Here is a 72089-nt window from a genome sequence, read left to right as displayed (position 1 = left end):
ATACCTGCTAAACACCAGAATGCAATGCATTTCCTGTGTGGCTTGACACACACATACAGTGGTGTGAAAAAGTGTTTGCCCCCTTCCCGATTTCTTCTATTTTTGCATATTTGTCACACTTAAATGTTTCAGATCATCAAACCTATTTTAATATTATACAAAGATAACCTGAGTAAACACACAATGCAGTTATTAAATTATGATTTCATTTATTCAAGGAAAAAATCTATCCAACCCTTCCTGGTCCTATGTGAAAAAGTACTTGCCCCTTTCGTTACTAAATCAACCAATTGACCAAATGTTATTGATAATTGGGTTAAATTTCAATAGACACACCCAGGCCATTTCTAAGGCTCTGGGACTCCAGCAAACCAGGGTGAGAGACATTATTCACAAATGGAGAAAACAGTGGTGAACCTTTCCAGGAGGCCGGCCTACCAAAATTCCTCCAAGAGCGCATCAGGGACTCATCCACGAGGTCACAAAAGAACCCAGACTAACATCTAAGGAACTGCAGGCCTCACTTGCCTCCGTTAAGGTCAGTGTTCATGATTCCACATCCATGGGTGAGTTGCAAGGCAAAAACCACTGCTGACCAAAATAAACACAAAGGCTCGTCTCACATTTGCAAAATAAAAACATCTTGATGACCCCCACGACTTTTGGAACAATATTCTGTGGACTGATGAGTCAAAGGTGGGACTTTTTGAAAGACATGGGTCCCGTTAAATCTGTCGTAAAACTAGCACAGCATTCCACAAAAAGAGCATCATACCAACACTCCAACACAGTGGTGGTAGTGGGATGGTCTGGGGCTGCTAAATGGGCGACTTGCCATTATTGATGGAACCATGAATTCTGCTCTCTAACAGAAAATCCTGAAGGAGAATGTCTGGCCATCAGTTTGTGACCTAAAGCTCAGGCACAGTTGGGTTAAGCAGCAGGACAATGATCCGAAGCACACAAGCAAATCCACCTCTGAACGGCTCAAAAGAAACAAAATGAAGGTTTTGGAGTGGCCTCGTCAAAATCCGATTGAGATGCTGTGGCATGACCTTAAACAGGCTGTTCATGCTTGAAAACCCTCCAATGTGGCTGAATTAAAACAGTTCTGCAAAGAAGAGTGGGCCAAAACTCCTCCACAGCGATGTAAAAGACTCATTGGCAGTTATTGCAAACATTTGATTGCCGTTGTTGCTACCAAGGGTGGCACAATCAGTTATTAGGTTTAGGGGGGCAATTAATTTTTCACATGGGTGATATAGGTTTTGAATAACTCTTTGCCTTCAATACATGAAATGTTCATTTAAAAGCTTCATTTTGTGTTTACTCATGTTGTCTTCGTGTTATATTAAAATTAGTTGGATCATATAGAAATGTTATTATGTAACTTCAATCTCAGAGGATTTTAGTTTTTATAATAACATAATATAGCAGCCTTATAAGAAAAATACAAGAATTTAAATACAAAATTAATATAATCAATATGTAATATAAATAATAAATACTAAGAATAATAATCAACATTAAAATTCAGGGGAGACAATTTGCCTACATTTTATTTGATGGGGGGCGGTAAGGGACCTGGATGATGGATAGGGGGGCGCTGGCCCAAAAAAGGTTGAGAACAAACGTTTGAGGAAGCCCTTTCCTGTTTCAATATTACAATGCCCCCGAGCACAAAGAAATACCTTTTCAGTATTAAAGAAGTAGTTGAACCAGTTTGATGTTGAAGAAGCTGCACTGAGCCCTGACCTCAACCCCATCCAACACCTTTGGAATTAACTGGAACACCAACTGTGAACCAGGCCATGTTGGGTGATAAACGCAACATCAGTATTAGACCTCGCTAATGCTCTTGTGGCTGAATGAGAGATAATCCCTGCAGCCATTTTATAACATTGGGTGGAAAAAAAGAAGTTACCTATTAATGCCAATCAATAACCACATATGTGTGTAATGTTCAGTCCACATCATTTTGGCCACGTAGTGTAGTACTCCTAGGCTGTATGGAAACATCAGCCTGTATTATTTTCCTTATTTCATTTTAATCTAATTTAGAGATTACAATTTCAATAGATGTACATTATCTGCAGCTATCTTCTTTTTTAGTTTTTGCTCTGCACATGCTGCCAGTGTATCATCTTCACTGTCCAAAAAAGGTCTTTAATTTACATATACTGTAAAAGATTATAGAAACCATTTCCTGGGATCAGATTGATATAATTTCATTGCATGTAATCCGTCACTTTCCAAACCTGCGCAGGCTTTAAATGACAAGCAATATGAGATTATAATATTCATATTTAGGTTTTATTTAGAGATAAGGGACTTGTTCTTAGCTGGTGGATAACACAACACTAATGTACATTCTTTCTGTTCAATGACAACCTAATAACTCTGGTTTTTAATGCTTTAACTGCAGTTTAAGGGTTCCATGCTCATGTATGGGTCAACATTGTATACAAGTTTCTAACAGGTGACGTATTATACATGTTTATATACATCAATATGTTGCTCTTAAAGTGGAGGAGATACACTGAGAAATCTATTGAGAAATTTGAGAAAAAGCATAAAAGAAAGTTACCTTTACAAATACTAGCTCAGCTTTAAGAAATCATAAAAGAAACAGGTTCACTTAAATACTAGCTCAGTATACAGAGTAAAAAAAAAGAGTTTTAAGTTAAAGTTCATCATCTGAATCTCCATGGGCCCACACTGTGGTCTTCATACAGGCTTTGTTGGTGTTAGGCACGGCAGAGCAGCTTGTCAGTTTGTAGACTAGAGAGGCTCTTGGTTTGGAGTTCTGTAGGACTCGTGCACCTCAATGCATTCCGAGGCGAAAGGGTAACCTTGGTCTGTCCCATCCACTGCACCAAGGAGATGATGTCACAATCACATTGCCACGTGTTATCATGGAGGTAGAGCTTCTTCAGATCTGACAGAAAAGAAACAAATATCCTTAAAATGGAATCATCGTCAGTAAATTATGTAGTCATTTCTACTTCTTTTGTTCCTGTGAAAATGCAGAAAAAAGGAAGGCTGGTGGTAGTCGTACCAGGCATATGGGCAAACATGTTTCCATCCACTGTCTTCAGGCGGTTTCCACTGAGAGCCAGCTGAGAAAGCTTGGCCATGTTTCTGAACACATCAGGTGGCATGTGCTCCAGCTCATTGTTCCTCAAGTAGAGTTCCTGGTTCAATATTCAGCACATTTGTATTTTGTTGCATTTAGTTGACCAATGAACAATAAGAAACATACTGTATGTCCAATTCAGTCTTAGTGAACTTATTAACAATTGTATGCAAGTACATATAGAACAGTTTACTTTCTATAAGAGGTCCCTTAATGGTCTTATTATACAGGATTTAGCTAGGAATACTATGGGTTATGTAAACATTTAAGACTTAAATGTTTACATAACTGGTTTATTTTCACATTAAACAGATTCTATCTTACTTTTTCATCAGATTTTGTTTTTGTATGTAAACTAAATACACTGTTACCTGCAACTTCCCCAGGCCATCAAAAGATGACGTGCTCAGTGTGGACAGAAGGTTGTTGTCTAAAACCAGCATCTCAAGAGATTGCAGTGGTCTGAATGCTCCATCAGGAATGTTCTTCAAACTGGATTTGGGGAGAGTTAGAATTTCTTAATTAACATTGATACACTTTACAACTACTGTATGTAAAAGTGATGTTGGTATTCACTTAGTGTGCAAACTATAACAAACTCCTTTCTGCTGTTAAGTTGTATCTTGTTTTGTCTCTTTAATGTACAGAACACAGAAAAGGTTGACCTTTATGTTCTCACTTAGAAGAGTTTACACTGAAGTGGAAATTAACCAAATAATGACTAACAGTGACAGGTGCATTATTATGGTGTCATTTCTAATAAACTTGGACTTGAACCTGTTTTTGTCTAAGTTGAGGAACATGAGCTGTCTGAGTCCAGTGAAGGCCTTAGGAGAGATCCTTTGGATGTGATTGAGGGAAAGGTCCAGAACTTTGAGGGCAATCAGAGGCTTAAAGGCATTAGATGGTAACATTGTCAGTGCGTTGAGAGGAAGGTCTAAGTCTGACAAGTTCCTCATTCCTGCAAACATCTCAGGTTTGAGGATGCCAATCTGGTTCTGTCCCAGCATTAGAAAGCGAAGGTTCAGGAGGTCCTAGAGACATGGAAGGAAACAAAAATTGTTGTGGTCAGATTATTGCATTGTTATCGCTTTACATGTTATCGATTCCACTCCAAACTCTTTACCTGGAATCCCCTCGCTGGAAGGTTGGTGATGTGGTTGCCGTAGAGATTGAGGAGAATTAGTTGCTTTGCACCAGACAGGGCCTTGGGGTGGATGGATTTGATGGCATTTTGTTCTAGGTGGATACTCTCAATCTTTGGAATTGATCTCAGAGCATTAGCCTTCAGGTCTGTGATAGCATTCTCACCTTTAGACAGCAGTAAGAAAGTTGGATACCAATGCAGTTATGGCCCACAATGCTTATGTTTACTTGCAATAAATGTTGTATAAATCATTAAGTGTCTTGAATGTCACAACAAGCTTAGGGATGACTAACCACAAGGTATTCACCTAGTTTGAGGATCCAGGCATCAGGGGACAGGTTGGAGGGAAAAGCACGAAGCCCCCTCCTATGACAGTTGACCTCTGACTTTTGTGGACCGGACTTCCGAGAGCATTTACAGACATCAGGACAACCCTCCACAGCCTTTATCATCCATAGGATCACCAGCATTAACCACCCCAAGTGCTTCAAATCCCCTGCAGGTTGGAGGTGGAGGAAGAAAATAGAGAGAGATAACATTGGGATTGCCTTGACATTGACAAATCAGTTGTAGTTATACATTATCATTTTCATTATGTAATAAGGTGTTACAACAATAAATATAACTATATACAGAAAATAAAACCCCTCTAAATAAGGTACTCCGTTGCAGTAGTCCTACTGTAGATGTTGACTTTGGACAGCAGTTTTTCTTCTCTAAGAGCAAATACAGGAAAATACAGGAAGTACAACACAATGTGGTATTTTGACGGGAATCATGGCTGTTACAGATGGATTGGATTTAAAAGTGGTGACTTTTGGATTTGATGCTTTGCATTATTATTTTTCCAATGTTCCAAGCAGCATTGACACATTTTGTTTCCTCTCTAAGATAAAGTAGCTGCTAAGTTTGATAAGTTAGCGCAAGTATTTTATAGTGATTTTACAGGGCAGTTTTTAGTTTTCTCCTATTCATAGAGGGGCCACTGCCAAATGTGCACTGCATTGATACTGTATTTGTATAGTATTTATGCTGCAATAGAAAAATATTAATTTTTATTTGAAGAATACCCACTCATTTTTGTAAACTAAAAAACATTTCCTTCAGTGAAAGCCAAGCTTTTATTTATTTGTATTTCATAGATACGATACATAAAACCGGGTAGACAATAATAATCTCACAAAATAGCTTTTTAAGTCTTGTGTTATTTATCCTGGCTTCAATTATTATTATTATTATTATTATTATTATTATTATTATTATTATTATTATTATTATTATTATTATTATTATTATTATTATTATTATTATTATTATTATTTATTAATAAACCTTCAACTCCAATACAGTATATCTTAGACATGCATAAATACAAAAGGCGCCTCTTGACAATTTTGGGATACAACTCATACAGCTACAATGTACATGCGGTGCAGTACAGTAAGCTTTCCTCTCTAACTACGGGGAGTTAAGGTCTCCATACATTATTAAAATTAGTTATTAAGTATAACTATAAAGAAAATGTGTAGAAGTTTTGAAAACAGTTTTTTTTCTACTAAATGATTTCCCAATTGGATGTTGAAAATCAGAAATGTATCTGCAGCAATCCCATTTTAAAGCCTGTTGTGTGCATAGACAATCCAGTAAAACATCAAAAAGAAACGAGAGCAACAAACCAATGCCGCACACATTGCAGTGTTATAAAAAGAAAGCTTTACATCAGTTAAAACATTAACACTTGATTATAATCAAATAACTGAATTGGCTGCATTTCTTCGACTCGACTTGATCCAAAAAGGTAATGATTGATGAAGCTCATATAAAGTTGTCTTGCTGGGGTGCCACTTACCTGAACATGCTGCCATCACACTTTCTAAACAACACTTGGTTCCCCAGATATCTGTCCACTTTGTTTTCACCTCTCAAATAGGTCGAAGTAAGTTTTTCCTTCGAGAGCACCAGCTGTCTGTGGCCTTACTCCAACTGAGCTTTAAAAAGGTTATTTTGTAGATACAAAAATTATACTTCAATTATTTTTAACATCAGAGGGAGCACTGTAAAATACTGAGCTTGTCCTGTGTTCTGAAACAGGGGGATGAAAGAATGCAGCATATGAAACGTTCTCTTTAACCTGCCATCCCACACTGCTACACATGCCAGTGTAGCAGTGTGGGAACACAGAGCAGACAGTGAAAGCAGGGTGTGAAACTCCTGGAGCCGAAAGTTCTGCAATGTCACAGAGCCCAGAGAAATGTGGCATCCACAGATTATGGCATCAATCCATGTTATACTGCCAGGTCTAGTGTGTGTGTGTGTGTGTGTGTGTGTGTGTGTGTGTGTGTGTGTGTGTGTGTGTGTGTGTGTGTGTGTGTGTGTGTGTGTCACAAATCAAACTTTTAGGATTCAAACTGTCGACATTTACTTCTCTCAAATTTCGGTATTGACAAGAAAATGCACCAACCTGAAGTGCAAGAATGACAATTATCTGTTTTAAGAATAATAATAATAATAATAATAATTAGAACTGCAAGCAGTGATGAGTGGGCCCTTGCTCTCTGCGCACGATAGGGTGTGCCGCAGCCGCAGGGCCGCTACCTGAAGTTGCTTCATGTGTCCACTATGTGGCGCTAGAGAGCACGTGTCAATATTGGCATTTCTTCAGGTCTGGATGCGTCAAGCACGAGAAATCTGAATGGATAATGTATGCTCAACTTACAACAACTTCCTGTATTACGGCAAAAGGAGCTTATTTGCTGCCACGCCACGGCTAAATTGAGATTTTCAATATCATTAGCTCAGATTGGTCTCAAAATTACACTGCCCAAATTTGAAATTGATCGGGCAAACACTTTAAGAACATGCAATTAACAAACATTATATTGCTCTATGACATGTGTAGGCCACACAATGTAATGTGTTGGTGATGTGGTTGCCATAGAGATTGAGGAGAATCAGTTGCTTTGCACCAGACAGGGCCTTGGGGTGGATGGATTTGATGGCATTTTGTTCTAGGTGGATACTCTCAATCTTTGGAATTGATCTCAGAGCATTAGCCTTCAGATCTGTGATACCATTCTCACCTTTAGACAGTTTGTTGGTGCTTGGGCCCTTTTATCTGGGAACAGTACATGTTTAGAGCTCTCAACTGCGGCTGAGAGCAAAGAAATTGAAATAAACAACCCCCTACAGCGATAATTTCCCACACTTATGTTTAAATATCCTTTTGTCTTTAAACATGGTAAACAACTTACAAACTAGTTTGTTTTAAGCATATTCAACCCTCAATCATACACTTATATACTTTGAAATTAAGATTGTACCTATACATGTAATCATTTGCCATTGTATGCACTTTCATACCAACATCATCCACTCCATAATAATAATTTTAAAAAATCATTCATTCATGATTTTAAACATAAAGGTCAACATTGTCGGTTGTGTCGGACATCTTCAACACCTCGCTGGACCAGGCTTTTGTTCCATCATGTTTCAATTCAGCAGCCATTGTTCCAGTGCCTAAAAAAATCCTCAATCACTTGTCTGAATGCTTACCGGCCGGTAGCACTCACCCCCATAATGATGAAGTGCTTCGAGAGGCTGGTCAAGGGCCATATCATCTCCATACTTCCCCCCACACTCGACCAGTTCCAGTTTGCTTACCGCCCAAACCGCTCCACAGAGGACGCCATTTCCTCTGCACTCCACCTGAGCCTGGCCAACCTGGAGGAGAAGAACACCCATGTGCGAATGCTGTTCCTGGATTTCAGCTCAGCATTCAACACAATCATCCCCCAGCATCTGGTAAGCAAACTGGGATCCCTTGGCCTCAACACCCCCCTGTGTAACTGGTTGCTGGATTTCCTCACCAACAGACCCCAGCATGTGCGTGTTGGAAACAACACCTCCATCACCATTTCTCTGAGCACCGGCTCCCCACAGGGCTGCATTCTGAGTGAACTGCTGTTCACCCTGATGACCCACGACTGTTGTGCCAGGTTCAGTACGAACTACCTCCTGAATTACGCGGACGACACAAAGTTCTTGGGATGCAACTCACAAACAGTCTGACCTGGTCACTTCATACCACATCACTGGTGAAAAAGGTACAGCAGTGCCTGCACTTTCTGCGCAGGTTGAAAAGAATACAGCTCCCCCCTCCCATCCTCACCACGTTCTACAGAGGCACCATAGAGAGCATACTGACCAGTTGCATCTCTACCTGGTCTGGAAACTGCAACACCTCAGACTGGAAGCCTCTGCAGAGAGTGGTGAGGACAGCGGAGAGGATCATCGGGACGTCTCTTCCTTCCATCAGAGACACTGCAAATAAACGCTGCCTCACCAGAGCCCAGAACATTATAAAAGACCCCACTCACCCCCACCATGGCGTGTTCTCCCTGCTGCCCTCTGGCAAGAGGTTCCGCAGCATAAAGAGCAGAACAACCAGATTCTGCAACAGTTTCTTTCCCCAATCCATCAGACTGTTGAAGCAGAAATAACTTTTCTCCTGAGCAACGTGATGTGAACTCCACTCTAAGGACTCTTAAATGTATATATTTTATATAGTGTATATATGTTATTTATATATAGTACATTTATGTTTTAAGTACACACTTTATTTTATATTTCTGCATCAGCACCACGACACTTTTAAATATTTCTGATAACTTTCTCAGTCACTTTTACAGTAGGCCAGGACAAACGAAATGTTATTTAAATTGTACATTGTATACCTCGAAATGACAATAAAGTTTTTGATTGATTGATTGTTTCTAATTAAAAGGTTCCATTCATCAGTATGTAAATTAGTGACAAGTTCACAAGATCACATAATAATATACTGTACTGTAACAGTAATAATGAAGGTAATTTAAATATTTTAATAACTGTAGCCACAAGGGTCCTTTCTGGTTTTCATCACAGTTAATGATATTGAAATCATATACAAATACTCAGTAATTTAACTTTCAAGATTTAAAGCAGTTTTAACGACAGTGATGTGCAAAATGTGACATTGAGAGTTATGATGTGAATTAAATAATATTTGTTTCAACATCAAATCAAGATCGCTGCTACTCTGAAAATCAAAGAGGGATTTTGCATGAATTTCTTAAATAAAGAATTGAGGAAGGAGACCAGCTGTAAGGGAACTTTCAACAACTCTGCTGCGTTTTCAAAAAAAAGATGACCTTTTTCATATGATATTCAAGCAGTCCACCTCAAAGTAATTTAGGTTTAAGGTTTCATCTGCAGATGACCAAAATAGGCTAACCATAGCAGAAATATACGGTTATATCTGGTTGTGCAAGTTACATAATTGAAAAAGACAAAGACCCTTTTTAGGGGAAGATGATTCAAGTCCCCCTATCTACAGTTAGATGTGTCAGGTGAAATACAAATGATGTGTTTGATATGTTAAGAATAGCATTTGGATTTGTCTATAGGTGACTCTGAGAGAGATATGCAAAAACAACCTGTCAACATTTTTTACCTTTGTCCCTCCCTTGATACCTGATCCCTGGCTGAACCAATAAGAGAGGAGAGGGTGGGGTTAAGTTGAACCAATGAGAGAGAAAAGAGAAGAGTTAGACTTAACAAATAAGAGAGGTGAGTGTGGCGTTAACCTTAACTAATGACAAAGTTGAGAGTAGAGTTAGGATGAACCAATGAGAGATGTTTAGGTCAATGTTAACCCTTTTAAAGGTTTGACATTGTTAGTCTGAAACGGGAGAGGGTAGAGTAAACCCTTGAGATAAGTAATTGTTAGCAAGTTTTCTATAAAAGCTTGCCGACCAGTAGTGATCTCACAATGCCGGAAGTAACCACCATAACACACTGTAAGGGAGAGCCCATACAAGATGGCAGCTCTGTAGATACTGATTCCTGTGCTCCGCTAGCACATTTTTACAATACGCTAACAAACATGTATATTACAATGTAAAACGAGCCAGAAAGTGCTTCTTAGTTGGTAAAATAAAATTTACGACTAATAATGCCAAATAATGAAAACAAAACAAAAGACAAGCACTCTGCCGAAGTCCAAATGGAAGATGGTAATTTCTCTAACACCCCACTACCTGAACATGCTGCCAAACCCCCGGTGCACAAGGAAGGTAAACCGACTGGAGCAAGTGATTCAACAGCATTGTGACAAGGCTTTCCCTTCTAATAAATAATAGAGCTGAAAATAATCAGGATTGAACCATTAAGTTTGAAGGCCTAAAAAAACTATTGACTTTGTGTCGAGGGAGATGAAGGATATCAAAAAGAAAATTAAATGAATTAATTCCAAGCTGAACACAGAGGAGAGGCAGATGGAGATGTTGGGATCCTCACAGTATGGAGATTGAGCTATTGGACTCAATTTCCCATGACACTTTGTGGATCACTCACTTCCTGCTACCTGACGTCACTGTTGGCATGTAGGTGTGAAAACTTAGCTGATAAAACTAAAACACAGCCATGTGTTCCCTCTCTTTCCTCAGCTTCTCTTACAGTTCAGTTTCAAGTTTTATTTGTCATATGCAAGTTAACACAGGGTCAACAGTATAATGTGTGTGAGAGAGACAGCATGTCAGCTCAGCAAAATCAGCTAAATTAAATGATATATATATGAAATATTTTAAAATAAGTACTATATACAATTGAGTTGACAAAAAAAACTCATGTACACATATGAAGAGAACAAAAGGGGGGCTGTTGGAAAATGTCCTGAATGTCCGGGAGACTGTTGCCAATGATGTGCTGTGCCGCCTCCACCACTCTATGAAGCGATTTGCGGCTTTGAGCAGAACAGCTCCCGTACCGGACCGTGATACAGCCTGTCAGCAAAATCTTGATGGTTCCTCTGTAGAAGTTGGTGAGGATGCTGGTGTTCATGCCAAACTTCCTGAGTCTTCTCAGAGCCGCTGACAAGCTTTCTTGGTCACTGTGTCCGTGTGGAGTGTCCAGGAGAGATCCTCAGTGATGTGCACACCGAGGAGCTTAAAGCTGCTGACCCTTTCAACCTCAGCATCACTGACATGGATGGGGAGGTGTCCATCCCCCTTCTGTCTCCTGTAGTCCACGATCATCTCTTTAGTCTTGCTGACGTTAAGAGAGAGGTTATTTTCCTGACACCAGCTGTGCAGTATCTTCACCTCTTCTCTGTTGGCCATCTCATCATACCTTGACTGACCTGTTCCACACGTTTCCCTGCGGCATCAGCCCTGTGGAAAGCATGCCACCATTTCCTGCAGAAATGGCTCTCTGATCACTGGAATTCTTCCTTTAATGGCAAAGGATGCGAGCCCCTGTCCAAAGTAAATAAGTTAATTGCATGCAGCGGCTCTCCACAGACGACTAGCCTTCACAACAGGAGCAAACAAAGGCAGCACGCCTGATTTTCTTCAACTCAAAGGATTCTCCAGCTAAGCTAAGAGCTGAGAGCTAAGTATTCCTGTGAGCTTTTGTATTCATGAACTGAACCACCACTGGGCATAGTATATTATTTAGTATACATTAACTTTACACAACTCAGTAAGCATAGAACTGCTATACTGTTGTAATTGTATGTAGATGTGTTAATTAGTTTTTTGTTCACTGAACTGTATTGTGTAATCTGTTGGATTGAGCTAACGGGAAACCTTAGGTTGTTTCGCCTTTTGATGTGTTAGTATTATATACAAACTAACCATCTTCCTAACCCGACACCATTATCATACACATTACGATCTCACGATAATTTGTCTTTTATAGCGACACACACAGCCAAGGACTCAAAACTCCCATTGTATATGACCCCTTTGTTCTACACACGAATGTGCATGCGTACGCAGAGCATGTGGAGACACACATTATTCTCGGTGCATCCCCATCAGGCGCACTGGCCCACACACTCATCTTCATTATTAATCAGATTTTCTAATTCATTGTCTAGTATATTTTATGAGACTGCATTAAACTGGCTATCGTTTTACTTTGTTTCAAAGTTGGTGCCCCCTAGAGGTAGCCTAATGTAAATTAAGTCATAATAATATAATTAATTATATTAAATACAACAATTAATAAGTATTTTAATAATTGTTCATGCCTTCTGATAGCCATGTTAATGTATTTTACAGCTAATGCATCTACTTCATTGTAGTACCAGTTATTATCATCCCCTATTTATGATTGTATGAATATTTATATAGTTTTATCTATTTTTATATTAATTATCATTAATATTTGGTTAATAACCAGAAATGCTCATACCAGAACCCCAACATAATGGTGACACTGGCTGGAGGCATAACAGTGTTCCAAAAGAGGCATTGCATTATTATATTATAAGCAAGCATTCCATGCGCCTGGATCTCAACCCAACACTGCAACTGCCGTCGTCCTCCCTCCACGTTGTCGTCACCAGATCACCCTTCCCAGTAGGTCAGAACTTTGCCTCTTTCTAATATCTTGATCAGAGATTGAGTGTAAGGTAAGATTTAAGAGTAAGGTCTCCAAACCAATATTTTCCTGTAGTTTTTCAGTCATGTCACCGGTCCATTTTCAGTTGATTGCTCTTTCTCTTACTGTATGTTATTAGTTGTGTAACCTGCAATCTATATATATTCACCATTCATTACCGTCATTCCTTTTATACAGTAGTTTGTATAACTTTAGCAGTAAACAAATCCTTAATTTATAAAGAACCTGATTATGTGCTTTTGTGTGTTTTAAGTATTTATTTAGTGAGCTGCTTTAGATTTTGAGAGTGTATTCATTCTTTTTGCTATCAAATTATCTTTATAGAGCGAGGTGCCCATAATTAATAACATTATGATAAAGTCTTTTATCTAAAGTAAACTTTCAGTTTTGATAGCCGTAGTAGAACGTAGTTGGCATTCTACCAAGTTAAATAATTATTAACTATCCTACAAGCAATTCACACTACATCAGAGTCTGTCATTTAGCTGGGACTGACTGGAGGCCCTGCTTTAAATAAGCTACAGGGGAGGGCGGGTACTTGTTATGATGTCTGAAATAATTTCAATGCATTCAGAATTCAAAAGCTCCCGGACAAATTTGTATGAAGATTCCTTTCCCACTCACCCCTGACGGCTCGAAAGATAGTACAATCTACCAGAGGCTGAGCTCTCCCAAACGCTGCTTTTTAGAAATCACTGACCTTGTTGATGCCTTTTTCCAGTCCATATTTTGAACCCAGAACCATATCTTGTCCGGCATAAAATCTCCTGTTACCCCATATGGAGGAGAAACATAGGATATCTGTGACTTTGTAACTAAATTATTTTCTACTTTGAACCAGACTTTACTTGTGTTTCTGACAAAAGGGTTCTGCATAGGGGTGGGTGATACTGCAAAATGTGATATCGGCAGCTTGCAGTATTTTGGTCTGCAGCTGTAAAATAACACCAAACAGCGCTCCTTTTCTACTCTGCCGTCATGCAGCCAGCAGTTCGCTGCTGAGTGACATGACTGCACGGCGGCAACACTCACAGTATAGCAGGGTAGGAAGGGGAGGGGCAGAGTGAGCATGAGCAAAGTAAGTGAGAGGAGCGATGTTTGCACATGCACAACCACAGTGATATAACGGGAGTTGTGTACAGAACGTAAAGAAGAGAAACTGAAACTTAAGTATTGATCTCATCACGCAAGTATTGATCAATACCGATGCCCACGTTGGTATCGATACATCGATATTTTAGATCAATCCATTCACCACTAGTTCTGCATTCTCTTTTTTAGTTGCTTTGGAGAGTCAGAGAACAAATATAGACCCAATGGCAGTGGAGTTGTTGTATTACGCCCAATTTCCACCCAGCGTATAGAAGTTCCATCCAAAAACCCAAACACATTGCTGCTCATATTTGGGCTACCCAGTCATATCAGGAATGTTGGGTGACTGGAGCCTCCTCTCTCATAAAGGTAGGTACAAGAGGGACAAGCGTAATCTTGCTCTCCCTTTGCTGCAGAGAAAATGCATTCAAATCTTTCTCATTTTGTGAAAGAATGAAGATTGGGAGGTTCAATGGTAGGGATTGAAATAAATACAGAAATGTAGGTAGGATATTCATTCGAGTTTTTCAGATTATTTAAGAAAATTAATGTTTGTTAATCTATTCATGTTATTACCTGAAAATACACCAAAACCCTTAATCAATTATTGATTATACAGTTATGAGTGCCGGTAATGACACAGCCAACAATATCATGAGCATAAAAGGGCCAAGCGGTTTTCAATGCCCCCAATTGTTATTCATCTGATCTAATCTTACCGCGATAGCCAGTGGCAAATAGTAATGGAGATAAAGGGCACCCCTGACGTGTACCTCTTGATCGTGCAAATGGTTCAGATACTATGCTGTTGGTCACTTCCGCAGTACTATACTATAAGTAGTATTTCCCAAATCGGGATAATATTTCAAAAAGATAGAAAGATACGGCAGGAAAATAAAATTTTCTGCCATTTAATTTAAATATCTGCTCTATTTGGCTTGCAAGATATTTAGCCTTGTCATCAGTCACTTTTTAAATTCAGTTTTTTTGCCATTGCATGCATTATTGCCTTGTATGAACTTGTGTGCTCAATGTTTTGTACGGAAGGATTGGTGGGAGTAGTTGGGATGAAAACAAACCAAAATATAGAGCAGCTTAAAGGTTCAATGTGTAAAATATGCCATAATTTTAACTTAAAACATTAAAATAAGTAACCAACATTATCAACAGAATGTTTAGAGGTAACAGTGTTAACGTTATGTCATAATATTACTGAAATTAGCATGCTAACGTATTGTATACCACTTGTTCCTCTAGTCTGCTCTCAATACACAGTAAGAAGAAGTAGAGCTGCCTGACTACAGCAGACTCAGGGCTTGTCAACATTACATCCATGATCCCTGCACGTTTTGATAGTTTGTTTTGATTAAATCCAAACGGTTCGCCTCGTCCTCACCATCAGCGGGAGGATGGTTAGCCAAGAGTAGAGTGTGTGGTGGCTGGGAGACAAGCGGATCTTCCGTTCCCGTTCGTCAAACTGTCTGTTGCTGCCATTACATAGGTTAGACCCAGAGCATCCGCATCAGCCCGCTGTGACTGCCAGTGCTTGGATTTTTGGCTGCACGCTCCTCTCCTGGGAAACAATACTATGTCAGCGAAACAAAAACATGAGTCGTTCCCTCGTCTCTGTCGCCCAGACCCAAGCCAATATACAAACTATTATAATATAATGTTACATGGACTGTACAGCCCCTAGTAAACACACATATGTCTAAGCCCTATGTGAATATTATAAAACATTAGTGTTATTTTGACTGGTTCTCAAAGTTTCAGCAGTCTGGTCTAATGAACTGACTAACAGACAGGCAGACAGGCAGACTACCATACGCAGGAGTAAAAAATACACAGTAAACTACACTAGAAGAGAGAGATGTAATACACAATATAAAGAATACATTAGAATACTCTAAAACTTAGAATACAATAAATATGACAAACTACTACAACTCAAATATAAGCTTAGGGAAACATAGTATAGTTAGATTTTTTAATAACTGATGATTTTGATGATTGATTCATTTAGATTGTATTGACTCAGTAGTAGAGGTGCTCGGAGCTACACATTGAACTTTTAAATAGTACAAGGAGTTATTCAGTGTTAATATCATTAATAATATTGTTAAGTGTAGCATTAATATCTGTTTGACATACAGGTACAGTACATGGGTATGCATCCTACAAACAAATTTGCTAATCTTTCACTTTGGCAGTTAGTGACACAAATTGTTACATAGTCATGTAGATGTGGCAGCAGCTGCATGTGGAAGTGGGTCAGGACAGTAATTTCTTATGAGAGGAGAGAGCAGAGGAACTGTCAAACATGCCACTCTATGTTACACAGCAATGAAAAGACTGAGGATGGAGAGGATGGAGAGGAGAGGGGAGGGAAGAGGATGAGACAGAAGCACAAAGAGATAGAAAGACAGAAGCCAAAGGAAAAGGGAGAAGAAACTGGGAGAAAATGATAGAGCAGAAGGGTGGAGAATTAGTAGCAAGAGAGCAGGCCAGAGAAGGAGTGGGATATGATCAGAGTGAAAGAGAGTGAGAATGAGAATGAGACTCCTATTACAAGAAACAGAGAGGAATAATCAGTGCAAATGACTGATAGGTAGAGAAAGCAAGAATAAATGGAGTGGTGGAGGAGAGCGCAGGGTAAGACTGAGCTGTGAAGTACTAAATTGGGATTAATCGAGACATGTGCTGGGGAAAAGAGGCAGGAGATAGACAGCTGTGCTGACTGGACTGCTTCCTTTGTCAGAGAAAGAGGAAGATGAAAGATCCTTTTCAAACTTGGCCAGCACAGACACGAATACAGCAAGCCATCTGGAAGAGTGTCATAAACCAGCCTTAAGAGAGATAGGGAGGGGGAGACAGGGAGCAGATATGAAGAGAGACAGAGAGGTGAGAAGGCAGTGTGTGTGTATGTGGTGTGTGTGCAACAAAGGGCTAAAAAGGCAGATAGAGACCTACCGCAAAATACAGATGGGAACTGTAAGAGAAATTAATTAAGGCATAATCTATATTTACTGTCAACAAATGTAATGAAAGGACCAAATAAACAATTAATTTATCCTACAAACAAATATTATCGGTACATTCTTATTCCTCTGTGCCATAGAGCTCCATAGGCCTTTTTTCACAGCAAACATTTTGACTTGTCATAGCAGGAATAGCTCATGTGTTACTAACAGTATTGATTGTGATCTTCTATTCAAGTGTCCCAGTAAGTTATGACAGTGTTACAGTTAGCCATTATTCACAATTCCAGGACACTGAATATGAAGCAGATGAATGCCATTCAACTGTCATTCATTAGGGCCCGAGCATGAAAGTGCCAGAGGTCCAACAGAGATATTATTAGGGCCCGAGCACCAACAATGTCAGAGCGTAGGACTTATTGAACCTGGTAGGACTATTATTATAATTATTTGGTCTTTTTGAATGCATTTTTTGGGTCCTTGAAAACTCTGCACATGTATAGGGAGTGGCAAAAATAGATATCTGATATGGGGGTTTCAATTATATGAAACAAATAATAATTCAAATTAAATAATAACAAAATAGTAAGGAGACATAATGGTGCAAGTAAAATGCAGGAAAAGGTAGAATATATACTGTACATATAAAATAGAAGATAAAACATAAGTATGGTAGCTCCATCCTGGTGATGTGCTGAGCAGCTTTCACCACCCTCTGTAGTCTGACGATTGAGGGCGGCGCAACTGCCATACCAGGAGGTGATGCAGCCAGTCAGGACATTCTCAATGGTGCACCTGTACAAGTTGCAGAGTATCCTGGAGTCCATGTTGAACCTCTGCAGCCTGCGGAGGAAGAAGAGCTGCTGTCTCGCTGTCTTTGTGATGGTGTTTGTGTGATGAGTACAGGTCAGGTCCTCACTGATGTGAACCATGACGAACCTGAAGCTGTTGACTATCTCCACAGTAGTCCTGTTAATGATGAGGGGGGCGTGTCACCCACTGTTTTGCTTCCTGTAATCCACAATCAGCGCCTTAGTTTTGCTGATGTTGAGATGGAGCTGTGTGTGGCCACGCAGCTATGCATGGACAGGGAGTAGAGGAGAGGGCTGAGCACGCAGCCATGAGGGACTCCGTGTCTGCTCGTTAGGATGTTCAGGATCCAGTCACAGAGGGTGCTGGTGAGCCCGAGGTCCTTGAGCGTGCTTGGAGGGCACAATGGTGTTGAATACTGAACTGTAGTTGATGAACATCATTCTTACACGTGTTCTGGTCCAGGTGGGAGAGGGCAGTGTGGAGGTCAGGGCAATGGCATCGTATGTAGACCTGCTTGCTCTGTGAGCAAACTGCAGAGGGTCCAGTGAGTCAGGGAGGGAGGAGGTGATGAAGGTGTTGACTGATCGCTCAAAGCACTTCTTAATGATGGAGGTCAGCACAACTGGGCGGTAGTCGTTGAGGCAGATTGGTTTTGTCCTTTTGGGGACAGAAATGATGGTGGACTCTTTAAAACGTGTGGGGACTACAGACTGGAACAGTGAATTATTGAAAATGTCTGTGAAGACATCTGCTCTTAAATTGTACGTAAAAAGTGTTCAGTCCATCTTGGTAGAGACACTTCCTCATCACTGTTATTGTTTTTAGTCCAGACCACATGTATCTAGCATTGGACCCCTTGAAGTCAAACTTCACTTCGTCCCTATATTTTCCACTTTCACCTGTCTGTACCGTTTTGACTTTTTGCCTATGAGCGAGTAGGAACAAAAGAGACATGTGGTCTGAGTTGCCAAAAGGGGAGCGAGGAAGGGCCTTATATTCATGGTGGAAAGGTGAATAATCATGGTCAAGTGTCTGTTGCATGGTTGCAGCTGATATGCTGATATTATCTAAGCAGGACTTTCTTTATGTTAGTGTTAAAATCCCCAGCCACAATAAAAGCAGCCTCTGGCAGTGAAGTCTCTTTCTTGTCAATAATCCCATACAGCTCCTCCAGCGCTTTGTTGTTGTTGTCAGTGTGCGGAGGGACATACTGCACACAAATACAAATTCCTGTCAACTTTTCTTGAAATTTCCTATGCTCGTCTTGTACGGCTCGTACCTTTCTTTTTTTAACGAGAGCAGCTGTTGTCTGTCCACAAACCACATCTCCAGCATCTTCCTCTCGATTTGCGGTTGTTGGATGCGCCAAAGCCAAATCTTTCCTCCTTTGTCACACTTTGTTTCTGTCCAACTGTGCAACTTTTTTTTATAAGAAATCGATCCATTTTACGTCTGTAGAAACACACGCAAACTATCATGAAATGGTGAAACGAGTCGACCGGAGCCAAGCTAACGTGAGTATGAAGTGCCAGGTTGGTTGTAGTATCCTCCAATTTAAATGCTCCAATTTAGCGATATAAATTATTTTTTTGCAAATGTCCATATTCATAAGCATGCTTATGATAACATATTTTTTAATGACCTTAAGTTTTATTTATTTCTATACTAGCCCACCATGTATCTACCCGTCCATGAGCACATTCACCATTGTAGTGTTGGATAGACCGCCAAAATTGGCAACTCCGGCAGTCAGGGTTGGGCAGAGCAAGTTTAAATATCTTGTTTCTAGTCTATATTTACATATTTTATCAATTATTATTACATATTATTTGTAGGCTAATAGAGCAGACTCTGTTTTAATGGGTTGTATGTAATAGCCCTTCTTGTTTTTAGTGTTTTTTATGAAATATCTGTATTTACTGCATAATCATATCTATCACCTCTTTATGTAGCCTACTGCCATGCGAGCCACCAATTAAAGCTTGGTGAGCCGCAGGAGGCTCGCGAGCTGCGCAATGAGTAAAACTGCTCTAGTCAGAGGAGACTTTAGGGAGGAGAACAAAAATGTGCTATCTTGGAAAATATGTCAATGATGGCAAGAATAACTGTATTACACTTGGAGGGGGAGGGGCTTACAAAGTCCAAGGAGATGTGGGACCGCCTACGCAGGAGAAGGGGACAATGAAGGACAAAGGGACATTGATGAGAGGATTTGTTCTGGGCACAGATTGGACAGTCGACAGCGAACTCCCCAGTCTCCTCTTTTAGCTACTGCCACCAGAAGCGTTGTCTGGTGGAGGCGGATTGTTCTCCGCATCCCTAGATGACGCCTTAGGTTAGACATGTGCCACTACTGCATGACCTTGAGTGCAGAGTGACTGAGACAAAAAGACAGTTAGGAGGACAGCAATCATCTGCATTCCCTCCAGTGCTTGCCTGACCTCATTCTCAATGTCCCAAGTGACAGCTTCAACAACTCAGGTAGGAAGCAGCATGGTAGTGGTCCATTGGATGTATTCCAGCTCAAACTGGCGGGAAAGAGCATCCACTTTATGATGATTGGGACATCGATGATAAAAGGGAAAGTTACCCTAACAATTAAAAAATACACTCACCTGGCTTGACAGGGTTCAATCTCTTGGTAGTCCTGATGTACTCCAGGTTGCTGTGATCAGTCCATGCCAGGAACAGCCTGTTTGGCCCCTCAATTCCTCCTGCGCCAACTTGATGGCCACTGTTGCAGGGTTCACACTACTTTTTGATAGTGACATCATTGAGACCCCGGAAGTCGATACAGGGGTGCATAGTCTTGACCTTATTATCAACACAGAAAAATCCCTTTGGCAGGAGAAGCCCGGGAAGAAAGTCAAAGACACAGTCATGTGGTTGATGAGGAGGAAGAGATGTGGCACAGAACTTGTTAAACACCTCTCTCAGATCCAGGTAAGCAGAGGGAACTCCTGAGAGGTCAAGGAAATCAGAAGGAGAATCAGGATACTTGGAACGGAAGCCGATACGAGACACAATGAGTTGCACAGATTACTCTAACCCAGAACCAGCACAGGTTTTCTTGCTGACAAGGGTGACCAGGGCATTGAGGTCAGTCGGTACTGGTCTTTAAGAGGTGGGGGAATTTACCCCCATCTCTTTAATAATTAATTTAAATAATAATTTAATAATAACTCAAAGTGCTTCTGGCACTGAGTAATAGTGGTCTGAATATACTGAATTTGAAGAAAATACACTCCACCTGAAGTTTGTTGTTAAAAAAGATGCCTGAAGATGGGTATAGCTGGTAGGTTGTGATGGCGAGATGAAGCTTCATGAAGCAATGAGCTTTCCATCCAATTGGTTTGCACATGTGCCGAAGCTTCATGGTCCTTCATTTGCTCTACTGCGCCATCAAGTGTAAATGTAAAACCGGCGAAGTGCAAGGCTGCAGTAGATGTAAAGTATCTTTGCCCTGAAGATTCTTTGACGCACATATATATGACTGAATATAATGTTCTACTAAAAAATAAAGATTGATGTTATTACGTGTTATTGAGAAGAGAGTGCCTGGAAAAAAAATTGGGCTTTTTACGCCTTAAATGATAGTGTAGTTTAAGATTGGACAGAGAGAAGGGGAATGACATGCAGCAAATAGCAGCAGGTCTGTTTCGAACCCCAGGCCGCTGCGGCAAGCATTTGAATGTGGGTCGCCTGCTCTACGAGCTACGCCACCAGGGATGTGTAATGTACACGTTGGATGTACATTATCTTTTCAACAGATTTAGATTTGGTATCTTTACTTGCTCACAAGGAAGATGATGCTGGCGTGCATAACAATTGTTTCGCTGGTTGGCTGGCTCCATAATGATCCAATACAAACGCAATATCAACAACAATGCATACTACGACAACAACAACCCACAAATTTGCGGTTCGCTACCCCTTATATTTCGAATCACACGCCAAACCCGCGAATCCGTTCCTGAATCAGTCACGTGGTACGGCAGGTTCACGAGGACGTCATCACATACGTCATCAACACAAGCCTCGACACGCACTTCACAAAAATCTTCCGTGGTTACTCGACACACGCTTCGAAGCCTCGACACGAAAGGACACATCACTATTGGTAGGTATGAGCTGGAAAACACAACATAGCACCAAGTGTTACCAAGTTCAGGTTAAAATTTCAGATAAAAAGGGACAAAAACTTAACTTATTAGACAGGTTTTTTTAAGAATAACACCAGGCCAGTTCACAAGCTGTGCATTTGGAGATATTATAATATTTATTGATAAAAGGCCATAAATAACTATTGGCCTTTACTATAAATAACGATTATATACCCAACATTCCATGTCAGTAGTAATGACACAAAGTAAGTGAAGTATAAACAAAAAATATTGTAATATTTGTGTTTATTTTGCAATTAATAAATGCAATTATGAAAAAAATAACATTTGTAAAAATAAAACCATGGTTGTCACATGTCTAAAGCTCCAGCAGTTCATTGGCTACTCAATACGCGTGTCACCGGGAGACTGGGCTGCTGCTGGCTTTGTCTGTAAACAAAAGAAGAGGGCTGGCACTTCCTTATCAAGTTGACACTCATTGGCTCTTGATGGCTATAGATAACGCATGGAAGCTCCAATTGGCTCAAATGAAGTGTCAATCGAAATGTCGGAGTTCGGCATCCCGTTAGCAAATATCAAAATAGCGCTAATAGCTTCTTACATGCCGTTTTTATCGATTATAATCACGAAAATAAACACAATGAACAGCGTATATTCGTGTCATCTTTCCGGTGGCGGCGCAGCCAGGAGAGGAGTCCGCCGGAGGAGAGAAGTCGGCAGAGCCAGCACCTGGCAACTGCCTTTGTCAGACGGAGCCCCAGTCAGAGGCCGAAGAGACTTGAGCTCAGCCAAAACAACACTGGCGCTACAGTGTCTCACTATCGCCTCTAGAGGAACAACTGGTATTACAAGACAGGACGGAGTTCAGCTAGTCAGTTAGCATGCTAATTTCAGTAGATATCTCTGCAGCACAATATATAGACGTCTTTGAAATAATGTCTACACTGTTACCTCTTCACACGCTGTTGATAACGTGTTTTTGCCAATGACTTCATCTCACTCCTCGACTGTCTTAGTATCACACAACATGTTAACTTTCCTACCCATAATAAAGGCCACATATTGGACTTGGTCTGCTCCACTGGCATTACTTCTTGTAATGTCACCGATGCCGAGTTTCCTATCTCTGACCACAAAGTTGTGCTCTTTGAGGTTCACGCAAAGCTAAAGATGAACGGATCATCTCTTTCAGAAATATCAAACACATCGACCCCACAGATTTCACCACCCTGATCAACTCCTACCCCTACATACGGGCCAAAAAGTTAGAATTTGATTTCATCAGACCAGAGAATTTTGTTTCTTATGATCTGAGAGTCCTCTAGGTACCTTTTGGCAAACGCCAAGCGGGCTATCACATGTTTTTTATAGGGCTTTATATATGCTTTTAATAAGGAGTGGCTTCCGTCTGGCCACTCTACCATAAAGGCCTGATTGGTGGAGTGCTGCCTGGATGGTTGATCTTCTGAAAGGTTCTCCCATCTCCTCAAGGATACACTGGAGCTCTGTCAGAGTTACCTTCGTGTTCCTGCACACCTCCCTGGCCAAGGCCCGTCTTCCCCTATTGCTCGGTTTGGCCGGGCGGCCAGATCTAGGAAGAGTCTGGGTGATTCTAAACTTCTTCCATTTACGAATGATTCGTCATCATAATCATTCTGGTGGCCACTGTGGTCTTTGGGACCTATAAAGCTGCATAAATGTTTTCATACCCATCTCTAGATCTATGTCTTGACACAATCCTGTTTCTGAGGTCTGCAGATACTTCTTTTGATTCCATGGCTTGGATTTTTCTCTAACATGAACTGTCAACTGTGGGACCTTATATAGTCAGGTGTTGGCCATCCTCAATCATGTCCAATCAATTTAATTTAGCACAGGTGGACTCCAATTAAGTTGTAGAAACATTGCAAGCAGTATCAGTGAAAAAATAATGCATCTCAGCTCAGTTTTGGGTGCCATATCAAAAGGTGTGCATACCTGTGTACATATGATATTTTACAAATGTCTAAAAACCTGTTTTCACTTTGTCATTATGGGCTATTTTGTCTAGAATTTTGAGACTGAAAATGAACTCAATCTATTGTAGAAAAAGTCGATAACGTAATAAAAGATGGAGACGGTGAAAGGGGTGTGCAGACTTTCCGGCTTGACTGTATGAGAATTTGAGTGTAGGTTTAATGTGATGCAGGATCCATGTTGCATATGTACTCAGTGTACTTTTAGATGCATATGTTTGAACCTGTCATGAAACCTTAATCCTCATGCTTGTTGTTTTCACGGGACGGGTTTTCTTGTCTTTTGGCGGTGGCGGTTTGACATGTGACTGGCAAAGTCACAAAGGGGGGAAATGTTGTAGTACATTTCTTCCAGTGAATATTCTGCCTTGTAATATAATATAATATAATATAAAACAATATAATAAGGTAATCTTATATATTCTATTCAGAATATTAATTGTATCTATCTAATGTTAGAAGTAGACAGTGCGCCTGTAACGAGGATTGCAGTCGTCCCCCCATTTTCCCCAATGAGGACAGGGTATTTGATTTATAAAAAGCGAACATAGTGAGTGTACATTCAGTCTGGTCCCGGGGCCAGCTCTGGTTTTATCTCTGTTTTTTAAAGAATACAACTTTATTGCATCGGACTCTGATCGTCTCCAGTGAATTATTTTGAATCTGCTGAAACTCCAAAAGCTACTCAACTGTAGTTACCTCAAGCTAAGGTGTTGGTAAAGAGGTCCTGACTCTTATTTTGGCCCATACGTAGGCTTGTTTCCTCAGACACTACATCAATGCAACTGTGGCAGAGCAGTTGAACAACAAAAGAGCTAAAAAATGGAAGGAAACTTAAGGAGGCATTTATTTTTAAGTACATGCCAGGCTCTGCAGTGGGTGATTTTATTTTCTTCCCTTCTCCCCTTCTTACTCCTATTCCTACCCCACTACCTGGCATGTACTCAACACTCAAGATAACTCAAAATGAGTTTAAGCTAATCTCTAAACAGAGTTGAAAATAATTGTATTAAATGTTATTTCATTGAATAACCAAATTAAGAGGAAACATATTCTCCTTCAGTTGAAGAAAGCTAAAGGAGATATGCTCTTCTTTCAAGAAACCCATCTGAAGAAAAACAAACATAACAAGTTAGGTAAAATGACTAGGGGACTAATTTCCTCTCTCAGTTGCTCTCCCTAAGGTTTCTTCCATGTTTCTCCATTTAATTGTGGGGTTTCTTTTAGGGAGTTTTTCCCTTTTTCTGAATCACAGCATTTATTGCCTGCAGGCCCTTCACAAATCTTCATTCTGAAAGCTGTCCTTTATTACTTATATTCTTTACTGGAAAAATCGGGGTCCTGACAAGTTAATCATCACATGTTATAATGACTCCGGCCTTCAGGAGCGAATCAAAAACAGGTGTTATGCCTTCAAACACTTCTTGTTTAATAGGATATTGTTTCATGCATGGATGGAAATCTGATTTTGAGTCGATTATCAGAGGTTCAGCTCCCTTTATGAGGCTAACATCATATTTGTGAGAAGACTACAAACAGGGTCCTCAGATAAGTCATCCATGTTGAGAGCACCTGTCATGACAGGTATCAAATCAGTCATTTGTTTCACTACCGAAGTGGATGTTATGACGGATGTTTTATATAGACCACCCTTCCTGCTGTACATTGTATTGGGACCCCTTTTATGCGACCAAGAAATCGGTCAACCTCATCTGAGTCTGGAGCCAAGTTCCCATTTCCTTCCATCCCCAACCCCGCTGGTCATGCCAGAGACACATGTGGACATAATCCGTTGTAGAGCGGTATTTGTGTGGGGGAGGGAGATTCAGGCGCCACAGAAGCCTCCTCTGTCCAGAAAACATACGTTATACATATCGGCTCTACTTCTGCTGTGTCCTTGTACCACTTTTTCTCAAATGTGTAATTTCTACCTTCAGAAACATAAGCTGTACTATGCAATAACATTGTGTTCATATGATATTCAGCTTGTGGCTGTGTGTGTGCGTTGTCTGTTATGTTAGAAACTTTAAGGCCATCTGAAATGAGATATTATCACTATACCAAAATTACACATTAATCTCATTCCAGTTTTATTTCCCTGCTCTCTGGACTTAAAGCTGTCCTCAGCAGGCTCAGCATGGTCCAAGATGGTTTGCAGGGAAGCAGTCTTCTATGTAACAGTTATTTTTTTTATCATTGTGAAAAGCTCACCATGCATTTGACTCAGGAAATCCTCTTTAAGATTTACTTCATAGGCGGTCAGTGGGTTACCGCCCATATTCCCTCTGGTCAGGCCACTGTGAAGGTCTAAGGTCATTGTGAGGCGCAAAAGAAAAGCGCCACAGGTCTTGTCAGAGCCTTGGGTCATGCTGGTGATCTGAGTCATGTTCATTCGGACTTGAAAAGCCTGTCTGCATGTCAATTGCTCCTCGGTAAGCGACATTATCTGGATGTGAGTAATCCACATTTGTTAATTGGATACGCAAGCTGGCTGGTGTGAATTGGTGTGGTATTTTGTGGTATTGATGATTCAGTAGCTTTAGCATCAGTCTTCTTATCTCGAGGAAGGTGGGCCTATATTCTTCAGTAAACTGATGGAATGATGTGATGAAGCAATTTATGTTGTCATTTGGAGGAGTGACGTGTGCCATGGCCTCCTCCACATCTCTCTCTGACCATGGTCGGAACACCAGAATCAATCCCGTCGGGCCTGGAACCTCCATCACGGGACACTGAAAAGAGGCCCCTTTGGAGTAAAACATCCTGGCTCTGGTGGTACGAGAATTGACCACAGGTTTCCTTCTGGGCTTGACTCCATCTTCTTTGTTCTCATCGTCAGAAGGAAGAGGCACTGCAGTAGACTGGAGTCCAGATCAAGGTCCAGTCTGAATGAATTTCTTGGTTTTCCCTCGGTCAAAGCAGGATACAGAGAATTAGTGTTTTTTTCATTATGCGATCTCTGTCACAATCTTGTAAATACTTCCTGTTTTATTTTGAAATGTTCACTTTCCGTTGTGTCATGTCTTGTTTACTTCCTGTCCTTGTGTTTTTCCCTATCTCTATAGCTGCTTCTCACGCCCCTACCTTTTGCCGCTCCCATCGCCTAGCAACACTCAGATGTTATCAAGCGCAGTTGACGGCTTACTTTAACATTTTTTTCCAGAGAAACCAGATCTAAATCTGTTGAAAGAATAATGCACATCCCACATAAAAAATGTATAGCCCCGGTGGTGCAGCTCGTAGAGCAGGCGTTCCCTCAATTAAAGGTTTGCCGCAGCAGCCTGGGGTTCGAATCTGACCAGTGTCCATCTGTTGCGTTTCATTTTCCTTATCTCTATCCAATATTAAACTGTACTATCATTTAAAGCCTAATAAGCCCACATTTTCCCCCCAGCACTCTCTTCTCAATAACACATACACACAATTATCAATCTTTATTTTTAAATAGAACATGATATTCAGTCTTAGATGTGTGCGTCAAAGAATTTTAAAGGCAAAGATACTTTAAATCCACTGTAGCCTTGCACTTCGCCAGTAGAGGTCACTGTACCTGAAGCTTCGAGTAATGAACCCATTTCCGAAACAATTGGCTGAAGTAGTTCAATACTTCACAAAAGCTTCATTTGCCCATCACTAGTAATCGGTCTACAAATGCGTCCACCGAAGGCTGCAGCGCCTGAATTGAGAAACAGCTTGTGATTGTTGCTGATTGTTGATTTGATCCTTCTGTGTCCATCCACCCTGCCCATTGTGTATTTGCATTTCTCCCCCAGCTGTGTCTCGTTCACCTGTTTAGTGTCTGTGTGATATATCCCTGTCTGTCCCAGTGTTTCTTGCATGTTTGTCATCCATCTGTCATCCATGTTATGTTGATGTGCCCTGGCGTTCTTCCTTGTCCTTCCTCGTGACATCCGGGTTTGTCTTTTCAGTTTACTTTTTACCTTTTGTATTTTGATAGCTTGATCCCTCGGTTGTTTTTGCTTTGTACCTTTTGTGTTTTCAGCTTTGTCTTAATAAAGCTGGCTTTTTGTTAATCATCCTCGTCTGCCGCTCTGCGTTTGGGTTCTCACACCTTACTTCACCGTGACAATTTCTTATTCTGCTTAGTCTCTTTAACTTTAGCATTGAGAGACTGTGTGGTTATATCCGTGTGATTTATTATCCTGCTTAGTTACTTTAGCTTGACACTATGCTCTCAGTCTCTTTCTCTCCCTTAATTCTGCTTCTTCTCTCCAGACACTATATGCCTTCCAATCTGAAATAAATGGTTTATTTTTCTGCTTTCAAAAAATCCCTTCACTTTTTGAAAAATATTTAAATTATGGAAAAATAAAAAGATTTTGCAAAAAGTATTCAATCTTTTAAAATAACTTCATTATTGAAAAATGACCTCAATTTTCTAAACAAACTTTACTGTCGTAAAATGACCTCAATTTACAAAAGTAAAAAAAGAGAACAAAATAAGGTTTTGTAAAACCGATAAAAGGCACAGGAAAAGGAGATGGTGCGTAAAGCAGATTATGACCTCGGGCTACAAACACACAGGCTAAAGATAGAGCCTGAAAAAGAAGTTACTGCAGGTCTCCCCTCTCCAAGTTCTACTCTAGTTTATGAATCGCCACTGAACGGCTCACTGCAGTGAGAGAACCATCTAAAAGTGACACAGCGGGTTGTGACCGTAAACCAGCATTTACTAGGACTCTAAACTGAGTCTAAAATCTTCTGTGACAATCACTTCCAACAAAGATTATACCTGAGATTCTAGGTCTTTATACCACAAAAGTATTGTGGTCATTTATCATTAGCATAACGTGCAGCTTAGGGTTATTTTGCACTACTGTTATTAATTCATATCATTATTACTGTCACAATGTGTACAATTATTTCTTGACTTTAGATTATAATTTCATATAATCACAATGTGTACAATTTGCTGATTTTGTCATTTTAAATTGTGTTTTTATTCTCATTTACTACACTACGTGGTGCTACACATTTCCCCCGGGGACAAAATAAAGTGTTTTTGGAATTAATTGACTTTGGATAGTTTGATTTCCCACAACTGTGTTTTGTTTTACTGTTGTGCAAAACATGCCTTGGCCTCATTCATATTTACTATTTGAAAGTTCAAAGATTCATTAGTTAAAGTGCACTGTACTGATTTTACACATGCATATCAGTTGACTAATAATGGAAAGTAAGAAATATCTTTAATTATTATTTAAAAAAAAAAAAGCCTGTCAAGGTATATTCTTAGATTGGGTTTGGATATTTTTAGCTACACTAGGGGCATGGCAATAAAGACATTAATGTTGTCCAGAAGATGAAGCCTGCTTCTGATACCCTTGCTTTTCATCCAGCATCCTCATGAAGATTATATTTGTGGTTGGGAGTGAAATATCTCAACAACTGGATTGCCAGTAAAATATCTTAACATCTATTTAATGGATTGGCACCAATTTAGATATCCATAGTTTTGTGGAAATCATGAATTTATCATCAAATTTAGTATTACTTGCTTATTTGTAGAAATATAAATGTATCACCAAGCTCAGTATCACTTGCTCAATCTTAGATGTACACTGCACTTTTATACTTTGATTTATGTACTACACACATTACTATATTGGTGTACTTTTATATCTTGATTCATGTAACATACGCATTACTACTGTATGCATGATGTTATATTCTTATACTTTTGATCATAATTATATGCATGCCCATGATTAAAAAGAGTACTTGCACAAAGAGATTTGAAATATGTGGCACACAGGGTGCAGGGAGCTAGCTTTGTTTTGACTATAACCAGATAAGGTATGCGTAAGAAAAGATGCCCATTCCGCTATCATAGCAGGTGTTTTTGTTGAACGGCAGTAAGCCCAAGGCATGAGAAGACCTTGAGAGTTCCTCGGACTGAGAAAATGTTATGGTAAAACTTTACGCACTCTGTCAGGCTCAGACGCAAATCAGAGATTTACTTTTCAGCATGTATAATGTAGTGTAAGTTCAAATATGTATACTTAATGTAGTGTAAGTTCCCAATAAATGTAAACGGGTACCAAATCAGGACACCAAAGATGAAACTGTGCCAAGAGGCATGATCATGCCTACCGCACCAACAAAGGCCACCATTGGATAGTGGCCTACAACAACAAAAGGATACTCATATTTTGCTACTGTGTATATACTGTATGTGAATGCTCATTCTGGGCCTTTTTGTGAAACTGCGAGATAGCTAACTGCATTTCTGTGGTCTGTGGAACAGCGAAGCCGATTATAATTTGATGTTTTGTTGCACTTTTGATTTGAATAAATAACTTGATATTTTAACCCAAAGATTCCTGGTTCATCTCTTTTACAGATTAAAAACACAAACAGTTTCCAGGAAATGTATCTTACTGACTTCGGTGATCCCCTGGCTTGTTCTCTAGTGCCACCATGAGGTTGACATGTATGTTTTTATTGACATATACAGGCAACGATTGGATCGATTACTTTTCTATTTATACAGTCATGGTGCCAATATGATGAGCTTTAAAAACTTTGATCCCCTGACCGTTCATCTAGCATGGAGCTTGAAAGACATACAAAACACTTACCTCAGCATCTAAGCACAAAATGGAAAAAGATGATCTTTTATATTTGACAGTGAGATTAGTCAGGAGGCAGAAGGAGGCCGGATCAGCGTTCAGCTCATAGATGTGTGTATACAACACAGTGACGGGCATTGCAGGCAAACTGTTTAAACAAGATGCAAAAAAGTCATCCTCTGGTTTAAATCACAAATGCAGGTACAGTGCGCTGTGTACAACTACACACACCAGCATACACACAGCCTCAGTCCCATACACTTGCACACACAGCAGATGGCACAATCAGCCTGCTTGTCACTTGTGCCTTTTTAAAGGCTAGATATCTTTAGTGCCAATGTGGTGAATTTACTAATTTTAGAGGAATGATTCACACTCTAATGAGGTGTTTGGTGGACACATTTGTTACATAAGATGAAGAAGCATCTTCAATGTGACTCCTTTTTGTGTTTTTGATGAAGGGATCTGAGCTAACAGCTGTTTGAGCAAGAAGCAAGCAAATGGCAACTCCCTAACCTTATCATATGATGGAAAGCAGGGAGCAATAATGTGATTCTTTACCAATCTCTGTTGCAAAATTTTCCCTTAAATGTTCTCCTTTTTCACAAAGGTTAAAGCTGGAGCTAAAAGACCATCAGCGTCTTACTTAAGGGCACATCAACAAAGTGTTTCATCCAGTGCCTCTGCTAGAAATATGCCACACTGCTTTGTTTCTACCAGTACTAAGACTGACACTTCTTGTGTATAGATACTAATCGTTATTGACCAAACCCTCTCTTTTGACAAATACACTAAACAGCTCACTCAAGCAGCTCAAGACTGCCTTCCATCTTAAAAACATCGCCCGTCTCCGTCCAGCCCTCTGCTCCATAGCTGCAGAAACCCTCATCCACGCCTTCATCACCTCCCGTCTGGTCTCCTGTAACAGCCTCCTCTATGGATCACCCTCAAAAATCATCAATAAACTCCAATACATCTGTTGACCCATTGTGGGCCTGTCCAGGGAGCAGCCTGGGGTGGGCCAATCAGATTGCACCATATTATCCTAAACTATGATTGGCCAACTGCTCGATGAGTAAACCAGAATTTAATTTATAGGTGCAATTCTGTGCAGAAGCAGAAATCTTCTAGATTAGTGCTAATCCTGCCAAAACCTAGAATAAGAATAAGATTTTGGTTTGATTTGGAGTCGAAGTATGAACGCTTTAAATTACACTCATATGGTTCCACTGTGTTGAGCTATAAACTAAAAATGGAAACACAGAAATGTAAAAAACTGTAAGATACTGTAATGTTAGTAATTCAAGATATGAGTACTGGAGAAAGAAATGGCAAATGAATGCTTTACGGATGTGTGAGTGTGTCCATATGCACTCATTTCATACCACTCCTGCATAACTCAATGCCCCATTTTGTAATCAAAATATCCTACCTATACACTAACTTCTTATGAGACAAATTATCCTGGAATTCCTTATACTGCATCCTGGAACCTCTGTAAGGACACCAGAATGGTCCTGGGACCTTATCTTAGAACCTCTGTACAAAACCCCCTGGAAACACTATGAGAAGTAATGCACCCCATCTGTCAGTGGGTGATGCTAGAGAGCCAATACAGTGCTTCACATTACCATGCTGATGATGCGTGTTCATTATGCTATAGCGTTGCCCCTGCAGGCTCAGTGTTCCCATAGTTAATATGCTAGGAGACAGAGCGCGGGGATCTAACGTGTCTAGAGGGAACAATCAAAGTCTTTCTTTAAATAGACAATTGTTGATTTGACTCAACCGCTTCAGCTGGTGCATGGATAATAGGAGCATGGGCTGGCCATGCTAGCCTGAGCATCATTACAGTCAACATCTGTCTGATAGAAACCTGCCCAGAAGGTCTGTTGTTAGCACCCAAAGCATCTCATCCCAGAAGCTCTTTTAACAGCAGGCTCCTAAACCTTGAAGGCTTTCAGTCGTAGCTGCAGTTGTAAGATATAATACTGCTGCATGTATTAGGAGTAAAGCAATGATACTCATGTTCTTATACTTTACAACTAACAGTTGAGTTTATTTAGTTTGCACTGTAAAAAAAAAAACATTTCAGATTTTCTGGAAAAAAATATTGTTATTATTAATAATTGATACAATTACTATATGATGTAGTGACAAAGCCCAAGACCAAATATCACCCAATTCTGCTGTTCCAATCCTCTCTACATAGTTGAAGCCTCTTTTAGGTCAGTGTTTTCATTCATTAACGTTGTGTTTAACATTCCAGTGTAAAATTATAAAATCTATTTGATGAGATCATTTAATCTGTCACCTATTAAATTCTAGATTTAACATTAAGTAAAAAATTTTAAAAAGCACTATTTTTTGTTCAATTGGTGGCCGTGGAAACAAGCTGTAAACATGTGCAAGTTAATAGGGCAAATTTGTTGACAAACAGTTGCCTATTTACACATTCAGCTAATTAGCAACATTAGCATTCGATTTTTACATCATGCATCATTTTCCACACCATGGATACATACAGTAGGAGGTTATACACGTGAACCAGGTGTGCTCTCACTCAGCACTGTGCCCTCACTTTCTCTTCTCTACGACAACCGGTTGATACACACACCACTGCTGTATATGATTATAATATAATAATAATATATTATATAATATAATATAATAATTAGCAGGTTGTCATGTTACAGCCTTCAATGTTTACCATTAATTACCTAGACAGTCTAGGTAGGCCCGCCACAGTTTTAATAATTAGAAAATATTTTTCCACTTCAATCAGTGAAGGCCACTGTTGTGGGAGGATCCCTACTCTCCGTGAACGGCTCTAGGTCGGCTTGGTAAGGCCCAGGGTGAAGGTCCCGTCTCTGGCCTTCTTATATTGATATTTTAATAGAAAACTAAACTTTTTTTCCCTCAATGTTGTTTACATTTTTCCCTGTGGTATCAATCTATAACACTAGTGAGCCACATGTTTTCAGTTGAATCACTATCACTGTTTATATATAAATGAATGCCAAAAAACTCATTGTGAAAGTATACACCAGAGTTGTTGAAATCCAGTGACAACATATTGCTCAATTACACCGATCTGGTTTCACTGTTACAGATGATACTCTTAAATCACAACAAATTACTTTGTGTGACTCCTTAACTTTTAATGAAGTTAAATAAACTAGAGTAAAATATATAACATTACCTGTTGACATCCGGAAACACAGACAAGTCAACACATCCAAGAAATCCTTATAACATGTCATTTCAAAGTTGTGCTTTGTAAAAAATGTATCGAATGAACTGAGTGAATTGTGTTAAGTCTGTAATTTACATTTCAAATGAAAAACATACTGCATCCACCCCTTTCAAAAGATAATGTATGGTTTCAAACAACTCATAAACTGAAACTAACTAATTTGGTGAACATGATTTATCATATTTCGGTAATACTTTTAGCTTCGACCATGTAAAGTGAATACAGTTGATTCCCAGATAAAGCTCTTCTGCCTCTCAGTTTAAATTTTTTATAACTGCTGATTTATTTATCCTCTGCTCAGATAATGAGCAGAGTACTGATGTCCTCGATAACTGATAACACTGATAACACTGTCGGTTATTCTTCAGCAATAAAATTGGGTGGATGAGAAATGAGTTGCTTCGCTGCCCAAAGCCAGGTAAGGCCTGCCTATGACGCTTGACTCCACCTTCGGCCACGGTAAGTCCTGCATGGCCTGTAGGCAATCGCTGGGCACCTGGAAACTGGCCCCTACATAGTCCCCCCCAAGGTGCGAACTAAGACCGCAAGTGACAATAAGAAACTAAACTGGCTTTGTCAAGCTCAAGGTGTCCAGCGTTTAGTGCGATAGTTGAACAACTACTATTATCCGAATTGGATGGTCTCATAGTCACTCCTGCCATCTTAATGCAATTCTTAACTTTGAAGCAGTTCCAGAGTACATATTTATGACATTGCAGGTTCTTAAAGAAGAATGTCATTTATGTTACTACCTGGCTTGTCAAAAACCTTAACCCTTGCTTCTGAAGTTAGAAATCTGCTCCCCTTTGATGTTGCTAAGGTCTTTCCAGTGCACCAGCACGCAATTACTTACTGTCACCATTTGCAGTCTATTGATTCTGTGTAAACTCAAGTCTTTTCATCAATGGAGGCATTTATCAGCCAGACATCATCAGCTCTCTCTCTCTCTCTCTCTCTCTCTCTCTCTCTCTCTCTCTCTCTCTCTCTCTCTCTCTCTCTCTCTCTCTCTCTCTCTCTCTCTCTCTCTCTAATTCTTTTAATTTAGTTTCTCCCTCTATCTGTCGCTCTCCTCATTCTGCTCTTCCCCTCTTCTCTTTTATGAATGTAGCTTTTTTCTTTTTTTCTTTTATATTGCCAGAATTATGTCATTCTTTAGTATTTAAAGGATAATGCTGATGTTATTCTATATTTTCCTTATTGTCATTAAATCCCATGAAAATGCCTAAACCAACAATGTCAGTGTTTGTTATCTTTTTTTCAGCACAAACTCACCTATATAACCTGATAGTTGTTCTTTAATTTTGACATACTATATGAACGTATTGGACCCAAAACCGCACAAAAAAAGTAAAAACAGATTTTGAAAACTATATTATTTTTACTATGGGTAACACAAACATGCACAATGAAGCATTTTGAAAGCTGGAAATGTATACATGAGATGTCACGATGATAATGTAAAAGTTTGATTGAAGTAGCATGAACCTATATACACATTTTCTGAACAAATAACAGGTGTATCCATAGGCGTTTTCCCCTCATTCCTCAAAGTTCTTTTGTTTTCGCTCCCATTTTTCATGAATTGAAATGCAAGATCTAAGACTTATTTCTCTCAAATATTGTTCACAAATGTGTTTAAATTTGTGTTAATGAGCACTTCTCCTTTGCTGAGATAATCCATCCACCTCACAGGTGTGGCACATCAAGATGCTGATGAGACAGCAGAATATACTGAATTTGAAGAAAATACACTCCACCTGAAGTTTGTTGTTGAAAAAGATGGGTTGGATTATGAGTGTGCTTGCTTGTGTGAGATGCCTACTTAACTTGCTGTTGTGATTTTGATCTCAAAACAGTTTTGTGTTAGCAAAGTTACCTTGAAATATTTTCCCTGAAATTATCATTTTGAAAGCTGATTTGAACCAGCTGTAAAAGAAAGCATAAATAAATGGATTCAGCATTGAATTTGACAGTGTAAGCCAGTTGAGTGTTTCAATTACTGAAACTGGTGGGGGATTATAAATTAAAGGCTGAAAGATAATATAAAGAAAATAAGGAGTCAAACATAAAAGAAAAACTCCCATAACTATAGCCAGAGTTTTAGTCGCTTTTCTCTCCATCCTACTGGCAGTTGCTCCAGACTTTGTGCTCTGACAAATTGTGTTCTGGATGTTATTTACCTGTTTCTTAGCAACAAGAAAAATCTTCAGGTAGATACAGAGCATTATGATGGCTGGGAGGTAAAATGAGAGAACAGGTCCCATAGTATTTGCCATTACAACATCAACTGAGCACATTACTTCACATGCTCCTTGGCTGAATCCCGCAATTATGATGCCAATTCCAATTAAAGCAGAAACCCCCCAGCTCACCACGATCATGACCACAGTAACATGAACATTCATTTTAGTTCTATATGTCAGAGGCTGACAAACAGCATAATATCTGTCCATGGAAATACAACATAAGTTCAGAATAGAAGATGTGCACAGTAATACATCAAAGCTGTCCCGTATTTTACATAATAAATCTTCATGATACAGACAAGAGCTCACAGTGAATGTCATGCTGAAAGGAAAAACTAAAACTCCTACGAGGAGGTCAGCTACAGCCAGAGAGAAAATAAGGTAGTTTGTAGGGGTGTGGAGCTGTTTGAAGTAAATGATGGAGATTATTACAAGGAGGTTTCCACATATTGTGGTGACAGATAATAAACCAAGGAAAATATATACTAATACACATGGAATGGAAGGGTTGCTTGTAAAGACATAACTTGTATTATCATAGCAGGGATGTATTTCATTAACAGTGAAAGTTCCTTTGACGGTCACTTCTGATTCCATGCTTTTCAATTTCTGCAATGATAATGTACTTATTTAACAAACATTTAAAATATATTTAGGTCAGCATGTATGTACAGCAACACAAAACTAAATAAAACAAGATATGATGATCTCCAGTTTGTTTGAGCTTTCAATTTTTACCTTACCTATTAACACCTGAATATAATCCCTGCAAAGACGGTGTTACAAGTTCTTAGTCACTGTGCCACTGCACAGAGGTATTGTACTTTGTTCAGCATTTATAAACCCCTATCTCACTGTCTAAATGAATACAAAATGTGGTTATCCAATCAAAAATCACATCCTGTTTGCATGTGATACAAAGATACACAAAGACAATTAATGTTACACTAAGTGTGTGTGTGTGTGTGTGTGTGTGTGTGTGTGTGTGTGTGTGTGTGTGTGTGTGTGTGTGTGTGTGTGTGTCCTGTCTTTTGTTAGTTAATCAGTCTAATCAGGATGCGTCTGTCTTGAATTAACATGAAATGGCAGTTGGCCCTGGTTTGATTTGACCGGCACTCCTATGTTAGCATCAAATGGCAGTTGGCTTGTTTAACATAGGAAACTTATATAATTAAAACAGTAGACATTTAAATTGTTATTACAGTGTGCGTGTGCGTGTTTGTGTGCGTGTGTGTGTTTGTGTGCGTGTGTGTGCTTGTGTGTGTGTGTGGGTGTGTGTGTGAATGTGTGTATGTGTTCCCCATGCAAGTGTTTTAAAGATCTCTACATTTTTTTAATTAAATGAAGACAAGATACAGTATATTGTATACACTTGAAATACAAAGCACATATCTACGGAAGATCTTCTTTGCAATAAAAATTCAACCATCAGCAGCCATAACCCCATTAATATATTTCTAAACCCTGCAATACGGACTATGCATATACTGTCTGATTCTGAATAAGACATTCTGCAAATAAAACACATTATAAAATGTCATTTAAATACAATTAATATTGTATATATATATATATATATATATATATATAAATACATACACATACACATATACAGTATTTGCATACATATTAATATATGCAAATATATATATATATGTTTGTAGATATATATATGTAAATTAAATATTGCCAAAAAAGTCTAATATTGGGACACACTGAAAACGACTTCATGAAAAAAAGGGAAAGGAAAGGAAGGACCGAAAAGAGAGCTGAGCCAGAAGGCAAAGCTCTCAATCTACCGGTCGATCTTCGTTGATACCCTCACCTATGGTCATGAAGGCTGGATCATGACCGGAAGAACGAGATCACGGGTACAAGCGGCCGAAATGGGTTTTCTCAGACGGTTGGCTGGCGTATCCCTTAGAGATAGGGTGAGAAACTCAGCCATCCGTGAGAGACTGGGAGTACAGTCGCTGCTCCTTTACGTTGAAATGAGCCAGTTGAGGTGGTTCGGGCATCTAGTAAGGATACCACCTGGGCTCCTCCCTAGGGAGGTGTTACAGGCACGTTCAGCTGGGAGGAGACCCCGGGGAAGACCCAGGACTCGGTGGAGAGATTATATCTCCTCACTGGCCTGGGAATGCTCAGGATCCCCCAGTCGGAGCTAGAGGATGTGGCTCGGAGAAGGGAAGATTGGGGTTCCTTACTGGAGCTGCTGCCCACAACACACTGGCTCACCTGTCTACAATCATCTCATCCCAGCACAGTATATCTACTCCGGTCTTCCAACCACTCATCGCCAGATTGTTGTTTCAACTACCCCGGCAGTATAGATCTAGGTCGCTCAGCATACAATGTCTGAGTATCCCTCTTGTTCCCGTGTTAACCTGTCTCTCTTGTGTTGCCAGGATAGCTCCTCACATCGCTTCTCAGCTCACCTTCCTGTGTACATTTTAGGGTTACTCAAATGTTGTGCTTTAGCCTGGGCTTTGGTCGTATTGGAGAGCCAGTCTGCCCAGACTTCTTAGCTGAGATGAGGAAGGTGTGTGATCACTGTCAGCAGTCGGTAGGCTACACAACGCCTCCTTGTATTATGACAGGGACCCCGGTGATCAGGGAAACCGTCCGACTGAAGAAGGAGTCCTTCCGGATTATGTTATCCGGGAGGACTCCGGAAACAGTTGCAGTGTACCAAAGGACCAGAAGGGCGGGAGCCTCTGCCATGTCAGAGGCACAGCAGCGGGTGTGGGAGAAGTTCGGAGAAGCTATGGAAAAGGACTTTCGGTCGGCACCAAGGTGCTTCTGGAATACTATCCGGCACCTCAGGAGGGGGAAGCGAGGAACCATCCAAGCTGTGTACAGCAAGGTTGGACCCTTCCTATTATGACAGGGCCCCCGTAGCGTAGTGTTAGAAAAATATTTTTAATCTCTTAAGGGGTGGGGGACTTTACTCGAAAATACCTACAAACGACATACACAAAGTAAATTAAAAGCTGCTCTTCAACCATTTGCACCAGATGCATGATTTTGGTCTCATTCAAAAGATAACCCTCTTATTGTTCTTACGAAATAGTGAATAATGACTCCAAGTTTGTCTGGCACTGAGTAACAGTGGTCAAAAATACACTCTACCCGAATTTCTTTCTTGAAAAAGATGCCTGAAGATGGGCATAGCTCAGGGGTGGGCAATTCATTTTTACAACGGGCCACATGAAAAACCCGAGCTGTGTTGGAGTGCTGACTTTACAATAAATTGAACTTAATTCTGCTCAATATTAATTTTCTCCCATTGTAAAAAGCAGTACATTATATATTTTGATTAGCTGCTACTGGTAATCAAAAGAATAAGGATATTCTCTTCCAATAAATATATGAAATTGTGGAGTGGGTCAAATAGGAAAATACTCCTAGAGAAGTAATACACAGTAAAAACAATCATTACATCAGTGTTTTATTTTTAACATGTTAATCTTCACAAACCAATACTGAAAAGGTGTTTTACAGTATTTAAATATAAGCAATGAATCAACTTTATACAAAAAGCAATAAGTGCTTTTGATGTTTTTCAGTTCACTTTACTTGTTCAGTGAGAAAAATCCAGTCTGTCTTGGGCTTGAACAAGTGCACTGAAATCTGGTTGAATGTCTGAGGTGGATATGTGTAGGACAGCTGATCATCAGTGATAGAGGATCTGTATCTGGATTTGTTGAACTTCATCACTGAGAATGTCTGTTCACATGTGTAGGTAGATCCAAAGAGGACCAGAATCTTCTGAGCATGTCTCCTCATGTGTGGAAAGTTCTCCTCTTTCAGGGAAGAGTACAACTCAGGCAGTGAGACTGACCTAAAGTGCTCTGACAGAAGTGTGTCAGACTGCAGGTCACTTAGTTCAAGCTGAACATCACTGGGTGCATCATCCACATTGCATGTAAATGGGGGAAAGATCATGTGCATTTCATTTTCAACTGTTTTAAAGTCTTAAAATTGCCTCCAAAACTCACCATTTATGCTTATGATGATTTATGATGGTGTGGCTTCCTTTAGTGTTGGCAAGTGGGTGAGAATGTTGTCCTTTATTTGGCTTGAGAGAAGCTGTAACTTTCTCATGAAAGCCTTCACTGTACTGTACATTTCATGCACAAAAAGGCCCTTGCATTGCAGTTTGACATTTAGTTTATTCATTAGTGAAGTCACATCTACTGCAAAACTAAGGTCTGCCATCCAGTCTGTATCTGAAAGCTGTGGAACGCCTTTTCCTTTCTTCACACAGATTTTTCCCTGTCAGATTTGGACAACCATCCGTTGTCACGCCTGCCAGCTTGTCCCATTTCAGTCCCAACTTGTCCACACATGCATTTACCTCTGTGAACAAATAACTCCCTGTTGTTGTCCCTTTCATTGACTGCATGGCTGCATGGCTTCTCAAATGTGATTTTGTGGGATAAGACATAACTTGTCTTGACAGCTACATCTCCGGATGTGCAATGTTTTGTAAAAAGTCCTTGTTGGTTTTGCAGTTTAGCTACCAAAGCACCCGACTCCTTTTCCCGCTCTTCATCAGACAAGTTCTTGAACGGCGACTCAAATTGTAATCCTTGAACACAGCGACCTGCGCACCACAAACTAAACACACGGCACACGGTCTTCTTGAAAACGCGGCATTCTGTATCAATCTTTCTTATTTTGGCATGAGCGGACATTTTGAGGGCTAGCCGGCCAGCATTACTTGTAGCTGTTCACGCGTGCGGCGCGCATATGTAAATAAAGAAAAACAGCACCCTTTTCAAAATAATAGCAACTGAGTTAGAAAATTATTTACACCATGCACGCAATACAATGGTGTTGCTTTTATTTTGAAAAGGGTGTCATTAAAAAATATATATATACTTTTTCATATATGTTATAATTTACGATTGTCCTCACGCGGGCCGGACAGGGCCGGCCAAAGGGCTTGGACTGTCCCAGTTCACCTCCTGCCCTGCCATGGTACCCTTGAGCAAGGCACCGGACATCACCCTTCCCCCCTCAATCCCATTGCTCCCCGGGCGCTGTACATTAGCTGCCCACTGCTCCTAGTACTAGACTCCTGGTACTAGGATGGGTTAAAAACAGAGAACAAATTTCACTGTGTGTGCTGTGTGCTCTGCATGTGTGACCATTAAAAAAGAGGGTATCACCCCTCCGATTCTAATTCTAAGGTAAGAGCTGGAAAACACAATAGGAACATAGCATCAAAAATGACAAAGTTCAGGTTCAAATTTCAGAACAAAGGCACAACAACTAGACAAGTTTTTCTCAGAGTAACACCATGCGTTCACAAACCGTGCATTTGGAGATATTATAATATGTATTTATAAAAAGGCCATAAATAACTATCTTAAATAACTGTTATATACCCAATATTCCCTGTCAGTAGTAATGACACAGAGTAAGTGAAGTATAAACATATTTTTTGTAATATTTCTGTGTTTTTCTTGTATTCTGATTGTTATATATACAATTATGAAAAATAAAATAATATTTGTTAAAACAAAACATTGATAACATATGTCTAAATCTTCAGCGTTTCATTGGCTACTCGATACGCCAGTCAGCGGGAGACTTGGCTACTGCTGACTCCGTCTGTAAACAAAAGAAGAGGACTGGCACTTCCTTATGAAGTTGACACTCATTGGCTATTAATGGCTGTAGATAACGCATGGAAGCTCCGATTGGCTCAAATGAAGTGTCAATCAAAATGTCAGAGTTCGCATCCGTCTTAAAAGCAAAATTGTACACATCGATCAGCTGATATCAAAGATTGCAACAGCTGTTCATGGGCTTTTGTCGATGTAACGATGTTCATGATGGCTATCTTTTTACTGGAAACAATCTATTGGACCTCTGCAATGACACAGGATCTTTCTTTTTGGATTATTACTGATTACAGGACTATAATGAGACTTCATAGGTGAGTTGGCTCAAAGTTATGGTTTTGATTGTGAGTTTGCTTGCTAGTTTGGGATGCCTACTGTACTTGCTGTTGTGATTGTGATCTCAAAACCGTTTATCCTCACTAAATAGACGAGACTCTAATCTTTCGAACTAAATGTGGCATTGCGTAACAACTCCATCATGGCGGACTGTAAACAACACAGGGCAAGATACCTCTTCTCTGGAAATGCAAAACGGCATGCTGTCCACCCGTTATTTGGTTAAATAAACCCACAAAGTCAGGATCAAAATCAAATATGAGTTTAATTCTATATTCTTGCAAGAAGGAGCAGAGTTATCTTACATACAAAGATGTTCAAACTAACACGTAGCTTGTAGGACTGCCGTGCTGCTCAGAGGAGTGAATGCCTCCTCCTGTGGTATTTATACACAGTTCAAAGCAAGGAACTAGTTTGGGTCAGTTCCTCCTTTGTTTACACAAATGGTTGTTTACAGGAGAGACAGATGGTTTTCATACTAGAACTCTTATCTGGAGTTCAGCAGCAGTTTACCCCTGTGTCCTCCTGCTGTGGTTGAGCCCTCAGTATTTTCCCATCATAACTCTCCTGTTTATATTAAGTATAATAATTAATAGTAAGTAAAAAAAACACCAATACAAGTAAATGAAAATTAAAATAAAAAAGTTCTTGAAACAAAAGCCGTCTTTATTCAGCTTGCATTGCCCAGCTCCTTCATCACAATGTCACTTCTTAAGGATTTTCAACATGGGAATCATTTTGCTTTTACAGTTCAGTGTCCTTGGTTTCCTCTTTGAATAGGTCTCCCAAACAGTCCTGGTATGGGCTGCATCGTCTTCTTCCTTATCCTTAGGTGACGTCGGGTCTCCATTTACCATATCGTCATACACTTCATCAATCTGTGGGGAGAGGGGCTGATACTTGTGTAAGATTTGTTTTGTTATTTTGAATTCAATCAATCTTGTCATAAGGATCATAATACATGGTATTCAACAACATCAACATACAGTAAGTAAGTATTGATATAGCTATTAATGTTGAAGATACCCCTGTGTCCTCTGCTGTGGTTGAGCACTCAGTATTTTCCCATCGTGTAGTCAAATTTTCTGTAGAGTTTCGTACTCTAGCAGCTGAAGCTGGGTGGAATGACGTTGCGCTCTAGGGTTTTCCTTAAAGGACTAGAGCAGGGGTGTCCAAACTTTTTTCACTTAGGGCCACATACAGAAAAATATCGAAGGGCTGGGCCACTCATACATAACTTTGAGCCCACTTACCTATAAAGCCTCATAAATATCCTCTTTCAGCAATATTTTGAAAAAGCATGCGTTCATGTGCGCATTAGGCTCTTGTTCCATGTTGAGATGACCAGTAAGATCTACTAAAAATGCCAGGTCTGCCAAATATGGAGGGTCACTCAGCTCATGGAGAGGTCGGCCCTTCTCTTTCAAAAACAGATCGATTTCTGATCTCAGGGAATAAAACCGCTGCAGCACAGAGCCGCGACTCAGCCAGCGCACATCAGAACTGTGGAGTGCGCCCCCTGTATTCAGCATCGACATCAGACAGGAAAGCTTGAAATTCTCTGTGGTAAAATCCTCGTGCTCGAATTATGTTGTGCCCTTTAGACTCCTAAGACCAAGCAACTCTTCCGTAACGCAAAAGTTATCGTCAACTCCCCGCAAAAAAAGTGAACAGCTGTGCGGTGTCTGTCGCATCTGTGCTCTCTACATGCAATCGAGTACAAATCTAAAGCACAAGCTTTATCTCACATTTGATGTTTTAAGTTAGCTGACAAATCAAAACTGTGTTTCCGTGTTAGAACTAAGAAGTACAAAACATTCAAGCACAAGTTTCTATCTGGGCCATATTCCATTATACTTTTGGAATTTGCTGCGGGCCAATTAAAAATGAACCACGGTCCGCGGTGGGACCGTGGTTCAGGATCCCCTTCATCTCATTGGCCCATATGAGGTGGAGAGTGTCATTAACCCGTCCGCAGTTACTCAAATGACCATCCTCTCTGAGAATTCACCCCATCTTTCATGTGTCTGTCACAGTTGAAGTCAGTTTCTTCCAGCCTATTGTGCCCTCCTACCATCACCACTTCACCAACCCAGATTATTGACAACGCAGCATTCATGGTCCAAAGGTTGCTGGACATCCGCCGCCGGGGCCGTGGGTACCAGTACCTGTTGAATTGGGTGTGTTAAGGGCCAGAGGAGAGGAGTTGGTTGTCCCGCCAAAATATGTACTACTAAATGTACTAACATGTTGCCTCACACTACCTCATTTGCTTGGAGGACCCATTACCACTTATTCTCGCACCTTTGTGCCTTGATCTCTCCTAAAGGGAGGGGAAAATTGCATTTTAAGTTCAACAAATACTACTAGGTTTCCTGCACTGGTCTTTGTCCTGCCATGAAAAATAGGTCTATGTGCTTTTAAAGGCCCTGTGTGTATGGGTCAAAATGTGGAAATTGGTTATCCTTTCTGTGGGACGACTGTGGCTTAGGAGGTAGAGTTATTCACCCATCAGAGGGTTGTTTGTTCAATACATGTCGAAGTGTGCTTAGGCAAGATAGACCAAGGAGAATGTTGGCCCAATGGCATGGCATGACTGTGTTGCAGAGTGTATAGCTGTTGACAATAAATGACATGAATGAATGAGATAAATGACAAAGTGACTAGTGTCTTATTGTTACCTGTACCGCTAACTCGGTGACAGGATATAGCATGTCTGTCGGGTTTCACATTAAAAGCATCCTGCCGGTTTTTCCTATTTGGACATAAATAACAGGAAATTGCATTTGTCAACATAAGCAGTAACGTAACACTGTGTTAATAGTTATGTAATTCCTTTGTAATAAGTGTTTTGTAAAGGGAGATAAATGTAACTGCATACATTTGATTGAGCTATTTTCTCTCTTTACAATGATAGGAGTTTAAGAGACAGGTTATATCTGTATCAGTCCTGATTATTCTTTATATTAGTTTTGCTAATATTATGCATGTTGCTGCATAGGGGTGAGATTCATGTATACATATGTTATCCTTCAATGAGATGTATTTTTGTTATTATTTCTCTTTATAGAAAAAACACACAATCTGTACCACTGCAAAGACAGGAAGTAAACAGAACATCAACCATCTCTCAGTGCTTTATTTCATGCTCTGGATATTTGGCCTTAAGTGGTGTTCTGGCCGACACACCGGTGTGAACCTAGTGATGAATACAGAACTAGCGCCCAGACTGAGCAGATCCCCACTACAAAGTGAAAGCCCTACTCGAATCCAACAGTGGACATTGATATGTCGACTCTCAACCCAAACAGAGAGCCAGGAGGAAGGAGGGAGGATAAACATTGGGGCAGCATCTGTGAAGGAACTCTGTCACAAGATTGGTGAACTCAAAAGCATGACTCCGAGATGGATGTAAAGTAACAACTTAAAATACTTTACTGAAAACAAAGTACTAAACAATAGCGCTCACAGGGAGGATTTACAAACAAAGTATCAAATAAACGATCACTCACAAGGAGGAGAACAAAGAATTAAACAAAGTACAAAACAAAAGATCACTCTATAAGAGGATATCAAAATCTAAATACAAACAAAACTCTCACAATTATTACAGGTCATTTTACAGGACATTTAGCAGACAATGAGGCACATGGAATAAACTAAACTTGACAAAACCTGACCTGATCACTCGACGAGCCTCACAACATATGAACAAGTACTATCTGGCACAAGACAAGGTGGGGGGGTGGGGGACTGGACTATTTAAACATGAGTTGAGAGGGCACAGGTGCGGGGCAGACAATCACACCAAGGAAGGAAGTAAAGGGATCTGGAAAGAGGGACAAGAGGCAAGTATAAAATAAAACAGGAGGTGCACCAGTGGCTTAGCTAGGCCAATTTTTGGTGGGCTTCAGCCCACCCAAAATATTTTAAAGCCCACCCAAATGAAAATTTTGAAATAAAAACAAATAAACAAAACAAAAGTGACATTCTATGGCATCTGAGTCACAACAGCGTGATAGATCGCTTTGCCACTCTCCAAAAGAGAAGGAAATATTTGATGCTTCCACCTACGAGTGGCTAAAAGACAGATGGTGTGTTTAAGAGTGGAAAGGCAATTTGTTTTCTTAAAGCGCACCAGATTTATGCAAATGTCCTTTATTTTGGGCAAGGGGGACCTGTGTCTTATTAGAAATTGGTGTCAGTGTTTTCTCTAATCATTCAGTGTTTTTATGATGATAAATAGTAAAATAGGTCTGTTGCTTTATAGTTATTGCCATCTTTTTATTATTATTTTCACAGTTGCAAGTACCATCAACAGTAAGGGCAAACATTCTTATATTTTCACCACAACCCCATGGTCATTGGTTATGGTATTTTATATACTTTGATTGATTGATATATTTTTCATATTGGTGTTGAGAGTTTTGCCCCCTCCCCTTACCAAGACCACAAAGTTCTATTACATCTAGCATCTTCATTTTGCTCTCAAAGTGCACCAGTGTTGTGGAAGTTTTCCTGCTTTACTCTGGAGAGATGTATATAAAATCAAATAAATGGTGATAGAGACAGAGTTGTCTTTGTGCATTTATTTGAGATCTCAAAGGCACCAGTTCTACAGAATACAACATAGTCTGTAGGAGGGCACAGGTTGGAAGAAAACACATAGGCATTTTATACAATTTGGTTTGGTGACGAGGTGATGAAAAACCACAGGGGGCCGGGCCAAACTGCCCTTTGATGCTTGTAAGGTAATAGTTATGTAAACAGAATATTGGGTGATACACTCACTATTCTGTCTCCGTGAGTTAATTAGTTTGATCAGGATTTGGCTGTGTCCTGTCTCTTGTTAGTTGATCAGTCTAATCAGGATGCGTCTGTCTTGTATTAACATGTAATGGCAGTTTTCCTGGTTTGATCTAACCGACACTCCTATGTTAGCATCAAATGGCAGTTGGCTTGTTTAACATAGGGAACTTGTACATTATTAAACAGTACACATTTAAATTGTTATTACACCAGATGCATACAATTCACTTTAAAATGTTAAAAGAAATCTGTAAACGTAAATACAAGGGTCTATAAAGAGTTTGACAAAGACTACCAGGAATGGGTAGCAAAGGGAGTAAACCAGTTGAAGGGCCACAGGGGCCCATTGTTGATCTCATGCTTTCAAAATATGGCCCTGATAGTTTAAAACATTCACAAGAATGGTTTGCCAATGTTATTTTATCTATTGTATTTGCCATTTTAGACTATTTTAATTCTGCTATTTTTATAATGGTACTTCAGACACTATGTTTTTGCTGTGAACCACTTTGGACTGCAATTCTTGTATGAAAGGTGCTATACAAATAAAGCTTATTATTATTATTATTACCATGCAGGTACACACAGCTCTACCTCACCTCTGGGCTAAGCCCACCCAAACTTGAAAACCTAGCTACGCCCCTGAAGTGCACAACGAGACTAGACATGAGTGAATCTAACTACACAAAATGCACATGATAACCACAGACTAACATGAAACTAAACAAAAGCCTGACCTAAACACTAATCATGAACATGAATACAGTTAACATAAATGACGAGACAAAACAGCATCCTTTCAAATAAGACATTGTGAATAAAAGAATAGAAGTGCATGACTGATAACTTTTATTTATTCAAATGTTTACCTTAAATGTTATTTATTGAAAGCTATTCTAATTTAATGTTAATTCCGTAGTCTCATGTGTTTTGTAGTAATGCTCATGCTTGAATTAATGTTATACCAAATGACTATGAAAACATTTGAACAATGGTGAAATGGTACTGTAGTTTCACACATACACATAGTTGTTTATCCGGACATGCAGATAAATGTTGTTTTTAAATTAATTTAAATTTGTATTACTTTCATCTTAAATAAACTTACTACAGAGGGTACCGAACTCAGTATATATTTTGGAAAGAGCAAGAAAGAATAGATCAAAGATGTTAATACTTATTATTTTCATTATTGAGATAAATAGTCAGAGCAGTTTTGAGTTAGCAAAGTTACCTTGAAATATTTTCCCTGAAATTATCATTTTGAAAGCTGATTTGAACCAGCTGTAAAAGAAAGCATAAATAAATGGATTCAGCATTGAATTTGACAGTGTAAGCCAGTTGAGTGTTTCAATTACTGAAACTGGTGCGGGTTTATTAATTAAAGGCTGAAAGATAATATAAAGAAAAAAAGGAGTCAAACATAAAAGAAAAACTCCCATAACTATAGCCAGAGTTTTAGTCGCTTTTCTCTCCATCTTACTGGCAGTTGCTCCAGACTTTGTGCTCTGACAAGTTGTGTTCTGGATGTTATTTACCTGTTTCTTAGCAACAAGAAAAATCTTCAGGTAGATACAGAGCATTATGATGGCTGGGAGGTAAAATGAGAGAACAGTAGTATTTGCCATTACAACATCAACTGAGCACATTACTTCACATGCTCCTTGGATGAATCCCGCAATTAGGAAAACAATTAGAGCAGAAACCCCCCAGCTCACCACGATCATGACCACAGTAACATGAACATTCATTTTAGTTCTATATGTCAGAGGCTGACAAACAGCATAGTATCTGTCCATGGAAATACAACATAAGTTCAGAATAGAAGATGTGCACAGTAATACATCAAAGCTGTCCCGTATTTCACATAATAAATCTTCATGATACAGACAAGAGCTCACAGTGAATGTCATGCTGAAAGGAAAAACTAAAACTCCTACGAGGAGGTCAGCTACAGCCAGAGAGAAAATAAGGTAGTTTGTAGAAGTATGGAGCTGTTTGAAGTAAATGATGGAGATTATTACAAGGAGGTTTCCACATATTGTGGTGACAGATAATAAACCAAGGAAAATATATACTAATACACATGGTATGGAAGGGTTGCTTGTAAAGACATAACTTGTATTATCATAGCAGGGATGTATTTCATTAACAGTGAAAGTTCCTTTGACGGTCACTTCTGGTTCCATGCTTTTCGATTTCTGCAATAATAATGTACTTATTTAACAAACATTTAAAAGATATTTAGCTCAGCATGTATGTACAGCAACACAAAACTAAAGAAAACAAGATATGATGATCTCCAGTTTGTTTGAGCTTTCAATTTTTACCTTACCTATTAACACCTGAATATAATCCCTGCAAAGACGGTGTTACAAGTTCTTAGTCACTGTGCCACTGCACAGAGGTATTATACTTTGTTCAGTATTTATAAACCCCTATCTCACTGTCTAAATGAATACAAAATGTGGTTATCCAATCAAAAGTCACATCCTGTTTGCATGTGATACAAAGATACACAATGACAACTAATGTTACACCAAGTGTGTGTGTGTGTGTGTGTGTGTGTGTGTGTGTGTGTGTGTGTGTGTGTGTGTGTGTGTGTGTGTGTGTCTGTGTGTGTGTGTGTGTGTGTTTGCGTGTTTGTGTGCGTGTGTGTGCTTGTGTGTGTGTGTGTGCGTGTGCGTGTTGTTGTGGAAGTTTTCCTGCTTTACTCTGGAGAGATGTATATAAAATCAAATAAATGGTGATAGAGACAGAGTTGTCTTTGTCCATTTATTTGTGGCCACAAATGGCACCAGTTTCAAGACGAAGACAAGATACAGTATATTGTATACACTTGAAATACAAAGCACATATCTACGGAAGATCTTCTTTGCAATAAAAATTCACCCATCAGCAGCCATAACCCCATTAAATTTCTAAACCCTGCAATACGGAGTATACATATACTGTCTGATTCTGAATAAGACATTCTGCAAATGAAACACATTATAAAATATCATTTAAATACAATTAATATTGTATATATATATATATATATACATACATACACATACACATATACAGTATATGCATACATATTAATATATGCAAATATATATATATATATATATATATATATATATACATATATATGTTTGTAGATATATATATATAAATAAACAAAATATTGCTAAAAAAGTCCAATATTGGGACACACTGAAAACGACTTCATTAAAAAAAAAAGGGAAGGAAAGGAGAGACCCTGCCCGAGGGAAGCCCGGGGCCCCCGTCTGGAGCCAGGCCCAGAGGGAGGGCCCGACATCGAGCGCCTGGAGGCCGGGTTAGCCACGGAGCCCGAAGAAGCTATCTGGTGCCTCCCATCCATCCATCCTGTGGGCCCACCACTCATGGGAAAAACCGCTGGGGTAGGGTACGCTGTCACACGGGTGGCAGTGATGGTCAGGGACCTCAACAGACCAGACCCGGGCAGCAGAGGCTGGCTCTGGGGACATGGAACGTCACCTCTCTGTGGGGGAAGGAGCCGGAACTAGTGCGGGAGGTGGAGCGCTATCAGTTGGATCTGGTGGGGCATACCTCTGCGCGCAGTCTTGGCTCTGGAACCGTACTCCTGGATAGGGGTTGGACTCTATTCTTCTCCGGAGTTGCCCAAGGTGTGAGGCTTCGGGCCGGGGTGGGGATACTCACAAGTCCCCGGCTGAACGCTGCTACGTTGGAGTTCATCCCGGTGGACGAGAGGGTCGCCTCTCTACGCCTTCGGGTTATGGGGGGGAAAACTCTGACTGTTGTTTGTGCCTATGCCCCAAACCAAAATCCGGAGTATTAGGCCTTCTTGGAGACCCCGAATGGAGCCCTGCAGGGGGCTCCAGTAGGGGACTCCGTAGTCTTGCTGGGAGACTTCAACGCACACGTGGGAAACGATGGAGACACCTGGAGAGGCGTGATTGGGAGGAAGGGCCTTCCTGATCTAAACCCGAACGGTCGTTTGTTGTTGGACTTCTGTGCTAGTCATGGAATGGCCATAACAAACACCATGTTCGAACATAAGGATGCTCATAAGTGTACGTGGTACCAGAGCACCCTAGGCCAAAGGTCAATGATCGATTTTGTAATCGTATCATGTGATCTGAGGCCGCATGTTTTGGACACTCGGGTGAAGAGAGGAGCGGAGCTGTCGACTGATCACCATCTGGTGGTGAGTTGAATCAAGGGGTGGGGGAAAACTCTGGACAGACCTGGTAAACCCAAACGGGTAGTGCGGGTGAACTGGGAGCGTCTGGAGGAAGCCCCTGTCCTGGGGATCTTCAACTCACACCTCTGGCGGAGCTTTTCAGACATCCCTGTGGAGGTCGGGGGCATTGAACCTGAGTGGGCGATGTTCAAAACCTCTATTGCTGAAGCTGCAATGATGAGCTGTGGTCTCAAGGTCTTAGGTGTTTCAAGGGGCGCTAACCCTCGAACACCGTGGTGGACCCCGGTGGTCAGGGAAGCTGTCCGACTGAAGAAGGAGTCCTTCCGGGTTATGTTATCCGGGAAGACTCCGGAAACAGTTGCAGGGTACTAAAGGACTAGAAGGGCAGGAGCCTCTGCCAGGTCAGAGGCACAGCAGCGGGTGTGGGAGAAGTTCGGAGAAGCTATGGAGAAGGACTTTCGGTCGGCACCAAGGTGCTTCTGGAAAACCATCCGGCACCTCAGGAAGGGGAAGCGAGGAACCATCCAAGCTGTGTACAGCAAGGGTGGGACCCTGCTGACTTTGACGGGGAAGGTTATCAGCCGGTGGAAGGAGCGATTTGAGGAACTCCTGAATCCGACGAACACGCCCTCTATGGTAGAGGCAGAGCTGGAAGCTGATGGGGGATCATCGTCAATTTCCCTGATGGAAGTCACTGAGGTAGTCAAACAACTCCACAGTGGCAAAGCCGCAGAGATTGATGAGATCCGTCCAGAAATGCTGAAGGCTTTGGGTGTTGAGGGGCTGTCTTGGTTGACACGCCTCGTCAACATTGCGTGGAGTCTGGGACAGTGCCTAGGGGTATCACACTTCTCAGCCTCCCTGGTAAAGTCTACTCCAAGGTACTGGAAAGGAGGGTTCGGCCGGTAGTCGAACATCTGATTGAAGAGGAACAATGCGGATTCCGTCCTGGTCGTGGAACAACAGACCAACTCTTCACTCTCGCAAGGATCCTGGAGGAGGCCTGGGAGTACGCCCATCCGGTCTACATCTGCTTTGTGGATCTGGAGAAGGCGTATGACCGGGTCCCCTGGGTGATACTGTGGGAGGTGCTGTGGGAGTATGGGGTGAGGGGGTCACTTCTGAGGGCCATCCAAACCCTGTATGCCCAAAGCGAGAGTTGTGTCCGGATACTAGGCAGTAAGTCGGACTCGTTCCCAGTGAATGTTGGCCTCCACCAAGGCTGCGCTTTATCACCACTCCTGTTCGTGATTTTCACGGACAGGATATCGAGGCGTAGTCGTGGAGGAGAGGGGTTGCAGTTCGGTGACCTGAGGATCTCATCGCTGCTCTTTGCAGATGATGTGGTCCTTATGGCATCATCGGTCTGTGACCTTCAACAGTCACTGGATCGGTTCGCAGCCGAGTGTGAAGTGGTTGGGATGAGGATCAGCACCTCAAAATCTGAGGCCATGGCTCTCAGCAGGAAACCGGTGGATTGCCTACTCCGGGTAGGGAATCAGCCTTTACCCCAAGTGAAGGAGTTCAAGTACCTCAGGGTTTTGTTCGCGAGTGAGGGGACGATGGAGCGAGAGATTGGTCGGAGAATCGGAGCAGCGGGGACAGTATCTCTTTACCGCACCATTGAGCCAGAAGGCAAAGCTCTCAATCTACCGGTCGATCTTCAATTCCTACCCTCACCTATGTTCATGAAGGCTGGGTCATGACCGAACGAACGAGATCACGGGTACAAGCGGCCGAAATGGGTTTTTTTCAGACTGGTGGCTGGCGTCTCCTTTAGAGATAGGGTGAGAAGGTCAGCCATCCGTGAGAGACTCGGAGTAGAGTCGCTGCTCCTTTACGTTGAAAGGAGCCAGTTGAGGTGTTTCAGGCCTCAAGTAAGGAGCGCCTCCCTAGGGAGGTGTTCCAGGCTCGTCCAGCTGGGAGGAGACCCCGGGGAAGACCCAGGACTCGGTGAAGAGATTATATCTCCTCACTGGCCTGGGAATGCTTCAGGATCCCCCAGTCAGAGCTGGAGGATGTGGCTCGGAGAAGGGAAGATTGGGGTTCCTTACTGGAGCTGCTGCCCTGCTACTGGCACACTTGTTCTGTGACTTCATCAACAAACTTTCCTCTTTTCAGTGTAGCCACAGTAAACGACCCCTTCTGTTCCTTAAACAAAAAGACATGGTCTCTATCAGAATAAATAAAGAGCTGTATGAGGACCTTTGCCACCTCTGTTTGGTATAGTACCAATAAAAAAACGGACACTGTAACTTTGCATTGCCTCTCTGTGCAACATTGTCAACCTATGACCTCTCCAGGAGTGGCAGGAGCTGACTTTGAAACCCTTTCCCATAACCAAGGTGATCCACCCTGATACTGATACTGTGTGCCTGCCAGCCAGTGACTGTCACAGTAAGACAAAGGCCCCATTTATACGTGTCATTATTGATTTCCAGATGCAATTTAATACACTTTCATTTACACTTAGCTTCATATATGCGTCTCCGTTGGCCAGATCAGAAATTGATTGCAATCTGTCTTGGTTTTCCCTGGCTACATGCAAATCAGGGTAAATCCAATCCAGACGGTTTAAGTAAACAGCTTTGAGGAAACAAAACTTAAGCTACATAGCTAAAACTGTCACTGTTTCACAAGTGTCCCTAGTGTTTACCTGTCCATGTTTTCCCTGTCTCTGTGAGTGTATGTGGCATGAGCTTGGCCTGACCTAAGCAGCTGATCACTCACAACACACTGGCTCACCTGTCTACAATCATCTTATCCCAGCACAGTATATCTACTCCGGTCTTCCAACCACTCATCGCCAGATTGTTGTTTCAACTACCCCGGCAGTATAGATCTAGGTCGCTCAGCATACAATGTCTGAGTATCCCTCTTGTTCCCGTGTTAACCTGTCTCTCTTGTGTTGCCAGGATCGCTCCTCGCCTCGCCTCTCAGCTCACCTTCCTGTCTACATTTTAGGGTTACTAAAAGGTTGTGCTTTAGCCTGGGCTTTGGCCGTATGGAGAGCCAGTCCGCCCAGACTTCTTAGCTGAGATGAGGAAGGTGTGTGATCACTGTCAGTGGTCGGTAGGCTACACAACGCCTCCTTGTATTATGACAGGGCCCCCGTAGCGTAGTGTTAGAAAAATATTCTTAACCTCTTAAGGGGTGGGGGACTTTACTCGAAAATACCTACAAACGACATACCCAAAGTAAAATACTCTTGCAAAATAATGAATAATCACTCCAAGTGCTTCTGGCACTGAGTAATAGTGGTCTGAATATACTAAATTTGAACAAATATACACTCTGCCTGAATTTCTTTGTTGAAAAAGATGCCTGAAGATGGGCATAGCTCAGGGGTGGGCAATTCATTTTACATGAAAAACCAGAGCTGTGTTGGAGGGCCAACTTAACAATAAATTGAACTTAATTCTGCTCAATATTGATTTTCTCCCATTGTAAAAAGCAGTACATTATATATTTTGATTAGCTGCTACTGGTAATCAAAAGAATAATGATATTCTCTTCCAATAAATATATGAAATTATGGAGTGGGTCAAATAGGAAAATACTCCTAGAGAAGTAATAAATAGTAAAAACAATCATTACATCAGTATTTTATTTTTAACATGTTAATCTTCACAAACCAATACTGAAAAGGTGTTTTACAGTATTTAAAGATAAGCAATGAATCAACTTTATACAAAAAGCAATAAGTGCTTTTGATGTTTTTCAGTTCACTTCACTTGTTCAGTGAGAAAAATCCAGTCTGTCTTGGGCTTGAACAAGTGCACTGAAATCTGGTTGAATGTCTGAGGTGGATATGCGTAGGACAGCTGATCATCAGTGATAGAGGATCTGTATCTGGATTTGTTGAACTTCATCACTGAGAATGTCTGTTCACATGTGTAGGTAGATCCAAAGAGGACCAGAATCTTCTGAGCATGTCTCCTCATGTGTGGAAAGTTCTCCTCTTTCAGGGAAGAGTAAAACTCAGGCAGTGAGACTGACCTAAAGTTCTCTGACAGAAGTGTGTCAGACTGCAGGTCAATTAGTTCAAGCTGAACATCACTGGGTGCATCATCCACATTGCATGTAAATGGGGGAAAGATCATGTGCATTTCATTCTCAACTGTTTTAAAGTCTTAAAATTGCCTCCAAAACTCACCATTTATGCTTATGATGATTTATGATGGTGTGGCTTCCTTTAGTGTTGGCAAGTGGATGAGAATGTTGTCCTCCATTTGGCTTGAGAGAAGCTGTAACTTTCTCATGAAAGCCTTCACTGCACTGTACATTTCATGCACAAAAAGGTCCTTGCATTGCAGTTTGACATTTAGTTTATTCATGAGTGAAGTCACATCTACTGCAAAACTAAGGTCTGCATCTGAAAACTGTGGGACGTCTTTTCCTTTCTTCACACCGATTTTTCCCTGTCAGATTTGGACAACCATCCGTTGTCACGCCTGCCAGCTTGTCCCATTTCAGTCCCAACTTGTCCACACATGCATTTACCTCGGTGAACAAATAACTCCCTGTTGTTGTCCCTTTCATTGACTGCATGGCTGCATGGCTTCTCGAATGCGATTTTTTGGGATAAGACATAACTTGTCTTGACAGCTACATCTCTGGATGTGCAATGTTTTGTAAAAAGTCCTTGTTGGTTTTGCAGTTTAGCTAGCAAAGCACCCGACTCCTTTTCCCGCTCTTCATCAGACAAGTTCTTGAACGGCGACTCAAATTGTAATCCTTGAACACAGCGACCTGCGCACCACAAACTAAGCACACGGCACACGGTCTTCTTGAAAACGCGGCATTCTGTATCAATCTTTCTTATTTTGGCATGAGCAGACATTTTGAGGGCTAGCCGGCCAGCATTACTTGTAGCTGTTCACGCGTGCGGCGCGCATATGTAAATAAAGAAAAACAGCACCCTTTTCAAAATAATAGCAACTGAGTTAGAAAATTATTTACACCATGCACGCAATACAATGGTGTTGCTTTTATTTTGAAAAGGGTGTCATTAAAAAATATATATATACTTTTTCATATATGTTATAATTTACGATTGTCCTCACGCGGGCCGAACAGGGCCGGTCAAAGGGCAGGATGTGTCCCGCGGGCCGTACAAAGCCCAGGTCTGGTATAGTTGGTAGGTAGTGGCTTAGTCAGTAGGGGCTTGGACTGTCAGTAGGGCTTGGACTGTCCCAGTTCACCTCCTGCCCTGCCGTGGTACCCTTGAGCAAGGCACCGGACATCACCCTTCCCCCCTCAATCCCATTGCTCCCCGGGCGCTGTACATTAGCTGCCCACTGCTCCTAGTACTAGACTCCTGGTACTAGGATGGGTTAAAAACAGAGAACAAATTTCACTGTGTGTGCTGTGTGCTCTGCATGTGTGACCATTAAAAAAGAGGGTATCACCCCTCCGATTCTAATTCTAAGGTAAGAGCTGGAAAACACAATAGGAACATAGCATCAAAAATGACAAAGTTCAGGTTCAAATTTCAGAACAAAGGCACAACAACTAGACAAGTTTTTCTCAGAGTAACACCATGCGTTCACAAACCGTGCATTTGGAGATATTATAATATGTATTTATAAAAAGGCCATAAATAACTATCTTAAATAACTGTTATATACCCAATATTCCCTGTCAGTAGTAATGACACAGAGTAAGTGAAGTATAAACATATTTTTTGTAATATTTCTGTGTTTTTCTTGTATTCTGATTGTTATATATACAATTATGAAAAATAAAATAATATTTGTTAAAACAAAACATTGATAACATATGTCTAAATCTTCAGCGTTTCATTGGCTACTCGATACGCCAGTCAGCGGGAGACTTGGCTACTGCTGACTCCGTCTGTAAACAAAAGAAGAGGACTGGCACTTCCTTATGAAGTTGACACTCATTGGCTATTAATGGCTGTAGATAACGCATGGAAGCTCCGATTGGCTCAAATGAAGTGTCAATCAAAATGTCAGAGTTCGCATCCGTCTTAAAAGCAAAATTGTACACATCGATCAGCTGATATCAAAGATTGCAACAGCTGTTCATGGGCTTTTGTCGATGTAACGATGTTCATGATGGCTATATTTTTACTGGAAACAATCTATTGGACCTCTGCAATGACACAGGATCTTTCTTTTTGGATTATTACTGATTACAGGACTATAATGAGACTTCATAGGTGAGTTGGCTCAAAGTTATGGTTTTGATTGTGAGTTTGCTTGCTAGTTTGGGATGCCTACTGTACTTGCTGTTGTGATTGTGATCTCAAAACCGTTTTCCTCACTAAATAGACGAGACTCTAATCTTTCGAACTAAATGTGGCATTGCGTAACAACTCCATCATGGCGGACTGTAAACAACACAGGGCAAGATAGATCTTCTCTGGAAATGCAAAACGGCATGCTGTCCACCCGTTATGTGGTTAAATAAACCCACAAAGTTAGGATCAAAATCAAATATGAGTTTAATTCTATATTCTTGCAAGAAGGAGCAGAGTTATCTTACATACAAAGATGTTCAAACTAACACGTAGCTTGTAGGACTGCCGTGCTGCTCAGAGGAGTGAATGCCTCCTCCTGTGGTATTTATACACAGTTCAAAGCAAGGAACTAGTTTGGGTCAGTTCCTCCTTTGTTTACACAAATGGTTGTTTACAGGAGAGACAGATGGTTTTCATACTAGAACTCTTATCTGGAGTTCAGCAGCAGTTTACCCCTGTGTCCTCCTGCTGTGGTTGAGCCCTCAGTATTTTCCCATCATAACTCTCCTGTTTATATTAAGTATAATAATTAATAGTAAGTAAAAAAACACCAATACAAGTAAATGAAAATTAAAATAAAAAAGTTCTTGAAACAAAAGCCGTCTTTATTCAGCTTGCATTGTCCAGCTCCTTCATCACAATGTCACTTCTTAAGGATTTTCAACATGGGAATCATTTTGCTTTTACAGTTCAGTGTCCTTGGTTTCCTCTTTGAATAGGTCCCCCAAACAGTCCTGGTATGGGCTGCATCATCTTCTTCCTTATCCTTAGGTGACGTCGGGTCTCCATTTACCATATCGTCATACACTTCATCAATCTGTGTGGAGAGGGGCTGATACTTGTGTAAGATTTGTTTTGTTATTTTGAATTCAATCAATCTTGTCATAAGGATCATAATACATGGTATTCAACAACATCAACATACAGTAAGTATTGATATAGCTATTAATGTTGAAGATACCCCTGTGTCCTCTGCTGTGGTTGAGCACTCAGTATTTTCCCATCGTGTAGTCAAATTTTCTGTAGAGTTTCGTACTCTAGCAGCTGAAGCTGGGTGGAATGACGTTGCGCTCTAGGGTTTTCCTTAAAGGACTAGAGCAGGGGTGTCCAAACTTTTTTCACTTAGGGCCACATACAGAAAAATATCGAAGGGCTGGACCACTCATACATTTTAGATATATTGCTAAAAAAATTAATAAATCAAATGTAGGTAAATTATGCTTGATAATTGAATATTCTTAAAAGGGAGGGATTTCTATTAATGAGGTTTCATTTATTTTGTAACAATAAGGGTTTGCAACGTATTCTCAAAACAGAAGACTCAGATTGCTTCTTCGTCAGGAGGTGATCCCCTTGGCCTGTACCACTACACTCGCTGTCTTTGGAGCGTCTGCCCCCCTTCCTTCTTTCACATAATGGTATGATCCTAGTCTGTCCTCGCATGTGATTGACCGCATGGTGTGCCCATCAAAATAAAGTCCCGCCGCTGCCTGGAACATCGCAAAATCAGTACTTTTTGTATATTGTAAAATCGGAACTGAGCTAGCTTAGCTTCAGTTAGCATTTCGCTTGAGTTCAGCCACAGCACCAGGGAACTGAAAACTCCTTGTGACTGCCGGCGCATGGGCTTGTTCTGGCTGAGCTCAAGTCTCTTCGGCCGCTGACTGGGGCTAAGTCTGACAGAGGCGGCTGCTGGGTGCCGGCTTAGCTGACCTCTCTTCTTCTCCTGTGGGTTGCTCTCCTAGCTGCGCCGCCACCAGGTATAAAAGACAAATATGTGGCCGTTTTTAGTTTCTGCCACTCGGATTTAGTTCGATAAACAAACATACCATTACAAAGACCACAGCCCCGGTTAACATTAGTGCCCGAGTAAACACAGATGGATAAGACCCATGTGAAGATTAAAAGATAGTGTTTTTTGACCGGCGCTCAGAGTTTCAGCAGTTTGGCCGAATGTTGGCATTCTTGCCCACTGACTTACTGACTGGCATTACACAGGAGTAAATGCAATACACAATATAAAGAATGAATTAGAATACAATGTATATTCCAAACTACTAAAACTAAAATATGAACATTAGAGATTGTATGGACCCAGTTTAGAGGTAAAATACTACCACCAATTTCTTTGGAGCAGGTTGCTCGGAAATTACGCATTGAACCTTTAATGCACAGCAGTTGAGTGAGTCGGCTCGCCTGTCTCAATAGTGCAGATCCAGATCGCTGTGTTGAGTTCAATACAGCTATTATTACACTTATCCTTTTTTTATATAGTTAGGTGTTTATGCTTGAGATAAATTACAAAGGGACTAGTGTCTTATTGTTACCTGTACTGCTAACTCGGTGACAGGATATAGCATGTCTGTCGGGTTTCACATTAAAAGCATCCTGCCAGTTTTTCCGACTTGGACATAAATAACAGGAAATTGCATTTGTCAACATAAGCAGTAACTTACCACTGTGTTAATAGGTCTGTAATTCCTTTGTAATAAGTGTTTTGTAAAGGGAGATAAATGTAACTGTATACATTTGATTGAGCTACTTTCTTTCTTTACAATGATAGGATTTTAAGAGACAGGTTATATCTGTATCAGTCCTGATTATTCTTTATATTAGTTTTGCTAATATTATGCATGTTGCTGCATAGGGGTGAGATTCAGGTATACATATGTTATCCTTCAATGAGATGTATTTTTGTTATTATTTCTCTTTATAGAAAAACCACACAATCTGTACGACTGCAAAGACAGGAAGTAAACAGAACATCAACCATCTCTCAGCGCTTTATTTCATGCTCAGGATATTTGGCCTTAAGTGGTGTTCTGGCCGAGACACCGGTGTGAACCTAGTGATGAATACAGAACTAGCGCCCAGACTGAGCAGATCCCCACTACAAAGTGAAAGCCCTACTCGAATCCAACAGTGGACGTGGATATGTCGACTCTCAACCCAAACCGAGAGCCAGGAGGAAGGAGGGAGGATAAACATTGGGGCAGCATCTGTGAAGGAACTCTGTCACAAGATTGGTGAACTCAAAAGCACGACTCCGAGACGGATGTAAAGTAACAACTTAAAATACTTTACTGAAAACAAAGTACTAAACAATAGCGCTCATAGGGAGGAGAACAAAGAATTAAACAAAGTACAAAACAAAAGATCACTCTATAAGAGGATATCAAAATCTAAATACAAAACAAAAACTCTCACAATTATTACAGGTCATTTTACAGGTCATTTAGCAGACAATGAGGCACATGGAATAAACTAAACTTGACAAAACCTGACCTGATCACTCGACGAGACTCACGACATATGAACAAGTACGATCTGGCACAAAACAAGGGGGGGGGGGACTATTTAAACATGAGGTCGGAGGGCACAGATGGAAACAATCAGGGGCGGGGCAGACAATCACACCAAGGAAGGAAGTAAAGGGATCTGGAAAGAGAGACGAGGCAAGTATAAAATAAAACAGGAAGTGCACCAGTGGCTTAGCTAGGCAAAATGAAAAAAAGAAATGAAAAAAAGTGACCTTCTATGCCATCTTAATCACAACAGCATGATATATCGCTTTGCCACTCTCCAAAAGAGAAGGAAATATTTGATGCTTCCACCTACGAGTGGCTGAAAGACAGATGGTGTGTTTAAGAGTGGATAGGCAATTCTTTTCTTGGATTTATGCAAATGTCCTTTATTTTGGGCAAGGGGGACCTGTGTCCTATTAGAAATTAGTGTCAGTGTTTTCTCTAATAATTTAATGTTTTTATGGTGATAAGTTAAAGAGGAAAATAGGTCTGTTGCTTTGTAGTTATTGCCATATTTTTATTATTATTTTCACAGTTGCAAGTACCATCAACAGTAAGGGCAAACATTCTTATATTTTCACCACAACCCCATGGGCTGGGGTTCCTCATGGACCTGGTTAACATGACTAATATATTGACGACGCAACCAGCACAAAACACTATGGGTGTGTAGTGGCTTTGCTCAGTGCAAAACTCCCAGACTTACTTATCCATCATCATGCCATCTGAGTTCCTTTAATGGTAATTGTACTACCATGCAGGTGCACACAGCTCCACCTCACATCTGGGCTAAGCCCACCAAAACTTGAAAACCTAGCTACGCTCCTTAAGTGCACGACGAGACTAGACATGAGTGAATCTATCTACACAAAGTGCACATGACAACCACAGACTAACATGAAACTAAACAAAAGCCTAACCTAAACACTAAACATGAACATGAATACAGTTAACATAAATGACGAGACAAAACAGCATCCTTTCAAATAAGACATTGTGAATAAAAGAATAGAAGTGCATGACTGATAACTTTTATTTATTCAAATGTTTACCTTAAATGTTATTTGTTGATGACTATTCTAATTTAATGTTAATTCCGTAGTCTCGTGTGTTTTGTAGTAATGCTCATGCTTGCATTAATGTTATACCAAATGACTGTAAAAACAATTGAACAATGGTGAAATGGTACTGTAGTTTCATAAATACACATAAATGTTTATCCGGACATGCAGATAAATGTTGTTTTTAAATTAATTTAAATTTGTATTACTTTCATCTTAAATAAACTTACTACAGAGGGTACCGGACTCAGTATATATTTTGGAAAGAGTAAGAAAGAATAGATCAAAGATGTTAATACTTATTATTTTCATTATTGAGATAAATAGTCAGAGCAGTTTTGAGTTAGCAAAGTTACCTTGAAATATTTTCCCTGAAATTATCATTTTGAAAGCTGATTTGAACCAGCTGTAAAAGAAAGCATAAATAAATGGATTCAGCATTGAATTTGACAGTGTAAGCCAGTTGAGTGTTTCAATTACTGAAACTGGTGGGGGATTATAAATTAAAGGCTGAAAGATAATATAAAGAAAATAAGGAGTCAAACATAAAAGAAAAACTCCCATAACTATAGCCAGAGTTTTAGTTGCTTTTCTCTCCATCCTACTGGCAGTTGCTCCAGACTTTGTGCTCTGACAAATTGTGTTCTGGATGTTATTTACCTGTTTCTTAGCAACAAGAAAAATCTTCAGGTAGATACAGAGCATTATGATGGCTGGGAGGTAAAATGAGAGAACAGCTCCCATAGTATTTGCCATTACAACATCAACTGAGCACATTACTTCACATGCTCCTTGGATGAATCCCGAAATTATGATGCCAATCCAATTAGAGCAGAAACCCCCCAGCTCACCACGATCATGACCACAGTAACATGAACATTCATTTTAGTTCTATATGTCAGAGGCTGACAAACAGCATAATATCTGTCCATGGAAATACAACATAAGTTCAGAATAGAAGATGTGCACAGTAATACATCAAAGCTGTCCCGTATTTTACATAATAAATCTTCATGATGCAGACAAGAGCTCACAGTGAATGTCATGCTGAAAGGAAAAACTAAAACTCCTACGAGGAGGTCAGCTACAGCCAGAGAGAAAATAAGGTAGTTTGTAGGGGTGTGGAGCTGTTTGAAGTAAATGATGGAGATTATTACAAGGAGGTTTCCACATATTGTGGTGACAGATAATAAACCAAGGAAAATATATACTAATACACATGGTATGGAAGGGTTGCTTGTAAAGACATAACTTGTATTATCATAGCAGGGATGTATTTCATTAACAGTGAAAGTTCCTTTGACGGTCACTTCTGATTCCATGCTTTTCGATTTCTGCAATAATAATGTACTTATTTAACAAACATTTAAAATATATTTAGGTCAGCATGTATGTACAGCAACACAAAACTAAATAAAACAAGATATGATGATCTCCAGTTTGTTTGAGCTTTCAATTTTTACCTTACCTATTAACACCTGAATATAATCCCTGCAAAGACGGTGTTACAAGTTCTTAGTCACTGTGCCACTGCACAGAGGTATTGTACTTTGTTCAGCATTTATAAACCCCTATCTCACTGTCTAAATGAATACAAAATGTGGTTATCCAATCAAAAATCACATCCTGTTTGCATGTGATACAAAGATACACAAAGACAATTAATGTTACACCAAGTGTGTGTGTGTGTGTGTGTGTGTGTGTGTGTGTGTGTGTGTGTGTGTGTGTGTGTGTGTGTCCTGTCTTTTGTTAGTTAATCAGTCTAATCAGGATGCGTCTGTCTTGTATTAACATGAAATGGCAGTTGGCCCTGGTTTGATTTGACCGGCACTCCTATGTTAGCATCAAATGGCAGTTGGCTTGTTTAACATAGGAAACTTATATAATTCAAACTGTAGACATTTAAATTGTTATTACAGTGTGTGTGTGTGCGTGTTTGTGTGCGTGTGCGTGTTTGTGTGCGTGTGTGTGCTTGTGTGTGTGTGTGTGTGTGTGTGTGTGTGTGTGAATGTGTGTATGTGTTCCCCATGCAAGTGTTTTAAAGATCTCTACATTTTTTTAATTAAATGAAGACAAGATACAGTATATTGTATACACTTGAAATACAAAGCACATATCTACGGAAGATCTTCTTTGCAATAAAAATTCAACCATCAGCAGCCATAACCCCATTAATATATTTCTAAACCCTGCAATACGGACTATACATATACTGTCTGATTCTGAAGACATTCTGCAAATAAAACACATTATAAAATGTCATTTAAATACAATTAATATTGTATATATATAAATACATACACATACACATATACAGTATATGCATACATATTAATATATGCAAATATATATATATATATATATATATATATATATATATATATGTTTGTAGATATATATATGTAAATTAAATATTGCCAAAAAAGTCTAATATTGGGACACACTGAAAACGACCGGGGCCTCAGTCTGGACCCGACAGCGAGCGCCTGGTGGCCGGGTTTGCCAAGGAGCCCGGTCGTCCATCCATCCTGTGGGTCCACCACTCTTGGGAAAAACCGCTAGGGTCGGGTGCGCTGTCACACAGGTGGCAGTGAGCTCCAATAGGGGACTCCGTAGTCTTGCTGGGAGACTTCAACGCACACATGGGAAACGATGGAGATACCTGGAGAGGCGTGATTGGGAGGAAGGGCCTCCCTGATCTAAACGCGAATGGTCATTTGTTGTTGGACTTCTCTGCTAGTCATGGAATGGCCATAACAAACATCATGTTCGAACATAAGGATGCTCATAAGTGTACGTGGTACCAGAGCACCCTATGCCAAAGGTCAATGATCGATTTTGTAATCGTATCATCTGATCTGAGGCCGCATGTTTTGGACACTCGGGTGAAGAGAGGGGCGGAGCTGTCGACTGATCACCATCTGGTGGTGAGTTGGATCAAGGGGTGGGGGAAGACTCTGGACAGACCTGGTAAACCCAAACGGGTAGTGTGGGTGAACTGGGAACGTCTGGAGGAAGCCCCTGTCCTGGGGATCTTCAACTCACACCTCCGGCGGAGCTTTTCAGACATCCCTTTGGAGGTTGGGGGCATTGAACCTGAGTGGCCGATGTTCAAAACCTCTATTGCTGAAGCTGTGGTGATGAGCTGTGGTCTCAAGGTCTTAGGTGCCTCAAGGGGCGGTAACCCTCGAACACCGTGGTGGACCCCGGTGGTCAGGGAAACCGTCCGACTGAAGAAGGAGTCCTTCCGGATTATGTTATCCGGGAGGACTCCGGAAACAGTTGCAGTGTACCAAAGGACTAGAAGGGCGGGAGCCTCTGCCGTGTCAGAGGCACAGCAGCGGGTGTGGGAGAAGTTTGGAGAAGCTATGGAAAAGGACTTTCGGTCGGCACCAAGGTGCTTCTGGAATACTATCCGGCACCTCAGGAGGGGGAAGCGAGGAACCATCCAAGCTGTGTACAGCAAGGGTTGGACCCTGCCAGGCTTCGCCAGGGCTGCGCTTTATCACCACTCCTGTTCGTGATTTTCAAGGACAGGATATCGAGGCGTAGTCGTGGAGGAGAGGGGTTGCAGTTCGGTGACCTGAGGATCTCATCGCTGCTCTTTGCAGATGATGTGGTCCTTATGGCATCATCGGTCTGTGACCTTCAACAGTCACTAGATCGGTTCGCAGCAGAGTGTAAAGCGGTGGGGATGAGGATCAGCACCTCAAAATCTGAGGCCATGGCTCTCAGCAGGAAACCGATGGATTGCCTACTCCGGGTAGGGAATGAGCCTTTACCCCAAGTGAAGGAGTTCCAGTCGGGGTCTTGTTCGCGAGTGAGGGGACGATGGAGCGAGAGATTGGCCGGAGAATCGGAGCAGCGGGGGCGGTACTACAGCCACTTTACCGCACCGTTGTGACGAAAAGAGAGCTGAGCCAGAAGGCAAAGCTCTCAATCTACCGGTCGATCTTCGTTCCTACCCTCACCTATGGTCATGAAGGCTGGGTCATGACCGAAAGAACGAGATCACGGGTACAAGCGGCCGAAATGGGTTTTCTCAGACGGTTGGCTGGCGTATCCCTTAGAGATAGGGTGAGAAGCTCAGCGATCCGTGAGAGACTGGGAGTACAGTCGCTGCTCCTTTACGTTGAAAGGAGCCAGTTGAGGTGGTTCGGGCATCTAGTAAGGATGCCACCTGGGCTCCTCCCTAGGGAGTTGTTACAGGCACATTCAGCTGGGAGGAGACCCCGAGGAAGACCCAGGACTCGGTGGAGAGATTATATCTCCTCACTGGCCTGGGAATGCTCAGGATCCCCCAGTCGGAGCTAAAGGATGTGGCTCGGAGAAGGGAAGATTGGGGTTCCTTACTGGAGCTGCTGCCCACAACACACTGGCTCACCTGTCTACAATCATCTCATCCCAGCACAGTATATCTACTCCGGTCTTCCAACCACTCATCGCCAGATTGTTGTTTCAACTACCCCGGCAGTATAGATCTAGGTCGCTCAGCATACAATGTCTGAGTATCCCTCTTGTTCCCGTGTTAACCTGTCTCTCTTGTGTTGCCAGGATCGCACCTCGCATCGCTTCTCAGTTCACCTTCCTGTGTACATTTTAGGGTTACTCAAAGGTTGTGCTTTAGCTTGGGCTTTGGCCGTATGGAGAGCCAGTCTGCCCAGACTTCTTAGCTGAGATGAGGAAGGTGTGTGATCACTGTCAGTGGTCGGTAGGCTACACAACGCCTCCTTGTATTATGACAGGGCCCCCGTAGCGTAGTGTTAGAAAAATATTCTTAACCTCTTAAGGGGTGGGGGACTTTACTCGAAAATACCTACAAACGACATACCCAAAGTAAATTAAAAGCTGCTCTTCAACCATTTGCACCAGATGCATGATTTTGGTCTCATTCAAAAGATAACCCTCTTATTGTTCTTACAAAATAGTGAATAATGACTCCAAGTTTTTCTGGCACTGAGGAACAGTGGTCAAAAACACACTCTACCTGAATTTCTTTGTTGAAAAAGATGCCTGAGGATGGGCATAGCTCAAGGGTGGGCAATTCATTTTTACAACGGGCCACATGAAAAACCCGAGCTGTGTTGGAGTGCCGACTTTACAATAACTTGAACTTAATTCTGCTCAATATTAATTTTCTCCCATTGTAAAAAGCAGTACATTATATATTTTGATTAGCTGCTACTGGTAATCAAAAGAATAATGATATTCTCTTCCAATAAATATATGAAATTGTGGAGCGGGTCAAATAGGAAAATACTCCTAGAGAAGTAATACACAGTAAAAATAATCATTACATCAGTATTTTATTTTTAACATGTTAATCTTCACAAACCAATACTGAAAAGGTGTTTTACAGTATTTAAAGATAAGCAATGAATCAACTTTATAAAAAAGCAATAAGTGCTTTTGATGTTTTTCAGTTCACTTTACTTGTTCAGTGAGAAAAATCCAGTCTGTCTTGGGCTTGAACAAGTGCACTGAAATCTGGTTGAATTTCTGAGGTGGATATGCGTAGGACAGCTGATCATCAGTGATAGAGGATCTGTATCTGGATTTGTGGAACTTCATCACTGGGAATGTCTATTCACATGTGTAGGTAGATCCAAAGAGGACCAGAATCTTCTGAGCATGTCTCCTCATGTGTGGAAAGTTCTCCTCTTTCAGGGAAGAGTAAAACTCAGGCAGTGAGACTGACCTAAAGTGCTCTGACAGAAGTGTGTCAGACTGCAGGTCAATTAGTTCAAGCTGAACATCACTGGGTGCATCATCCACATTGCATGTAAATGGGGGAAAGATAATGTGCATTTCATTCTCAACTGTTTTAAAGTCTTAAAATCGCCTCCAAAACTCACCATTTATGCTTATGGTGATTTATGATGGTGTGGCTTCCTTTAGTGTTGGCAAGTGGGTGAGAATGTTGTCCTCCATTTGGCTTGAGAGAAGCTGTAACTTTCTCATGAAAGCCTTCACTGCGCTGTACATCTCATGCACAAAAAGGTCCTTGCATTGCAGTTTGACATTTAGTTAATTCATTAGTGCAGTCACATCTACAGCAAAACTAAGGTCTGCCATCCAGTCTGCATCTGAAAGCTGTGGGACATTTTTTCTATTTTTCACACAGAAGTCTTGACTCTCTTCTCTCAGGTCCCACACTCTTTGTCCAGGCTGAGCCACCTGACAGCTGTGTGGTAGCTTATGTCACGATGTTCAGCCTCATTTTCCTCCAAAAGTGCAACAAACTGTCTGTGATTCAATGCTCTTGCCCTGATGAAGTTAACTATTTTAGTTACAACATGGCTAATTTTTAGAACTGACTTACACAACACTTCCTGATGTATAATACAGTGCAAAAATACCCATTTCTGTTCAGGGTTCATTTCTGTCACTTTATACTGCATTCTCTTCAAAAGTCCAACATTTTTCCCTGTCTGATTTGGCAACCATCCGTTGTCACGCCTGCCAGCTTGTCCCATTTCAGTCCCAACTTGTCCACACATGCATTTACCTCTGTGAACAAATCACTCCCTGTTGTTTTCCCTTTCATTGACTGCATGGCTGCATGGCTTCTCAAATGCCTCCTTTAGCGATTTTGTGGGATAAGACATAACTTGTCTTGACAGCTACATCTCCGGATGTGCAATGTTTTGTAAAAAGTCCTTGTTGGTTTTGCAGTTTAGCTAGCAAAGCACCCGACTCCTTTTCCCGCTCTTCATCAGACAAGTTCGTGAACGGTGACTCAAATTGTAATCCTTGAACACAGCAACCTGCGCACCACAAACTAAGCACACGGCACAGGGTCTTCTTGAAAACTCGGCATTCTGTATCAGTCTTTCTTATTTTGGCATGAGCGGACATTTTGAGGGCTACCGTCCAGCATTACTAGTAGCTGTTCACGCGCGCAGCGCGCATACGTAACTAAAGAAAAACAGCACCCTTTTCAAAATAATAGCAACACAGTTAGAAAGTTATTTACACCATGCACGTAATACAATGGTGTTGCTTTTATTTTGAAAAGGGTGCTATTAAAAAATATATATATACTTTTTCATATATGTTATAATTTACAATTGTCCTCACGCGGGCCGGACAGGGCCGGCCAAAGGGCAGGATGTGGCCCGCAGGCCGTACAATGCCCAGGTCTGGTATAGCTGGTAGGTAGTGGCTCAGTCAGTAGGGGCTTGGACTGTCCCAGTTCACCTCCTGCCCTGCCGTGGTGCCCTTGAGCAAGGCACCGGACATCACCCTTCCCCCCTCACTCCCATTGCTCCCCGGGTGCTGTACATTAGCTGCCCACTGCTCCTAGTTCAGGTTCAAATTTCAGAACAAAGGCACAAAAACTTAACTTATTAGACAGGTTTTTCTCAGAGTAACACCAGGCGTTCACAAGCCGTGCATTTGGAGATATTATAATATGTATTGATAAAAAGTCCATAAATAACTATCTTAAATAACTGTTATATACCCAATATTCCCTGTCAGTAGTAATGACACAGAGTAAGTGAAGTATAAACAAATATTTTGTAATATTTCTGTGTTTTTCTTGTATTCTGATTATAATATATATAATTATGAAAAATAAAATAATATTTGTTAAAACAAAACATTGATGACGTATGTCTAAATCTTCAACGCTTCATTGACTACTCGATACGCCAGTCAACGGGAGACTTGGCTACTGCTGGCTCCGTCTGTAAACAAAAAAAGAGGACTGGCACTTCCTTATGAAGTTGACAGTCATTGGCTCTTGATGGCTGTAGATAACACATGGAAGCTCCGATTGGCTCAATCTGTGAAATCAGCTGATCGATTTTTACATAAATCATCATAAATTAATATCTTGTGCGCTCATCACGTTCGCGACACTTCCTGGTTTTAGCATGGGCTCTCAGCATTAGATTGACATTTCATTTGAGCCAATTGGAGCTTCGATGGGTTTTTTACAACCTTCATGATCCAATGAGTGTCAACTTGATAAGAAAGTGCCCACCCTCTTCTTTTGTTACAAACTGACCCTGGACCAGCTCAGCGTCCTGGTGGCGCGCCGCATCATATAGAAAACGAGTGCCTCTTTCGTTTGTTTTTGGTTTGTTTTTTCAAAATAAAATGTATTTCCAAAATAATATTCATTATTTATTGTACAGAAAAAATACAAATAAAATATAAAAATATTAGAAAAGAATGTCTTTATACTTCACTTACTCTGTGTCATTACTACTAACAAGGAATATGCGTATATAATAGTTATTTATAAATAGATAAAAATAACATTCAATATATTATATTTAATATTATATATAACATTTAATATATTATATAAATATATTTAATATGTACAGTACATGTGTTTGCCTGGTGTTACTCTTAGACAAACCTGTCTAATAAATTAAGTTTTTATCCTTTTTATCTGAAATTTGGTGGTGAACTTGATAACACTTGGTTCTATGTTTCTATTGTGTATTTCACCTCGGGACTACCAGCTATACCTATCTTCAGACATCTTTTTCAACAAATAAATTCTGGCGGAGTGAATTTTCTTCAAATTCAGTATATTCAGACCACTATTACTCAGTGCCAAAAGCACTATTCTTCACTGTTTGTCAAGAACAATAAAAGAGTTATCTTTTGAATAAGACCAAAATCATGCAGATGGTGCAAATGGTTGAAGAGCAGCTTTCAATTTACTTTGGGTATATTGTTTGGTAAATTCGCCCACATTCTAATAAAGGGCTAGAGTAGGGTTGTCCAAACTTTTTTTACTGAGGGCCAGATACAAAAAAATATACAAAGGGCTGGGCAACTCATACATTTGAGATATATTGCTAAAAGAATTAATAAATCAAATGTAGGTAAATTATGCTTGATAATTGGATATGCTTAAAATGGAGGGCTTTCTATTAACGAGGTTTCATTTATTTTGTAACAATAAGGGTTTGCAACTTATTCTCAAAACAGAAGACTCAGATTGCTTCTTCGTCAGGAGGTGATCCCCTTGGCCTGTACCACTACACTCGCTGTCTTTGGAGCGTCTGCCCCCCTTCCTTCTTTCACATAATGGCATGATCCTAGTCTGTCCATGTGATTGACCGCATGGTGTGCCCATCAAAATAAAGTCCCGCCGCTGCCTGGACCATCGCAAAATCAGTACTTTTTGTATATTGTAAAATCTTCGTTCGGAGGGGGGGCCACAGGTGGGTTAGGGCTCAGTGTTACAGGGGAACTGGCCCCTGTTGCCCCCCCCCCCCCCCCCCACAACCGCTACTGGATATATCTCAAGCTTTTTAAAACAAAGAAGTTATTGGGCTTGTTAACACATCAACTAACGTTAGTTAGAAAATGTTATCAACTTTAATTGCCTATATTTATTGAAAAATTTAGCTTTTTAACATGAATACTTATGTAATATATTTTTTAACTCGCCCGCAGAGATGCTGTCGCTCATTTAGGCTCTCAATCTGCTTTTGTTCAGAGTTAATAGAAAATGTTTGCTCACATTTAAGAGCCGAACAGACTCATCATTCTTTGTGCGTGATGTCTCATCAGAGGAAACCTTTCAAAGCTCCAGTAGAAGTCGGGGAGGGAGAGGGAGATGATGTTGAATCTTCAGTGAATTATCGTATATAGTTATTATATATAAGTTCTAGTTGCAGGCTCTCTTAAGCTTCTTCTGCATTGATCAGGAAGGGAGTCGAGAACAGCTCGATTTCATTCTCAATGATCTTCCAAAATCTTGGAAGTGCTGACTGAATTCTGCCATGAGAGACGTGATCACAGACACATATTTCCCCTTTTTAGCAGAAAGGTTGGCCTTTGGAAAAGTACATTGGATTTTGGACAGCGTGGGGAAGTGCGCAACATTGAAGTTGTGTAGTTACGTCTCAAAGAGACGGAGCTTCACACAGAATGCGTTCATGTGCGCATTAGGCTCTTGTTCCATGTTGAGATGACCAGTAAGATCTACTAAAAATGCCAGGTCTGCCAAACATGGAGGGTCACTCAGCTCATGAAGAGGTCGGCCCTTCTCTTTCAAAAACAGATCGATTTCTGATCTCAGGGAATAAAACCGCTGCAGCACAGAGCCGCGACTCAGCCAGCGCACATCAGAACTGTGGAGTGCGCCCCCGTATTCAGCATCGACATCAGACAGGAAAGCTTGAAATTCTCTGTGGTAAAGTCCTCGTGCTCGAATTATATTGTGCCCTTTAGACTCCTAAGACCAAGCAACTCTTCCGTAACGCAAAAGTTATCGTCAACTCCCCGCAAAAAAAGTGAACAGCTGTGCGGTGTCTGTCGCATCTGTGCTCTCACCACATGCAATCGAGTACAAATCTAAAGCACAAGCTTTATCTCACATTTGATGTTTTAAGTTAGCTGACAAATCAAAACTGTGTTTCCGTGTTAGAACTAAGAAGTACAAAACATTCAAGCACAAGTTTCTATCTGGGCCATATTCCATTATACTTTTGGAATTTGCTGCGGGCCAATTAAAAATTAACCACGGCCCGCGGTGGGACCGTAGTTCAGGATCCCCTTCATCTCATTGGCCCATATGAGGTGGAGAGTGTCATTAACCCGTCCGCAGTTACTCAAATTACCATCCTCTCTGAGAATTCACCCCATCTTTCATGTGTCTG

At 40.7% G+C, this 72089-nt stretch overlaps 5 protein-coding genes and 1 long non-coding RNA gene across 6 annotated transcripts; all 6 read right to left on the bottom strand.

The window, feature by feature from the left end:
- Positions 1-2494: 2494 nt before the first annotated feature.
- On the bottom strand, positions 2495-3612 carry LOC115003816 (leucine-rich repeat-containing protein 15-like). The gene is made up of 3 exons (XM_029425749.1): positions 3508-3612; positions 3059-3194; positions 2495-2938 (listed from the first exon to the last, which is right to left on the bottom strand). The coding sequence occupies exons 1-3, from the start codon at positions 3577-3579 to the stop codon at positions 2748-2750; spliced, it is 399 nt and encodes a 132-aa protein (XP_029281609.1). The 5' UTR covers positions 3580-3612; the 3' UTR covers positions 2495-2747.
- Positions 3613-3811: 199 nt separating this feature from the next.
- LOC115003948 (leucine-rich repeat-containing protein 15-like) lies at positions 3812-4735 on the bottom strand. Its single transcript, XM_029425888.1, has 4 exons — positions 4591-4735; positions 4263-4447; positions 3914-4170; positions 3812-3830 (listed from the first exon to the last, which is right to left on the bottom strand). The coding sequence occupies exons 1-4, from the start codon at positions 4733-4735 to the stop codon at positions 3812-3814; spliced, it is 606 nt and encodes a 201-aa protein (XP_029281748.1).
- A 10240-nt stretch (positions 4736-14975) lies between these two features.
- Positions 14976-23501, bottom strand: LOC115003707 (uncharacterized). Its single transcript, XR_003831694.1, has 3 exons — positions 23257-23501; positions 20230-20574; positions 14976-15396 (listed from the first exon to the last, which is right to left on the bottom strand). It is a non-coding gene; the product is annotated as an uncharacterized LOC115003707 (long non-coding RNA).
- A 7645-nt stretch (positions 23502-31146) lies between these two features.
- LOC115003947 (trace amine-associated receptor 1-like) lies at positions 31147-36445 on the bottom strand. Its single transcript, XM_029425886.1, has 3 exons — positions 36124-36445; positions 35479-36051; positions 31147-31280 (listed from the first exon to the last, which is right to left on the bottom strand). The coding sequence occupies exons 1-3, from the start codon at positions 36443-36445 to the stop codon at positions 31147-31149; spliced, it is 1029 nt and encodes a 342-aa protein (XP_029281746.1).
- An 11389-nt stretch (positions 36446-47834) lies between these two features.
- LOC115003946 (trace amine-associated receptor 1-like) lies at positions 47835-48818 on the bottom strand. Its single transcript, XM_029425885.1, has one exon. The coding sequence runs from the start codon at positions 48816-48818 to the stop codon at positions 47835-47837; it is 984 nt and encodes a 327-aa protein (XP_029281745.1).
- Positions 48819-61782: 12964 nt separating this feature from the next.
- LOC115003945 (trace amine-associated receptor 1-like) lies at positions 61783-62777 on the bottom strand. Its single transcript, XM_029425884.1, is given in 3 exon segments — positions 61783-62255; positions 62258-62383; positions 62456-62777. Coding segments are annotated over 3 exon segments (921 nt in total).
- Positions 62778-72089: the final 9312 nt, after the last annotated feature.

The sequence above is a fragment of the Cottoperca gobio genome, chromosome 24 (assembly GCF_900634415.1).
Source record: "Cottoperca gobio chromosome 24, fCotGob3.1, whole genome shotgun sequence".
Taxonomy (NCBI): Eukaryota; Metazoa; Chordata; class Actinopteri; order Perciformes; family Bovichtidae; genus Cottoperca; species Cottoperca gobio.
The sequence above is the reverse complement of the archived record's forward strand: the minus strand, read 5'-3'. Positions and strand labels throughout refer to the sequence as shown.

What these genes read in the sequence shown, in the direction of transcription:
- LOC115003816 (XM_029425749.1), bottom strand. Translation starts at nt 3,579, where the DNA reads ATGCTGGTTTTAGACAACAACCTTCTGTCCACACTGAGCACGTCATCT. An exon ending in ATGGCCTGGGGAAGTTGCAG is followed by an intron (nt 3,195 to 3,507) that starts GTAACAGTGTAT and finishes ATATTGAACCAG; the next exon opens with GAACTCTACTTGAGGAACAA. An exon ending in CATGTTTGCCCATATGCCTG is followed by an intron (nt 2,939 to 3,058) that starts GTACGACTACCA and finishes CTTTTCTGTCAG; the next exon opens with ATCTGAAGAAGCTCTACCTC.
- LOC115003946 (XM_029425885.1), bottom strand. Translation starts at nt 48,818, where the DNA reads ATGGAACCAGAAGTGACCGTCAAAGGAACTTTCACTGTTAATGAAATA.
- LOC115003948 (XM_029425888.1), bottom strand. Translation starts at nt 4,735, where the DNA reads ATGATAAAGGCTGTGGAGGGTTGTCCTGATGTCTGTAAATGCTCTCGG. An exon ending in TGCCTGGATCCTCAAACTAG is followed by an intron (nt 4,448 to 4,590) that starts GTGAATACCTTG and finishes TGCTGTCTAAAG; the next exon opens with GTGAGAATGCTATCACAGAC. An exon ending in TTCCAGCGAGGGGATTCCAG is followed by an intron (nt 4,171 to 4,262) that starts GTAAAGAGTTTG and finishes CCATGTCTCTAG; the next exon opens with GACCTCCTGAACCTTCGCTT.
- LOC115003947 (XM_029425886.1), bottom strand. Translation starts at nt 36,445, where the DNA reads ATGGAATCAGAAGTGACCGTCAAAGGAACTTTCACTGTTAATGAAATA. An exon ending in GTATCATGAAGATTTATTAT is followed by an intron (nt 36,052 to 36,123) that starts GTAAAATACGGG and finishes GTATTTCCATGG; the next exon opens with ACAGATATTATGCTGTTTGT. An exon ending in TTCAGGGAAAATATTTCAAG is followed by an intron (nt 31,281 to 35,478) that starts GTAACTTTGCTA and finishes GGTGATCCATAG; the next exon opens with AGGAGGCTGTTACAGGAGAC.